The sequence below is a fragment of the Triticum urartu genome, chromosome 6A, assembly GCF_056163025.1.
Source record: "Triticum urartu cultivar PI428250 chromosome 6A, HENAU_Tu73, whole genome shotgun sequence".
Lineage (NCBI taxonomy): Eukaryota > Viridiplantae > Streptophyta > Magnoliopsida > Poales > Poaceae > Triticum > Triticum urartu.
Genome location: NC_141878.1, coordinates 95,752,269 through 95,824,357, shown reverse-complemented (window position 1 = coordinate 95,824,357; position 72,089 = coordinate 95,752,269). Strand labels below are relative to the sequence as shown.

Below are 72,089 nucleotides of genomic sequence, written 5' to 3'. Positions count from 1 at the left end.
TATTCAAGTATCCTTTTATGCTATCCAGAAATTCTATATCATTTCCAGTCAACAATATGTCATCCACATACAATATTAGAAATGCTACAGAGCTCCCACTCACTTTCTTGTAAATACAGGCTTCTCCAAAAGTCTGTATAAAATCATATGCTTTGATCACACTATCAAAGCGTATATTCCAACTCTGAGAGGCTTGCACCAGTCCATAAATGGATCGCTGGAGCTTGCACACTTTGTTAGCACCTTTAGGATCGACAAAACCTTCTGGTTGCATCATATACAACTCTTCTTTAAGAAATCCATTAAGGAATGCAATTTTTACATCCATTTGCCAAATTTCCTAATCATAAAATGCGGCAATTGCTAACATGATTCGGACAGACTTAAGCATCGCGACGGGTGAGAAGGTCTCATCGTAGTCAACTCCTTGAACTTGTCGAAAACCTTTCACAACAAGTTGAGCTTTGTAGACAGTAACATTACCATCAGCGTCTGTCTTCTTCTTGAAGATCCATTTATTTTCTATGGCTTGTCGGTCATCGGGCAAGTCAACCAAAGTCCATACTTGGTTCTCATGCATGGATCCCATCTCAGATTTCATGGCCTCAAGCCATTTCGCGGAATCTGGGATCATCATCGCTTCCTCATAATTCGTAGGTTCATCATGATCTAGTAACATGACTTTCAAAATAGGATTACCGTACCACTCTGGTGCGGAATGTACTCTGGTTGACTTATGAGGTTCGGTAGTAACTTGATATGAAGTTTCATGATCATCATCATTAGCTTCCTTACTAATTGGTGTAGGCATCAGTGGAACTGATTTCTGTGATGAACTAATTTCCAATTCGAGAGAAGGTACAACTACCTCATCAAGTTCTACTTTCCTCCCACTCACTTCTTTCGAGAGAAACTCCTTCTCTAGAAAGGATCCACTCTTAGAAACAAATATCTTGCCTTCGGATATGTGATAGAAGGTGTACCCAACAGTTTCTTTTGGGTATCCTATGAAGACGCACTTCTCCGTTTTGGGTTCGAGCTTATCAGGCTGAAGTTTTTTCACATAAGCATCGCAACCCCAAACTTTAAGAAACTACGGCTTAGGTTTCTTGCCAAACCACAGTTCATACGGTGCCGTCTCAACAGATTTAGATGGTGCCCTATTTAACATGAATGCAGTTGCCTCTAATGCATAACCCCAAAATGATAGTGGTAAATCGGTAAGAGACATCATAGATCGCACAATATCTAATAAAGTACGGTTACGACGTTCGGACACACCATTACGATGTGGTGTTCTAGGTGGTGTGAGTTGCGAAACTATTCCATATTGTGTCAAATGAAGACCAAACTCGTAACTCAAATATTTGCCTCCACGATCAGATCGTAGAAACTTTATTTTCTTCTTACGATGATTTTCCACTTCACTCTGAAATTCTTTGAACTTTTCATATGTTTCAGACTTATGTTTCATTAAGTAGATATACCCATATCTACTCAAATCATTTGTGAAGGTCAGTAAATAACGATACCTGTCGCGAGCCTCAACACTCATCAGACCGCATACATCAGTATGTATTATTTCCAATAAGTCAGTGGCTCGCTCCATTGTTTCAGAGAACAGAGTCTTAGTCATCTTGCCCATGAGGCATGGTTCGCAAGCATCAAGTGATTCCAAAAGCCCATGGAGTTTTTTCATGTGCTTTACACCAATATGACCTAAACGGCAGTGCCACGAATAAGTTGCACTATCATTATTAACTTTGCATCTTTTGGCATTAATATTATGAATATGTGTATCACTACCATCGAGATTCAACAAAAATATACCACTCATCAAGGGTGCATGGCCATAAGAGATATTACTCATATAAATAGAACAACCATTATTCTCTGATTTAAATGAATAACCGTCTCGCATCAAACAAGATCCAGATATAATGTTCATGCTCAACGCTGGGAGCAAATAACAGTTATTTAGGTCTAAAACTAACCCCAAGGGTAGATGTAGAGGTAGCGTGCCAACGGCGATCACATCAACCTTGGAACCATTTCCGACGCGCATCGTCACCTCGTCCTTAGCCAATCTTTGTTTAATCTGTAACCCCTATTTCTAGTTGCAAATATGAGCAACAGAACCAGTATCAAATACCCAGGCACTATTACGAGCATTAGTAAGGTACACATCAGTAACATGTATATCAAATATACCTTTCACTTTGCCACCCTTCTTATCCGCCAAATACTTGGGGCAGTTCCACTTCTAGTGACTAGTCCCTTTGTAGTAGAAGCACTCAGTTTCAGGCTTAGGTCCAGACTTGGGCTTCTTCCCGGGAGCAGCAACTTGCTTTCTATCCTTCTTGAAGTTCCCCTTTTTTCCTTTGCCCTTTTTATTGAAACTAGTGGTCTTGTTAACCATCAACACTTGATGCTCCTTCTTGATTTCTACCTCCGCAGCTTTGAGCATTGCGAAGAGCTCGGGAATAGTCTTTGCATCCCTTGCATATTATAGTTCATCATGAAGCCTTTATGGCTTGGTGGCAGTGATTGAAGAGCTCTATCAATGACACTACCATTCGGAAGTTTAACTCCCACCTGAGTCAAGTGGTTATGGTACCCAGACATTCTAAGTATGTGTACACTGACAGAACTGTTCTCCTCCATCTTGCAGCTATAGAACTTGTTGAAGACTTCATATCTCTCAACTTGGGCATTTGCTTGAAATATTAACTTCAACTCCTAGAACATCTCATATGGTCCGTGACGTTCAAAAGTCTTTGAAGTCTCGATTCTAAGTCGTAAAGCATGACACACTAAACTATCGAGCAGTCATCAGCTTTGCTCTGCCAGACGTTCATAACGTCCGGAATTGCTCCTGCATTAGGCCTCGCACCTAGGGGTGCATCAAGGACGTAATTCTTCTGTGTAGCAATGAGGATAATCCTCAAGTTACGGACCCAGTCCATGTAGTTGCTAGCATCATCTTTCAACTTAGCTTTCTCTAGGAATGCATTAAAATTCAAGGGAACGGTAGCACGGGCCATTGATCTACAACATAGATATGCAAAAACTATCAGGACTAAGTTCATGATAAATTTAAGTTCAATTAATCATATTACTTAAGAACTCCCACTTAGATAGACATCCCTCGAGTCATCTAAATGATCATGTGATCCATATCAACTAAACCATGTACGATCATCACGTGACATGGAGTAGTTTTCAATGGTGAACATCTCTATGTTGATCATATCTACTATATGATTCATGTTCGACCTTTCGGTCTCAATGTTCCGAGGCCATGTCTGTACATGCCAGGCTCGTCAAGTTTAACCTGAGTACTCCACGCGTTCAAAACTGTCTTGCACCCATTGTATGTGAACGTAGAGCTTATCACACCCGATCATCACGTGGTGTCTCGGCACGACGAACTGTAGCAACGGTGCATATTCAGGGAGAACACTTATACCTTGAAATTTAGTGAGGGATCATCTTATAATGCTACTGCCGTACTAAGAAAAATAAGATGCATAAAAGATAAACATCACATGCAATCAAAATATGTGACATGATATGGCCATCATCATCTTGTGCCTTTGATCTCCATCTCCAAAGCACCGTCATGATCTCCATCATCACCGGCTTGACACCTTGATCCCCATCGTAGCGTCGTTGTCGTCTTGCCAACTATTGCTACTATGACTATCACTAACGCATAATGATAAAGTAAAGCAATTACATGGCGATTGCATTTCATATAATAAAGCGACAACCATAAGGCTCCTGCCAGTTGCCGATAACTTCTACAAAACATGATCATCTCATACAATAACATATATTACATCATGTCTTGACCATATCACATCACAGCAAGCCCTGCAAAAATAAGTTAGACGTCCTCTACTTTGTTGTTGGAAGTTTTACGTGGCTGCTACGGGCTTCTAGTAAGAACCGTTCTTACCTACGCATCAAAACCACAACGAATTTTCGTCAAGTGTGTTGTTTTAACCTTCAACAAGGACCGGCCGTAGTCAAATTCGATTCAACTAAAGTTGGAGAAACAGACACCCGCCAGCCACCTTTATGCAAAACAAGTTGCATGTCTGTCGGTGGAACCGGTCTCATGAACGTGGTCATGTAAGGTTGGTGTCGGTGTCAAAACCAGCGGATCTTGGGTAGGGAGTCCCAAACTGTGCGTCTAAGGCGGATGGTAACAGGAGGCAGGGGACACGATGTTTTACCCAGGTTCGGGCCCTCTTGATGGAGGTAAAACCCTACGTCCTGCTTGATTATTCTAGACAATATGAGTGGTACAAGAGTTGATCTACCACAAGATCAGAGAGGCTAAACCCTAAAAGCTAGCCTATGGTATGATTGTACGTTGTCCTACGGACTAAAACCCTCCGGTTTATATAGACACCGGAGGGGGCTAGGGTTACACAAGGTCGGTTACAAAGGAGGAGATATACATATCCGTATTGCCTAGCTTGCCTTCCACGCCAAGTAGAGTCCCATCCGGACACGGGACGAAGTCTTCAATCTTGTATCTTCATAGTCCAATAGTCCGGCCAAAGGATATAATCCGGCTGTCCGGATACCCCATAATACAGGACTCCCTTAGTAGCCCCTGAACCGGGCTTCAATGACGACGAGTCCGGCACGCAGTGTTGTCTTCGGCATTGCAAGGCGGGTTCCTCCTCCGAATACACCACGGAAGAATTTGAATACAAGGATAGTGTCCGCCCCTGCAAAATAAGTTCCACATACCACCGTAGAGAGAATAATATTTCCACAAATATAATCTGCTGACACGTTTTGGCAGCATGACATCACGCCACTTGGTAATTATTTGAACCGTTTTTCTTTAACCAGCCCCGCACATAATGCGAGGCGGTTTCTTGACACGTCTTGTCAAAGCAGAGATCGTGTTCCCCTTATTACGGGATTCTCATCAATACGGGCGTGGGTAACCCAACCGCGCCACCAATTACGGTGCTTGGGGGACAAGCAAGTTTTACCAGGCTAGTGGGGGCGCATAGTTTCGTCCGCCCTTATAAAGGGATAAGGTCTCACCTTTTTCTACCCACGCCGTCTTCCTCCTTGCTCATCCATTCTCGCGCACTCGAGCTCCAGCGCCCAAGTCCGCTTCCTTCTCCTCAACTCTCCTCAAACATGTCCGGAGCGGGATGCAAGTGGATGGTCTCCTCCGTCACAGAGGGACACATCAAAAAATTACGTGAGGCCGGATACTTAGCCGCGGATATCGCGCACCGGCCGCTAGCCGCGGGGCAGATTGTCCCTACCCCGAAACCTCACAAAAGGGTGGTTTTCCTCCCCCACTTCGTCCACGGACTGGGGTTTCCCCTCCATCCATTCGTCCGCTAAGGATGGCAATGGGTCGGGTTTGGATCGGGTTGAACAATATCAAATCCATATCCATATCCATGAAGACAGTCTTTGTCCGCCCATGAAAAAATCCATGGGTGAAAAATTGTGTCCATGTCCAAACCCGATGGATATGCATACCCACTGGATGTCCATTGGGTCCCCTCGAGACATATAAATAAGACATAACACAATGTTAACATAAGCTCTTCCAGTATTCACCTCGTAGTAGGCTAGGCCTCAATTATGATAAACATCAACTTATGGTAAATCAATGTCCACTAACAACTTAAGATCATTTAGTATTTTCTAATAGATGAGAATGACGATTCATTTAACAAGGAAGGGGCATTGGTCATTGGAGTATGTTACTGAGGGGATTAAATGTCAACTAATAAAAGTTATAATGGGGATTATGCAATTTCTTTTGCATGTTTTAGATAACAAAGTGTAAAATTGCATTGGGACACGTGACTGTGGGGTAGGGATAGCAATTTTTGGCCCATTAAGTCATACTATCGGATCGGGTTTGGGTATACCCACGGGTACAAGATTATATCCATGCCCTACCCACAAGCAATCGAGTCGGGTTTGGGCGCTGCCCATGGACACAAAAGCATATGCAAACCCTATCCATTCGGGTCGGATATCCATGGGTATCCATGCCCATGGGTAAAATTGCCATCCTTATCGTCCGCGGTCTAGTTCTATTATGGGCTAGACTTTCATGATATGGCCCCGAATTTCATCCTCAACATCTCGGCGTTCATCGTCGTGTGCGAGGCTTTCCTCCGCATTCGGCCCCACTTCGGCCTGTGGCTGAAGACCTTCAATATCAAGCCGAAGGTGGTTGGCGGCCAACAAGCAGAATGCGGCGGAGCCATGGTGGGCAAAATGCCCAACGTTATATGGCTCGAGGGCTCCTTCGTGGAGACCATAAAGGGGTGGCAATCGGGGAGGTTCTACATCACCGAGCCGCGCGACACCAACTGGGTGGCGGCCCCCGAGTTTCAATCTGGAATCCCCACGCGACTCACTTCCTGGAAGGAGAAGGGCCTGTCCTGGGGTTCATCGGTGGAGCTGGACGGACTCCAGAAGTGTATCCGGAATATGATAAGCAAGAAACTTAAGCTGGTCAACATAGTCCAGGTCATGCTCTTCCGCCGGATCCTCCCGTGTCAACAACGGGATTTCAACTTATGGGAGTTCGACCCGGCCCAGCACCAAACTCTACACGAGCTCTTCGACACGACGCATAAGGACGTATGGAGGGTGCTATTCAAGGGCGCCGAGGTCCCTCCTTCTCTCACCGAGGACCGCGGGCTAAGCGCGAAGCGCCCTGCGAATTCGGTATGTTCTGTACATCTGGTAGGATATTTCCCATAGCTTAACCATGTGCGGGGTCTGAGCTCCCATGCCTTTGATAGGACTGGGTGGAGACATCGGAGTAGATTAACTGTTCGACCCCTCTGCCCGAAGACCCTGTGGATGCTCTCTTGACGGAGATGCGGACTCCGGCTCCTTATGAGGTGCCGGAGAAGACCAAGAAGAAGGCCAAGGGAACCCGAAAGAGTTCCCGGCGCCAAGTGGTATCGGACTCATTGTCCGATAACACCGAGACGCACTCCTCCCATGAAAACGAGGAGAAGGATGATGAAGATTCTCCCCCTCCAGCCGGGGGAGACAAGAAAAGGAAGGCCGCCCCAACCGGGGAGGCCGAAGGGTCCAAGAAGGGAAGGACTCTCCTTCCGGACTGCTCCACCGCCGCCGCCGACGGCGAAGACGAGTGGCTGCTCAGGGCCAAGCCCCTGGCGAAGTCGTAAGTATTCGGATACCAGAGTAACTCATAGCATACCTTTGTCGCACTGCTTCTCCTAACGTCGAGTATGATTATGCAGTCCGCCCCAAGCCCGTATTGATGTATCATCGTCGGACGGTTCCTTGGACTCGTCGGACATGAATAGTGATACACTTCCGACCGCCTCCTCCCCTTGCCCTACGGACAATGCCGAGGTATTGTCTCAAGGGGCATCGAGCCGGGGGGAGACAGTCCCGGAGGCGCCTCAAGGCGACCTTTCGAACTCCAGGAGCAAAGGTAGGAAGGCTCCTGGGGGCTCCAAGTTTGGCTCTCAGCCGAACACCGCGCCGGAACCTCTAGTGGTTCCGGACTCGGGCAGGCGGCCCCCTTCCAAAAGGGGCAAGACACCCGTGCCGGTGACCTCTGTCCATCCAGAGGCACCGGACAACCTACTGGGAGCGCTTCGCGGCGCTTCCATCGACGAAGAGCACCGCACTATTATGAGTGCGGTGATCAAGAAGGTTCAGTCCGCCAAGAGCGGACTGACTGAAGCCTGTGCCAGCCTTCTAATAGGCTTTGAGGTAAGTATTCAAAATATAGGAAAAATATTACCGCATAGACAGTAGCCCCTGATGCTCTATTTGGTGTTCACAAAGAAAAGCCGAATAGAGGATCAAATAATATCTGCAAGAGTCTAATATGCAGGTTTCGCTGCTGACCTCTGCCGCACTGACTGCGGAGGTCACCACATTGAAGCAGGACCTCGAGGGGTCCGAGAAAGAGCTCGGCCTTGCCAAGAGGCAGCTCGAGGAAAACAAAGGTAAGTAATACCTTGTCTATATATAAAAGAAAATGTGGTTGCGAAATGACAGGATCATCATGAATGTGCCAGGGGCCACGACCAAAGTGGCGACCCTGAAGCGAGCGCTGTCCGAGGCCGAAAACAAAGCGGCGAAAGAGCGCACCAAGTGGGAAAGGCAAGAGGCGCGGGTGAGCGAGGTGCAGCAAGAGCTCCAGGCTCTCGTGAAGAAGCACGAGGCTTTGGAGCTTGACTCGAAGACGCGAGAGTTCGAGCTTGCCGCGGCCCTCGAGAGCACAAAGAATGCCAAGGCTGAAGCCCAAAAGGCCCTCCAGGAGATTGAGGTGATGAGGAAGATAGCGGCGGGTAAGGCATTCAATATCAAAAGCAAGCATGTGAAAGTAAATTACTTGTTACTTACCCGAGTTCGGAGCTCTCCAGGAACATTCGCAGATTTGCCCCGCAGCGTGTCGGATGCCGCGAAATATTACCAGGCCGAGGAGGGAAGCTCGACGGAGAAGTTGTTCTGGTCTCAGTATACTGGGACTGAACACCCGATGCCTATGAGCGACCAGCTGAAGCAACTGGTTGAGCTGCACAAGGCGGCCGAACAGGCCATGAAGGGCTTTATAGTCCGGATGTGGCCTGGTGACTCCCTTCCCAACGGCTACTTCGGCCTGGTGAGGCGGCTTGTGGATGCCTGCCCATGGCTGGAAGTCATCAAGCGGTCCATCTGTATCGAAGGTGCCTGAGGGAGTCCTGGATTTGGGGGTCTCTGGACAGCTGGACTATATCCTTTGGCCGGACTGTTGGACTATGAAGATACAAGATTGAAGACTTCGTCCCGTGTCCGGATGGGACTCTACTTGGCGTGGAAGGCAAGCTAGGCAATACGGATATGTACATCTCCTCCTTTGTAACCGACCTTGTGTAACCCTAGCCCCCTCCGGTATCTATATAAACCGGAGAGTTTTAGTCCGTAGGACAACATACAATCATACCATAGGCTAGCTTTTAGGGTTTAGCCTCTCCGATCTTGTGGTAGATCAAATCTTGTACTACTCATATTGTCAAGAATAATCAAGCAGGACGTAGGGTTTTACCTCCATCAAGAGGGCCCGAACCTGGGTAAAACATCGTGTCCCCTGCCTCCTGTTACCATCCACCTTAGACGCACAGTTCGGGACCCCCTACCCGAGATCTGCCAGTTTTGACACGGACATTGGTGCTTTCATTGAGAGTTCCTCTATGTCGTCGCCATTAGGCTTGATGGCTCCTTCGATCATCGATAGCGATGCAGTCCAGGGTGAGACTTTTCTCCCCAGACAGATCTTTGTGTTCGGCAGCTTCGCACTATGGGCCAACTCACTTGGCCATCTAGAGCAGATCGAGAGTTACGCCCCTGGCCACCAAGTCAGTTTTGGAAGCTTAAACTACACGGCTGATATCCGCGGAGACTTGATCTTCGACGGATTCGAGCCCCTGCCTTGTGCGCCACACGGTCACGATGAGTATGATTTAGCTCTACCATCAGACAGTGTTCAGGAGATCGCACCGGCAACCGCTCCGACCCTCAATTCGGAACCAGCTGCGCCATCCATGGACGGGTGGATAGACCCCGCCACGGAGGCCGCACTCTCATCGGCGATCGAGCCGAGTATCGACCTTACCCTTCAAGAGAGCCGTAACGCCGAACTACCAGATTCCTCCCCGGCCACAGACTCCCAACTGCCTGCGCCCGTGCCTATCGAATCCGATTGGGCGCCAATCATGGAGTTTACCTCCGTGGATATCTTTCAGCACTCGCCCTTCGGCAACATACTGAACTCATTGAGGTCTCTCTCCTTGTCAGGAGAGTCCTGGCCGAACTATGTTCGGCAGGATTGGGATGCGGATGACAAAGAAATCCGCCGCCCACCCACCACCCACTTAGTAGCCACTGTCGATGACTTAACCGACATGCTCGACTTCGACTCCAAAGACATCGACGACATCGACGACGATGCGGGAGGCGAAGAGGAACCACTACCCACCGGGCACTGGATAGCCACCTCATCATATGATATATACATGGTGGACACACCCAAAGAAGGCAATGGCGACGAGAGAGCGGAGGATGACCCCTCCAAGAAGCAACCCAAGCGCCGGCGTCAGCGGCGCCGCTCTAAGTCTGGCCAAAGCAAAAGGGGTGACCCCGGCACAGGAGATAATAGCACTCTGGACAGTGCCGAAGATGACATCAATCCCCTCCGGCAAGATCTAGGGCAGGAGGATGGAGAAGCCAGCCCTCCAGAGAGAGAGGCAGATGGAGAGGCGGAGGATGATAATTACATGCCTCCCTCCAAAGACGAGGCAAGCCTCGACGATGACGAATTCGTAGTACCTGAGGATCCCGTCGAACAAGAGAGCTTCAAGCGCCGGCTTATAGCCACGGCAAATAGCCTTAAGAAAAAGCAACAGAAGCTTCAAGGTGATCAAGATTTGCTAGCTGACAGATGGACTGAAGTCCTTGCGGCCGAGGAATATAAACTTGAACGCCCCTCCAAGAGTTACCCAAAGCATAGGTTGCTACCCCGACTGGAGGAGGAAGCACTCAAACCTACATCTCCAGCATATGATGCGGCTGACCAGCCACCTCATGGCCGCGATAGAGAGGCATTTCAGCCAAAAACACAGCCCGCACCCCGACACCACTCAAATAAAAATGACAAGGCATGGGGAAACATGCTAGACCTAAGAGACATATTGGAAGACAAAGCAAAACATGCAAGATCGATCTACGGATCACGAGGGCGCGCCACTATGCGAGACGATAGCCGTCACGCCGGATACAGTAAAAGTAAATCCGGCCGGGCCGAACACAACGGGCAAGACTCATTTGAGTTGCGTCACGATATAGCCCAGTACAGAGGCGCCACACACCCCCCATGCTTCACAGACGAAGTAATGGATCACCAAATCCCAGAGGGTTTCAAACCCGTAAATATCGAATCATATGACGACATAACAGATCCTGCGGTATGGATCGAGGATTTCCTCCTGCACATCCACATGGCCCGCGGTGATGATCTACATGCCGTCAAATACCTCCCACTCAAGCTCAAAGGACCAGCTCGGCATTGGCTCAACAGCTTGCCAGCAGAGTCCATTGGCTGTTGGGAAGATCTGGAAGCCGCATTCCTCGACAACTTCCAGGGCACTTATGTGCGACCGCCAGATGCTGATGACCTGAGCCACATAATTCAGCAACCAGAGGAGTCGGCCAGGCAATTCTGGACACGGTTCCTAACAAAGAAGAATCAAATCGTCGACTGTCCGGATGCAGAAGCCCTAGCAGCTTTTAAGGATAACATTCACGACGAGTGGCTCGCCCGGCACCTTGGCCAGGAAAAGCTGAAATCTATGGCAGCCCTCACAACACTCATGACCCGCTTTTGTGCGGGAGAAGACAGCTAGCTGGCTCGCAGCAATAACATCTCAAAGAACCATGGTACTTCGGATACCAAGGATGGCAATGGCAGGTCACGTCGCAACAAACACAAGCGCCGCATTAACAGCGACAATACAGAGGATATGGCAGCAAATGCCGGATTCAAAGGCTCTAAACCCGATCAGCGGAAAAGGCCATTCCAAAGAAGCACTCCGGGCCCGTCCAGTTTGGACCGTATACTCGATCGCTCGTGTCAAATACACGGCACCCCCGACAAGCCAGCCAACCACACCAACAGGGATTGTTGGGTGTTCAAGCAGGCCGGCAAGTTAAATGCCGAAAACAAAGATAAGGGGTCGCATAGCGATGACGAGGAGGAGCCCCGGCAGCCGAACACCGGAGGACAGAAGAGGTTCCCCCCACAAGTGCGGACGGTGAACATTATATACGCAACCCACGTCCCCAAGAGGGAGCGGAAGTGTGCGCTAAGGGACGTATATGCGTTGGAGCCAGTCGCCCCAAAGTTCAACCCATAGTCCTCTTGCCCGATCACCTTTGATCGCAAGGACCACCCCACTAGTATCCGTCATGGTGGATTCGCCGCACTGGTCCTAGACCCAATCATTGACGGATTTCACCTCACTCGAGTCCTTATGGATGGCGGCAGCAGCCTGAACCTACTTTATTAGGACACAGTGCGCAAAATGGGTATAGACCCCTCAAGGATCAAACCCACAAAAACGACCTTCAAAGGCGTCATACTAGGTGTAGAGGCCCATTGCACAGGCTCAGTGACACTGGAAGTCATCTTCGGATCCCCGGATAACTTCCGAAGCGAGGAGTTAATCTTCGATATAGTCCCGTTCTGCAGTGGCTATCATGCACTGCTCGGGTGAACCGCATTTACAAGATTCAATGTGGTACCGCATTATGCATACCTCAAGCTCAAGATGCCAGGACCTCGGGGGGGTCATCACAGTTAATGGAAACACAGAGCACTCTCTCCGCACGGAGGAGCACACTGCGGCCCTCGGAGCAGAAGCGCAAAGCGGCCTCTTAAGGCAACCCAATAGTTCAGCAATTAAGGACCCGGGCACCTTCAAGCGCGCCTGGAGTAATCGGCAGCAAGACCGCCTGGCACGTTCCGTGCTTGCATAGCAATGCGGCCCCCACCCTAGTCCCAGCCACATGACGAAATCCGTGCCACGCGCACATAATTACGCATTGAAAATACCATGGGCATAGGTGGGGAGGGGTTACGACTGCGGCACGCCCCAAAACGGGGCTCAACCGCACTAGGGGCTTCCCGCTTTGTTATTTTTCTCTCTTTCAGGACTTTAATCTCTGGAAACCCTGTCGCCAGTATGATTGCCGAACACATGATGCAACAACCAAGGAGGCAGAAAGCTACGTCGCACCACAGAACTCCCAGGTGGATAACGATAACGAGTGAAATACTTGCTTAAATACCATTCCTCAGCTTGCCCTTGGAGGGGGCATGTTAAATAGTCCTACTTTTTGCTTATCGCACTACTTGTATCATTCTGCTTTAACACACCTTTTTGAATAAACAATGCATAGCACTAGACTATTATTACATTTTCTATTCTTCTTTATATATATATATATATATATGTATATGTTCATTCATGACATCCAGCACCCGTACCCTCTGGTACGGCCAATACGCTAGGGGCTTAAGCATACCCCATAATACGGCGTGAGAAGTCCAAACACTTTAGACAGTGCGGAACCCCAAACTTATAGCATTATATGCATCAGCTCCGAATCATGTCTTGGGTCAATAGTTGGGTTTGCCCGGCTCCCATGTTTTGGTACCTTACGTTCCGCTATATCGGCTAAGGTAGCATTGGGAGAACTACTGCGATTGTGCCCTGGTTGAGCTGGGCTAAGCACCTTAGTAGAGAAAGCTAAAACTGACTGTCATGATAAGGCGAGAGACTGGTCGCTGTTCAAGAGGTTTCGAGTCCCTAAAGACTTATGCCTCTTAGAGCGAGGAGTCGGCTTTGTACGGCTTAAGGCATGTATAGCGCCCCAAATTCGGCCTTCCAAATACTAGGGGCTTCGCCAAAATTTAAAATTAGATAATTCTATGGCTAAGTGAGAGTGATAAATCATTATAGTCTGATTGTCTTGTTCGTTGCGCTGAGCACCTCCCTCGAAGGACTCAAAAATGGGAACAAGAGTGCTCAGGTTTATCCTGAACACCCCAACACTCGTGGCATGGGGGCAGAAGCCGACGACTAGCCGTCTCTCAGATTTGATAAATAGCCGAACAGAAGGTAATATTTTAAATTCAAACAAGCGTTGCATAGCGCATATGAACACGTTTTCATACCACAGGATCACACGAGCAAGTTCATTCAAATATTACATCTTTCGCACACTCGTCCGCTACAAGACGGGCACCCTTCAGGACACCTGAAAGTGCAACTATCCCTAGGTGGTTTTGGTAATTCATAACAACATATAGCTCATTGAGCTAATGCTATTCCAAGATGACTATTTCAGGAAAGCTCAATGATTGGCATGGCATGGATGTGAAAGTGGAACCCTCAAAATGCTAAGGACAAAGGATTGGCTCAAGCTCAAAAGCTCAAGACTCTTCATTTTATATTTTAGTGATCCAAGATCACATTGAGTCTTTAGGAAAAGCAAATACTATCAAGGAGGGATGAGGTGTTGCTTAATGAGCCTCTTGCTTCATGTGCTTAGTCATATGCTCCAAAACCCTCAACTACTTTCCCATATCCACATATGACCTAAACCCTAAGCCAAACTCGGTCCTACTGATTCTTTCTATCCGGCGCCACCGAGTTTCACTTGTCATAAGCCACTGCCAAACCCTAGCAATTCGGTTCTACCGATAGGGATCTCGGTCTCATCGAGATGGGATTGCAAACTCTCTGTTTCCCTTTCGTAACTTTTCGGTCTCACCAAAAGAGAGAATCGGTCCCACCGAGATTGCAGTGTAAACTCTCTGTTTCCTTTTTGTAACTTTTCGGTCTCACCGAAAGAGCAAATCGGTCCCACCGAGTTTACCTGACCAACTCTCTGGTTAGCTTATTACCAAACTCGGTCTCACCGAGTTTGTGTAATCGGTCTCACCGAGATTACGTTATGCCCAAATCCTAACCATATCGGTCCTACCGAGTTGCATGTCAGTCCCACCGAAAATCTCTAACGGTCACTAGGTTTACCTTTTCGGTCTGACCGAGTTTGTTGATTCGGTCCCACCGAGATTGGAAAACTGTGTGTAACGGTTGGATTTTGTGTGGAGGCTATATATACCCCTCCACCTCCTCTTCATTCGTGGAGAGAGCCATCAGAACACATACACAATTCCAACTCATATGTTCTGAGAGAGAACCACCTACTCATGTGTTGAGACCAAGGTATTCCATTCCTACCATATGAATCTTGATCTCTAGCCTTCCCCAAGTTGCTTTCCACTCAAATCTTCTTTCCAAAAAATCCAAATCCTATGAGAGAGAGTTGAGTGTTGGGGAGACTATCATTTGAAGCACAAGAGCAAGGAGTTCAGCATCAACACACCATTTGTTACTTCTTGGAGAGTGGTGTCTCCTAGATTGGCTAGGTGTCACTTGGGAGCCTCCGACAAGATTGTGGAGTTGAACCAAGGAGTTTGTAAGGGCAAGGAGATCGCCTACTTCGTGAAGATCTACCGCTAGTGAGGCAAGTCCTTCGTGGGCGATGGCCATGGTGGGATAGACAATGTTGCTACTTCGTGGACCCTTTGTGGGGGAGCCCTCCGTGGACTCGCGCGACCGTTATCCTTCGTGGGTTGAAGTCTCCATCAACGTGGATGTAGGATAGCACCACCTATCCGAACCACGGGAAAAACATCCGTGTCTCCAATTGTGTTTGAATTCTCCAAACCCTTCCCTTTACATTCTTTCAAGTTGCATGCTTTACTTTCTGCTGCCAATATACTCTTTGCATGCTTGCTTGAATTGTGTGATGATTGCTTGACTTGTCCTACAATAGCTAAAATCTGCCAAGAACTAAAATTGGGAAAAGGTTAAGTTTTTATTTGGTCAAGTAGTCTAATCACCCCCCCCCCTCTAGACATACTTTCGATCCTACAAGTGGTATTAGAGCTTTGGTCTCCATTTGCTTTGATCTCCATAGCTTTTGGTGGTCATAGCCTTGGTTTCACAACCTAGGAGAGTATGGCATCTAGCGAGGGAAATTATCACCGTAGAGGTCCTTACTTTGATGGTACTAATTTTGCTAGTTGGAAGCATAAAATGAAAATGCATATTCTTGGACATAACCCCGCCGTTTGGGCTATTGTGTGTGTTGGTTTGCAAGGTGACTTCTTTGATGGGAAAGAACCAAACCGTGAAGCTACCGCGGATGAGTTGAAGATGTTGCAATACAATGCTCAAGCTTGTGATATTCTCTTCAACGGATTGTGCCCCGAAGAATTCAACAAAATCAGCCGTCTTGAGAATGCAAAGGAAATTTGGGACACTTTGATTGATATGCACGAAGGTACCGACTCTGTCAAGGAATCCAAGTTGGATGTGCTTCAAAGTCAACTTGACAAGTTCGAAATGAAGGATGGTGAAGGTGTCGCTGAAATGTACTCTAGGCTTGCTCTCATCACAAATGAGATTGCCAGCTTAGGAAGTGAAGAGATGACCGATAGATTCATCATCAAGAAGATTCTAAGAGCCTTGGATGGAAAATATGATACCGTGTGCACATTGATCCAAATGATGCCCAATTACAAAGATCTCAAGCCAACGGAGGTGATTGGAAGAATTGTTGCTCATGAGATGTCACTTAAGGATAAAGAGGAACTTCACAACAAATCAAGTGGTGCCTACAAAGCCTCATGTGAAGCCCCTACATCATCAAGTGAGAAACAAAACTTCAATGAAGAATTGAGCTTAATGGTGAAGAACTTCAACAAGTTCTACAAGAGTAGAAGCAAAGATAGAAGCTTCAAGTCAAGGTCCTACAATGACAAAAGATCTTCTAGTCGAGAGCGAAACTGCTACAGTTGTGGAAGACCCGGACCCTATTCCAATGAGTGTACGGCTCCCTACAAGAGAAGAGAAGATTCTCCAAAAAGAAGAAGCAAAGAATCACCACCAAGAGAGAGAAGGAGTAGAGATGATCATTATGAACGAAGATACTCACGGAGAAGCAAGGATTCGGAAAGGAAGGAAAAATCATCAAGGAGCTACACAAAACGAAGACATCAAGCTCATGTTGGTGAATGGGTATCCGACTCCGACTCCGACAGCCACTCCGAGAGAAGTTATCACTCCGACTCCGAAGATACTCAAGATGAAGGTGTTGCCGGTCTAGCACTTGTGTCAACCAACTCCTACGACATATTTGACTCACCAAATGAAGGAATTGGAAGATGCTTCATGGCCAAAGGTCCTAAGGTAACACACCCCGAGTATGTTGATTTCAATAGTGATGAAGATGACTTGTTAGGTGATGATTTGCTTGTTGACAACTCTAGTGATGAATACTATGATGAAACGTCAATTAATCATGCTAATCAAGATAAAACGAATGACAATGAGAAGGAGAAGATTGAGGCTCTAACTAAAGAACTAAACACTCTTAAGTTAGCTCATGAAACTATCTTCGAAGATCATCGAGAACTTTTAAGAGCTCATGAGAAATTACACTTTGAAAAGCTCAATCTTGAGCAAGAGCATGAGTTCTTAAAAGCAATCAATGATGATCTCCGCAAGAAAAGTTCTTCTTACATTGCCAAGCGTTTACTCTTATCCACTTACATGCCTCAAGTAAAGTCTAGTAACAAGAACAAGAAAGATTCTTCCTCTAGCAGTAACAATGATCATGCTAAATCCAATATTGTTGCTTCTAGTAGTTCTCTTGATTCCACTAATGATTCTCTTAGCCAAGTTACACTTGAGCAAGAAAATAGCTTATTGAAGGGAATTATAGAGAAAGGAGTGTACAAAAGCCTTGCCAGGAGTAAGCAATTCGAGGAAATTGTGCGCAAGCAAGGAATGCACCGGAAGAATCAAGGTGTTGGTTTTGAACGAAAGTTCAATGCCAATGGAGTTGAGTGGGAAGAAGATCAATACCCCAAGACAAAGTTTGTTCCTCAACAAGAGAAGTATGATACTTCTTTCAAGGGGACACAAGCTCAAGATGATCTTCCACCACAAGACTACAAGCAAAAAGGCAAGGACAAGCTTCAAGAGGAAATTGATGCATTTGAAGAAGCTCCTAAGACCTTAGTCAAGTGGATTCCCAAGACTACTTCAAGTTCCACTTCATCAAGTACGACTACAACTCCAAGGATTCCCATCAAGATGGTGTGGATCCAAAAGAAGAAGAACTAGAGAGTTCTTGAGGGTGACTCCGCCAACATACTTCACTCTTATCATTTTGGCAAGAACAAGTGCAATCAACTTCCACATCTTGCACTAGTTCAAGGAGTCACAAACCCTCTTGTTGGTAAGACAAGGGACAAGGTAACCTAAAAGTTTTCATGGACATCATCTTGTGTGTGCATCACTCTATGTCTATGGATATCCTTGTTTGTTCCTTGTGGGACTAACCCATGTAGGTATTGAAAGTGCAATTCACTCAAATGGATAGCTCCAAGTGATCTACATCAACATTGAGCATCCACATCTTCAACATCTACATGAAGTCATCATCGACAAAACCCGAGGTTAGTTCATCCCTCTAAGGGGGGATATCACATCTAGGGGGAGCTTTACTCTAAGACTTGAGCTAAAGCAACTCTAAAGATGTGTACACAACAATGCTTTATGTAAAAGTGGTAACCCCACTTGAGCTTAAACGATGAGTATGACCTATGATCAAGTGTTCTCACTTGACTCCTAAGTCAATATACTCATATATAGATGACCTTGCCATCGCAAATTGCTTGATAGATGCTAGAATTGGTTGTGCATGCCTTGTCACATATTTCATTTGCCATCTTATTGTGTGAGCATGCTTGTTGCATATTTTACTCATTCGAGGACATCCACTTGTTGTTTTGATTGTTTGGTTTTATTTCCTTTTGCCAAGTGGATGGACAAGAATGCCTAAGAACCTCCTCTAGCTATCTATGCTTTTCTCGTCTCAAACTCTATTCATGCTACATCACAAAATTTGATCAAGTCAGATTCGAACCACTCTGTGTGAGGAGCGCTCGGAGTCCCCGATTCGTCATAGACTTAAACTTCCAAAACCTCTTTATGATTCTCGGTCTGACCGATACCCTACTTTCGGTCCTACTGAGATCATTAAGTTGATCTAGGTTTTCGATCTCGGTGCAACCGATTTGAACCATTCGGTCACACCGAGTTGCAACAACTGTATACAGTTTTGCATCTCGGTGCCACCGAGTTGTTCCACTCGGTCACACCGACAGGGTCAGGCTATATATAGTCACGGGCAAAAATTTGGAAATTTCTCCGAACCCCTTCGCCCGCGCGATAGCCTGCTCTGCCAACTTGGTCTCCGGATCGTCTCCTCGCCGCCAGCCGCCTCCAGTCGCTGGTCTCTGTCGCTGTCAACGGAAATTCAACCCCGTCGTTGCCGCCGTAGCGAGTCTCCGCCGAACTAGGGTATGGACTCGATCTTTGTGCTATTCCCCAATCCGATTCTTAGCACATTGTGATCATCATGATTCTTGCCACGTTTGCAAAACTTCTATCCAGTCAATGAACTCGTAGATTAGGTTTAATTCGAAAATTTTAGGGTTAGGTTTCCGCCGAAACCATCTCGGACCCACCGAGTTGAAAAACTCGGTCCCACCGATTTGGCTTATGCCATTGCACAAGTGAGACTCGGTCTGACTGAGAATTACTTATCAGTGTGACCGATTTTGGAACTCTGTGAAACCCTAGCAGTCTCGGTGCCACCAAACTGTGACTCGGTCTGACCGAGTTCACTAGTTTAGGTGCCAAAACTGCTTCGGTATCACCGAGTTTAGAAATCGGTAGATCCGAGATGCTTTCAGTGGGAAACTAAAACTAAGTTTTTGAATTATTCTTTTGCAAAAATCTCTGCATTTTGTGATGCTTATCCACTCTATCTCATCTATAACCTATTCACAGGGTCAGCAGTCAGAGTTTGCATCATGTCAGACCAAAGTGATAGCCAGAACTTGTCAGAGCAGTAAGTGCAGATGAGTGAGGGCCCTAGTCCCTCAAGTTCCTCAGATGATGGCAGCAGGAGCACCCCTAGCAATCTGCCTAAAGCTGCCACAAGACAGAGAAAGAAGAGAACCTCAGACTCAGAAGATGAGGATTATGTGGCAGAAGAGGAAGCAACTTCCAAGAGAGTTGAGCCAGCACAGGGCATAAAACCAGGGATGAAGATCAAAAGGCCAGCAGGCAGGCAGCCTATGTCAAAGGCCAGAGCTTCAACTGAGAAGCCCACTCCCATTGAGCCAGTTGCTGCTGAAGGCAAGAAGAGGAAAGAAAGGGTGAAGAAAACTGTAGCCAGAGTGCTTGGCAAGGCTTCCATCATGGAAGATGAGGAGGAAGAAGAAGAGGTAGCTGCACCAGCACCTAAGGCACCCAAGCTGATGGGTGATGCCATAAGAACAGGGGCAGCTGCTTCCAAGGCCAAGCCAGCTCCAAATCCAAAGCCAAAGAGGAACACAAGAAGCATCCCAGCTACTGAGAAGAACAAGGCCCCAGTGCCTGAAGCTGCAGAAGAAGAAGAAGAGAATGTTCTTAGAAAGATCAAGCCTGAGTGTCGACTTAGCACTATGCATTTTCTAGGAACTTTTTGGTAACTTGTTGCCAAAGGGGGAGAAAATGTATAGATCATAGGCTTCGAGAGAGAGTGTTGCTTTTATTCTCTCTTGTTTTATTTGGTGGTTTTTCGAACTTTGTTTGCTTTTGTGTGAGATACTATGTCATTGCTCGTGAGACATTGATGATCATGTGTTTGATCATAAGCTACACTTAATGTTTGCTTAATATTATCATCTTATCTAATGTGATCATTCACTATTCTTGGTGATGAGTGCATGTATTTCATTCTTATCATTTTAAGCGCTCCACCAAGATGTATGTGACATGGAAGAGTAACCCATGACTCTAACTCTTTGTGCATTTGCAGTCCAAAGCAAATTTTAAATATGCACAAATTTAGGGGGAGCTCTTACTTGTCACATACTTCTCAAAGCGACGATATATTTCATGCTTATTATCATTTGTCGAAGCTTTGATCTATATGTTGTCATCAATTACCAAAAAGGGGGAGATTGAAAGTGCAACTATCCCTAGGTGGTTTTGGTAATTCATAACAACATATAGCTCATTGAGCTAATGCTATTCCAAGATGACTATTTCAGGAAAGCTCAATGATTGGCATGGCATGGATGTGAAAGTGGAACCCTCAAAATGCTAAGGACAAAGGATTGGCTCAAGCTCAAAAGCTCAAGACTCTTCATTTTATATTATAGTGATCCAAGATCACATTGAGTCTTTAGGAAAAGCCAATACTATCAAGGAGGGATGAGGTGTTGCTTAATGAGCCTCTTGCTTCATGTGCTTAGTGATATGCTCCAAAACCCTCAACTACTTTCCCATATCCACATATGACCTAAACCCTAAGCCAAACTCGGTCCTACCGATTCTTTCTATCCGGCGCCACCGAGTTTCACTTGTCATAAGCCACTGCCAAACCCTAGCAATTCGGTTCTACCGATAGGGATCTCGGTCTCACCGAGATGGGATTGCAAACTCTCTGTTTCCCTTTCGTAACTTTTTGGTCTCACCGAAAGAGCGAATCGGTCCCACCGAGATTGCAGTGTAAACTCTCTGTTTCCTTTTTGTAACTTTTCGGTCTCACCGAAAGAGCAAATCGGTCCCACCGAGTTTACCTAACCAACTCTCTGGTTAGCTTATTACCAAACTCGGTCTCACTGAGTTTGTGTAATCGGTCTCACCGAGATTACGTTATGCCCAAACCCTAACCATATCGGTCCTACCGAGTTGCATGTAAGTCCCACCGAAAATCTCTAACGGTCACTAGGTTTACCTTTTCGGTCCGATCGAGTTTGTTGATTCGGTCCCACCGAGATTGGAAAACTGTGTGTAACGGTTGGATTTTGTGTGGAGGCTATATATACCCCTCCACCTCCTCTTCATTCATGGAGAGAGCCATCAGAACACATACACAATTCCAACTCATATGTTCTGAGAGAGAACCACCTACTCATGTGTTGAGACCAAGGTATTCCATTCCTACCATATGAATCTTGATCTCTAGCCTTCCCCAAGTTGCTTTCCACTCAAATCTTCTTTCCACAAAATCCAAATCCTATGAGAGAGAGTTGAGTGTTGGGGAGACTATCATTTGAAGCACAAGAGCAAGGAGTTCATCATCAACACACCATTTGTTACTTCTTGGAGAGTGGTGTCTCCTAGATTGGCTAGGTGTCACTTGGGAGCCTCCGACAAGATTGTGGAGTTGAACCAAGGAGTTTGTAAGGGCAAGGAGATCGCCTACTTCGTGAAGATCTACCGCTAGTGAGGCAAGTCCTTCGTGGGCGATGGCCATGGTGGGATAGACAATGTTGCTACTTCGTGGACCCTTTGTGGGGGAGCCCTCCATGGACTCGCGCGACCGTTATCCTTCGTGGGTTGAAGTCTCCATCAACGTGGATGTAGGATAGCACCACCTATCCGAACCACGGGAAAAACATCCGTGTCTCCAATTGTGTTTGAATTCTCCAAACCCTTCCCTTTACATTCTTGCAAGTTGCATGCTTTACTTTCTGCTGCCAATATACTCTTTGCATGCTTGCTTGAATTGTGTGATGATTGCTTGACTTGTCCTACAATAGCTAAAATCTGCCAAGAACTAAAATTGGGAAAAGGTTAAGTTTTTATTTGGTCAAGTAGTCTAATCACCCCCCCCTCTAGACATACTTTCGATCCCCATAATACGGCGTGAGAAGTCCGAACACTTTAGACAGTGCGGCACCCCGAACTTATAGCATTATATGCATCAGCTCCGAATCATGTCTTGGGTCAATAGTTGGGTTTGCCCGGCTCCCATGTTTTGGTACCTTACGTTCCGCTATATCGGCTAAGGTAGCACTGGGAGAACTACTGCGATTGTGCCCTGGTTGAGCTGGGCTAAGCACCTCAGTAGAGAAAGCTAAAACTGACTATCATGATAAGGCGAGAGACTGGTCGCTGTTCGAGAGGTTTCGAGTCCCTAAAGACTTATGCCGCTTAGAGCGAGGAGCCGGCTTTGTACGGCTTAAGGCATGTATAGCGCCCCAAATTCGGCCTTCCAAATACTAGGGGCTTCGCCAAAATTTAAAATTAGATAATTCTATGGCTAAGTGAGAGTGATAAAGCATTATAGTCTGATTGTCTTGTTCGTTGCGCTGAGCACCTCCCTCGAAGGACTCAAAAATGGGAACAAGAGTGCTCAGGTTTATCCTGAACACCCCAACACTCGTGGCATGGGGGCAGAAGCCGACGACTAGCCGTCTCTCAGATTTGATAAACAGTCGAACAGAAGGTAATATTTTAAATTCAAACAAGCGTTGCATAGCGCATATGAACAAGTTTTCATACCACAGGATCACACGAGCAAGTTCATTCAAATATTACATCTTTCGCACACTCGTCCGCTACAAGACGGGCACCCTTCAGGACACCCTCATAATACATCTCGGGCTGGCGATGCTCCTTGCCCTGCGGCGGCCCCTCCTTCACCAGCTTCTCGGCGTCCATCTTGGCCCAGTGCACCTTCGCACGGGCAAAAGCCCGGCGTGCACCCTCGACGTAGATGGACCGCTTGATGACTTTGAGCCGTGGGCAGGCATCCACAAGCCGCCTCACCAGGCCAAAGTAGCTATTGGGAAGGGCGTCGCCAGGCCACATCCGGACTATAAAGCCCTTCATGGCCTGTTCGGCCGCCTTGTGCAGCTCGACCAGTTGCTTCAGCTGGTCGCTCATAGGCATCGGGTGTTCGGTCCCAGTATACTGAGACTAGAACAGCTTCTCTGTCGAGCTTCCCTCCTCGGCCTGGTAAAACTTTGCGGCATCCGACAGGCTGCAGGGCAAATCTGCGAATGCTCTTGGAGAGCTCCGGACTCGGGTAAGTAACAAGTAATTTACTTTCACATGCTTGCTTTGCATATTGAATGCCTTACCCGCCGCTATCTTCCTCATCGCCTCAATCTCCTGGAGGGCCTTTTGGGCTTCACCCTTGGCATTCTTTGCGCTCTCAAGGGCCGCGGCAAGCTCAGACTCTTGCGTCTTCGAGTCAAGCTCCAACGCCTCGTGCTTCGTCACGAGACCTTGGAGCTCTTGCTACACCTCGCCCACCCGTGCCTCTTGCTTTTCCCGCTCGGTGCGCTCCTGGGCCGCTTTGTTTTCGGCCTCAGACAGCGCTTGCTTCAGGGTCGCCACTTCATTTGTGGCCCCTGGCAAATTCTTGATGATCCTGTCATTTTGCAATCGCATCTTATATATATATATATATATATATATATATACTAGGTATTACTTACCTTTGTTCTCCTTGAGCTGCCTCTTAGCAAGGCTGAGCTCTTTCTCGGACCCCTCGAGGTCCTGCTTCAGTGCGGCGACCTCCGCAATCAGTGCGGTAGAGGTCAGCAGCGAAGCCTGCATACGCATATAGACATACTTATATTAGACTCCTGCAGATATTATTTGATCCTCTATTCGGCTTTTCTTTGTGAACACCAAACAGAGCATCAGGGGCTACTGTCTATGTGGTAATATTTTTCCTATATTTTAAATACTTACCTCAAAGCCTGTTAGAAGGCTGGCACAGGCTTCAGTCAGTCCGCTCTTGGCGGACTGAGCCTTCTTGATCACCGCACTCATAATAGTGTGGTGCTCTTCGTAGATGGAAGCGCCGCGAAGCGCTCCCAGTAGGTTGTCCGGTGCCTCTGGATGGACAGAGGTCACCGGCATGGGTGTCTTACCCCTTTTGGAAGGGGCCGCCTGCCCGAGTCCGGAACCACTGGAGGTCCAACGCGGTGTTCGGCTGAGAGCTGAACTTGGAGCCCCCGGGAGCCTTACTCCCTTTGCTCCTGGAGTCCGGAAGGTCGCCTTGAGGCACCTCCAGGACTGTCTCCCCCCGGCTGGGTGCCCCTTGAGACAATACCTCGGCATTGTCCGTAGGGCAAGGGGAGGAGGCGGTCGGAAGTGGACCGCTATCCATATCCGACGAATCCAAGGAGCCGTCCGACGAGGACACGTCGATACGGGCTTGGGGCGGTCTGCATAATCATATTCGGCGTTAGGAGAAGTAGTGCGACAATGGTATGCTATGAGTTACTCTGGTATCTGAATACTTACGACTTCGCCACGGGCTTGGCCCTTAGCAGCCACTCGTCTTCGCCTTCGATGGAGGTGGTGGAGCATTCCGGAAGGAGAGTCCTTCCTTTCTTGGACCCTTCGGCCTCCCCGGTTGGGGCGGCCTTCCTTTTCTTGTCTCCCCCGGCTGGAGGGGGAGCATCTTCATCTTCCTCCTCCTCATCTTCATGGGAGGAGTGTGTCGCGGAGTTAACGGACGATGAGTCCGATACCACCTGGCGCCGGGAACTCTTTCGGGTTCCCTTGGCCTTCTTCTTGGTCTTCTCCGGCACCTTATAAGGAGCCGGAGTCAGCATCTCCGTCAGGAGAGCGTCCGCAGTGTCTTCGGGCAGAGGGGCCGGACAGTCAATCTGCTCCGATGCCTCCACCCAGTCCTGTCAAAGGCATGGGAGCTCAGACCCCGCACATGGTTAAGCCATGGGAAATAAATATCCTACCAGATGTACGGAACTTACCGGATTCACAGGGCGCTTCGCGCTTAGCCCGCGGTCCTCGGTGAGAGAAGGAGGGACCTCGGCGCCCTTGAACAGCACCCTCTAGACGTCTTTGTGCGTCATGTCGAAGAGCTCGCTTAGAGTCTGGTGCCGGGCCGGGTCGAACTCCCATAAGTTGAAATCCCGTTGTTGACACGGGAGGATCCGGCGGAAGAGCATGACCTGGACTATGTTGACAAGCTTAAGTTTCTTGCTCGTCATGTTCCGGATACACTTCTGGAGTCCGTCCAGCTCCACCGATGAACCCCACGACAGGCCCTTCTCCTTTCAGGAAGTGAGCCGCGTGGGGATTCCGGATCAAAACTCGGGGGCCGCCACCCAGTTGGTGTCGCGCGGCTCTGTGATGTAGAACCACCCCGATTGCCACCCCTTTACGGTCTCCACGAAGGAGCCCTCGAGCCATGCAAGGTTGGGCATTTTTCCCACCATGGCTCCGCCACATTCCGCTTGTTGGCCGCCCACCACCTTCGGCTTGACATTGAAGGTCTTTAGCCACAGGCTGAAGTGGGGCCGGATGCGGAGGAAGGCCTCGCACACGACGATGAACGCCGAGATGTTGAGGATGAAGTTCGGGGCCAGATCATGAAAGTCTAACCCATAATAGAACATGAGGCTGCGGACAAATGGATGGAGGGGAAACCCCAGTCCGCGGACGAAGTGGGGGAGGAAGACCACCCTCTTGTGAGGTTCTGGGGTAGGGATGACCTGCCCCGCGGCTGGCAGCCGGTGCGTGATGTCCGCGACTAAGTATCCAGCTCCACGTAACTTTTTGATGTGCCCCTCTGTGACGGAGGAGGCCATCCACTTGCCTCCCGCTCCGGACATGTTTTGGAGAGGGTTGAGAAGGAGGATGCGGACTTGGGCACTGGAGCTCGAGTGCGCGAGAATGGATGAGCAAGGAGAAAGAAGGCGTGGGTAGAAAAAGGTGAGATCTTATCCCTTTATAAGGGTGGACTAAACTATGCGCCCCCACTAGCCTGGTAAAACTCGCTTATCCCCCAAGCGCCGTAATTGATGGCGCGGTTGGGTTACCTACGTCCGTATTGATGAGAATCCCGTAATAAGGGGAACATGATCTCTGCTTTGACAAGACGTGTCAAGAAACCGCCTCGCGTTATGTGCGGGGCTGGTTAAGGAGAAACGGTTCAAATAATTACCGGGCCGTGGCATGATGTCATGCTGCCAAAACGTGTCAGTAGATCAGATTTGTGGAAATATTATTCTCTCTACGGTGGTACATGGAACTTATTTTGCAGGGTCGGACACTATCCTTGTATTCAAACTCTTCTGTGGTGTATTCGGAAGAGGAACCCGCCTTGCAATGCCAAAGACAACACTGTGCGTCGGACTCATCGTCATTGAAGCCTGGTTCAGGGGCTACTAAGGGAGTCCTGGATTTGGGGATCTCCGGACAGCCGGACTATATCCTTTGGCCGAACTGTTGGACTATGAAGATACAAGATTGAAGACTTCGTCTCGTGTCCGAATGGGACTCTACTTGGCATGGAAGGCAAGCTAGGCAATACAGATATGTATATCTCCTCCTTTGTAACCGACCTTGTGTAACCCTAGCCCCCTCCGGTGTCTATATAAACCGGAGAGTTTTAGTCCGTAGGACAACATACAATCATACCATAGGCTAGCTTTTTGGGTTTAGCCTCTCCGATCTCGTGGTAGATCAACTCTTGTACTACTCATATTATCAAGAATAATCAAGCAGGACGTAGCGTTTTACCTCCATCAAGAGGGCCCGAACCTGGGTAAAACATCGTGTCCCCTGCCTCCTGTTACCATCTGCCTTAGACGCACAGTTCAGGACCCCCTACCCGAGATCCGCCGGTTTTGACACCGATAGTGCCCGTCGGGCTTTTGCCCGTGCAAAGGTGCACTGGGCCAAGATGGACGCTGAGAAGCTGGTGAAGAAGGGCCCGCCACAGGGCAAGGAGCATCGCCACCCCGAGATGTATTATGAGGGTGTCCTGAAGGGTGCCCGTCTTGTGGCGGACGAGTGTGCGAAGGATGTAATGTTTGAATAAACTTGCTCGTGTGATCCTGTATTATGAAAACTTGTTCATATGCGCTATGCAACGCTTGTTTGAATTTAAAATATTACCTTCTGTGCGGCTGTTTATCAAATCTGAGAGATGGCCAGTCGTCGGCTTCTACCCCCATGCCACGAGTGCTGGGGTGTTCGGGATAAATCTGAGCACTCTTTTTCCCATTGTTGGGTCCTTTGAGGGAGGTGCTCAGCACAACGAACAAGGCAATCGGACTATAATGCTTTATCACTCTCACTTACCCATAGAATTCTACAATTTTAAATTTTGGCGAAGCCCCTAGTATTCGGAAGGCCGAATTCGAGGCGCTATACACGCCTTAAGCCGGACAAAGCCGACTCCTCGCTCTAAGCGGCATAAGTCTTTAGGGACTCGAGACCTCTCGAATAGCGACCAGCTCTCACCTTATCATGACAGTCAGTTTTAGCTTTCTCTACTGAGCTGCTTAGCCCAGCTCAACCAGGGCACAATCGCAGTAGTTCTCCCAGTGCTACCTTAGCCGATATAGCGGAACGTAAGGTACCAAAACATGGGAGCCGGGCCAACTCAACTATTGACCCAAGACATGATTCGGAGCTGATGCATATAATGCTATAAGTTCGGGGTACCGCACTGTCGAAAGTGTTCGGACTTCTAACGCCGTATTATGGGGTATGCTTAAGCCCCTGGCGTATTGGCCGTATCAGAGTGTACAGGTGCTAAATGTTATGAATGAACATATATATATATATATATAAAGGAAGAACAGAGAATGCGATAATAGTCTAGTGATATGCATTGTTTATTCAAAAAGGTACGTCGAAGCAGAATGATATAAGTAGTGCGATAAGCAAAAAGTAGGACTATTTAACATGTCCCCTCCAAGGGCAAGCTGAGGAATGGTATTTAAAGCAGGTATTTCACTCGTTATCAGAGACCACCTGGGAATTCCTTGATACGACATAGCTTTCTGCCTCCTTGGTTGTTGTATCGTGTTTTCGGCAATCGTACTGCCGGACAGGGCTTCCAGAGATTAAAGTCCTGAAAGAAAGAAAAATAACAAAGTGGGAAGCCCCTGGTGCGGTTGAGCCACGTCTTGGGGCGTGCCGTAGTCGTGCCCCCCTCCCCACCTATGCCCATGGTATTTTCAATGCGTAATTATGTACGCGTGGCACGGATTTCGTCGTTTGGCTGGGACTGGGGTGGGGGCCGCATTGCTATGCGAGCTCGGAACGTGCCAGGCGGTCTTGTTGCCGATTACTCCGGGCACGCTTGAAGGTGTCCGGGTCCTTAATCGCCGAACTGGTGGATTGCCTTAAGAGGCTGCTTTGCGCTTCTGCTGCGAGGGCCGCAGTGTACTCCTCCGTGCGGAGAGAGCGCTCTGTGTTTCCATTAACTATGAAGACCCCCCGAGGTCCTGGCATCTTGAGCTTGAGGTATGCATAATGCGGTACCGCATTGAATCTCGCAAATGCGGTTCGCCCGAGCAGTGCATGATAGCCACTGTGGAAAGGGACTATATCGAAGATTAACTCTTCGCTTCGGAAGTTATCCGGGGATCCGAAGACCACTTCCAGTGTGGCTGAGCCTGTGCAATGGGCCTCTACACCTGGTATGACGCCTTTGAAGGTCGTTTTTGTGGGTTTGATCCTTGAGGGGTCTATACCCATTTTGCGCATTGTGTCCTGATAAAGCAGGTTCAGGCTGCTGCCGCCATCCATAAGGACTCGAGTGAGGTGAAATCCGTCAATGATTGGGTCTAGGACCAGTGTAGCCAATCCGCCATGACGGATACTAGTGGGGTGGTCCCTGCGATCGAAGGTGATCGGACAAGAGGACCATGGGTTGAACTTTGGGGCGACTGGCTCCAACGCATATACGTCCCTTAGCGCATGCTTCCGCTCCCTCTTGGGGATGTGGGTTGCGTATATCATGTTCACCGTCCGCACTTGTGGGGGGAACCTCTTCTGTCCTCCGGTGTTCGGCTACCGGGATCCTCCTCGTCATCGCTATGTGACCCCTTATCTTTGTTTTCGGCATTTAACTTGTCGGCCTGCTTGAACACCCAACAATCCCTATTGGTGTGGTTGGCTGGCTTGTCGGGGGTGTCGTGTATTTGACATGAGCGATCGAGTATACGGTCCAAACTGGACAGGCCCGGAGTGCTTCTTTTGAACGGCTTTTTCCGCTGACCGGGTTTAGAGCCTTTGAATCCGGCATTGACTGCCATATCCTCGTTATTGTCGCTGTTAATGCGGCGCTTGTGTTTGTTGCGACGTGACCTGCCATTGCCATCCTTGGTATCCGAAGTACCATGGTTTTTTGATATGTTATTGCTGCGAGCCAGCCAGCTGTCTTATCCCACGCAAAAGCGGGTCATGACTGTCGTGAGGGCTGCCATAGATTTCGGCTTTTCCTGGCCGTGGTGCCGGGCGAGCCACTCGTCGTGGATGTTGTGCTTAAAAGCTGCTAGGGCCTCTGCATCCGGACAGTCGACGATTTGATTTTTCTTTGTCAGGAACCGTGTCCAGAATTTCCTGGCCGATTCCTCTGGCTGCTTAATTATATGGCTCAAGTCATCGGCATCTGGTGGTCACACATAAGTGCCCTGGAAGTTGTCGAGGAATGCGGCTTCCAGATCTTCCCAACAGCCAATGGATTCTGATGGCGGGCTGTTGAGCCAATGCCGAGCTGGTCCTTTGAGCTTGAGTGGGAGGTATTTGATGGCGTGTAGATCATCACCGCAGGCCATGTGGATGTGCAGGAGGAAGTCCTCGATCCATACCGCAGGATCTGTTGTGTCGTTGTATGATTCGATGTTTACGGGTTTGAAACCCACTGGAATTTGGTGATCCATTACTTCGTCTGTGAAGCATAGGGGGTGTGCAGCGCCTCTGTACTGGGCTATATCGCGACGCAGCTCAAATGAGTCTTGTCCGCTATGTTCGGCCCGGCCGGATTTACTTTTACTGTATCCGGCGTGACGGTTATCGTCTCGCATAGTGGCGCACCCTCGTGATCCGTAGATCGATCTTGTGTGTTTTGCTTTGTCCTCCAATACGTCTCGCAGGTCTGGCGTATTTCCCCATGCCTTGACATTTTTATTTGAGTGGCGTCGGGGTGCGGGCTGAGCTTTTGGCTGAAATGCCTCTTTGTTGCGGCCACGAGGTGGCCGATCAGCCGTGTCATACGCTGGAGATGTAGGTTTTGGTGCTTCCTCCTCCAGTCGGGGTAGCAACCTGTGCTTTGGGTAACTCTTGGAGGGGCGTTCGAGTTTATATTCCTCGGCCGCAAGGACTTCAGTCCATCTGTCAGCTAGCAAATCTTGATCAGCTTGAAGCTGTTGTTGCTTTTTCTTAAGGCTATTTGTCGTGGCTATAAGCCGGTGCTTGAAGCGCTCTTGTTCGACGGGATCCTTAGGCACGACGAATTCGTCATCGTCGAGGCTTGCCTCGTTTTCGGAGGGAGGCATGTAATTATCATCCTCCGCTTCTCCATCTACCGCTCTCTCGGGAGGGCTAGCTTCTCCATCCTCCTGCCCTAAATCTTTCTGGAGGGGATTGTTGTCGTCTTCGGCACTGTCCGGAATGCTATTATCTCCTGTGCCGGTGTCACCGCTTTTGCTTTGGCGAGACTTAGAGCAGCGCCGCTGACGTCGGTGCTTGGGTTGCTTCTTGGAGGGGTCATCCTCCGCTGTCCCGTCGCCATTGCCTTCTTTGGGTGTGTCCACCATATATATGTCATATGACGAGGTGGCTGTCCAGTGCCCTGTGGGCAGTGGTTCTTGTTCGCCTCGTGCATCGTCGTCCATGTCGTTGATGTCTTCGGAGTCGAAGTCGAGCATGTCGGTCAAATCATCGATAGTGGCTACTAAGTGGGTGGTGGGTGGGCGGCGAATTTCTTCGTCATCCGCATCCCAATCCTGCCGGACATAGTTTGGCCAGGACTCTCCTGACAAGGAGAGAGACCTTAATGAGTTTAGTATGTCGCCGAAGCGCGAGTGCTGAAAGATATCCATGGAGGTAAAATCCATGATCGGCGCCCAGTCGGATTCGATAGGCACGGGCGCAGGCGGTTCGGAGTCCGTGGCCGGGGAAGGATCCGGCAGCTTGGCATCACGGCTCTCGTGAAGGGTAAGGTCGATACTCGGCTTGATCGCCGCTGAGGATATGGCCTCCGTGGCAGGGTCTATCCACCTGTCCATGGATGGCGCAACTGGCTTCGAATTGAGGGTCGGAGCAGTTGCCGGCGCAATCTCCTGAACACTGTCCAATGGCAGAGCTAAATCATGCTCATCGTGACCGTGTGGCGCACTAGGCAGGGGCACGAATCCGTCGAAGATCAAGTCTCCGTGGATATCGGTCGTGTAGTTTAAGCTTCCAAACCTGACCTGGTGGACAGGGGTGTAACTCTCGATCTGCTCCAGATGGCCAAGCGAGTTGGCCCGCAGTGCGAAGCCGCCGAATACAAAGATCTGTCCGGGGAGAAAAGTCTCACCCTGGACTGCATCGCTATCGATGATTGAAGGAGCCATCAAGCCTAACAGCGACGACACAGAGGAACTCTCAATGAAAGCACCAATGTCGGTGTCAAAACCAGCGGATCTCGGGTAGGGGGTCCCGAACTGTGCGTCTAAGGTGGATGGTAACAGGAGGCAGGGGACACGATGTTTTACCCAGGTTCGGGCCCTCTTGATGGAGGTAAAACCCTACATCCTGCTTGATTATTCTTGACAATATGAGTAGTACAAGAGTTGATCTACCACGAGATCGGAGAGGCTAAACCCTAAAAGCTAGCCTATGGTATGATTGAATGTTGTCCTACGGACTAAAACCCTCCGGTTTATATAGACACCGGAGGGGGCTAGGGTTACACAAGGTCAGTTACAAAGGAGGAGATATACATATCTGTATTGCCTAGCTTGCCTTCCACGCCAAGTAGAGTCCCATCCGGACAAGGGACGAAGTCTTCAATCTTGTATCTTCATAGTCCAACAGTCCGGCCAAAGGATATAATTCGGTTGTCCGGATACCCCATAATCCAGGACTCCCTCAGTTGGTCCGGGCCGATTCATCCAACAATACCGCCAAATCAAAATAAGACGTTGGTGGTAAGCAGTATGACTATGATCGCCCACAACTATTTGTGTTCTACTCGTGCATATCATCTATGCATAGACCTGGCTTGGATGCCACTGTTGGGGAACGTAGCATGTAATTTCAAAAATTTCCTATGATCACGCAAGATCTATCTAGGAGATGCATAGCAACGAGAGGGGAGAGGTTGTCCACCTACCCTCGTAGACCGAAAGTGGAAGCGTTAGGTTAACACAGTTGATGTAGTCGAACGTCTTCGTGATCCAACCGATCAAGTACCGAACGTAGGGCACCTCCGAGTTCAGCACACGTTCAGCTCGATGACGTCTCTCGAACTCTTGATACAGCAAAGTGTCGAGGGAGAGTTTTGTCAGCACGACGATGTGGTGGCACGTGTAGGGCTTCGCCTAAGCACTACGACAATATGACCGGAGAAGTAAACTGTGGAGGGGGGCACCGCACACGGCTAATAAACAACTGTTGTGCTTTGGGGTGCCCCCTGCCCCCGTATATAAAGGCGAAGGGGAGGAGGCCGGCCCTAGGGGCGCGCCCAAGTGGGAGGGAAACCGACTAGGACTCTCAATCCTAGTCGCCCCCCCCCCCTTTCCTTTCTTTCAGAGGGGGGAAGGGAAGGAGAGGGAGAGGGAGAGGGAAAGGGAGAGGGAGAAGGAAGGGGGGCCGCCCCCCCCCCCCCCCCCCCCCCCGCTCCCCCTTGTCCAATTTGGACTCCCATGGGGGGCGCCACCCTTGCGGGCTCCCCTCTCTCTCCCCTATGTCCCATGTAGGCCCATTACTTCCCCGGGGGGTTCCGGTAACCTCCCGGTACTCCGAAAAATACCCGAAACGATCCGGAACCATTCCGGTGTCCGAATACTATCGCCCAATATATCAATCTTTACCTCTCGACCATTTCAAGACTCCTCGTCATGTCCGTGATCTCATCCGGGACTCCGAACAAGCTTCGGTCACCAAAACACATAACTCATAATCTAAATCATCATCGAACGTTAAGCGTGCGGACCCTATGGGTTCGAGAACTATGTAGACATGACCGAGACACATCTCCAGTCAATAACCAACAGCGAAACCTGGATGCTCATATTGGTTCCTACATATTCTACGAAGATCTTTATCGGTCAAAACGCAATGACAACATACATTATTCCCTTTGTCATCGGTATGACGGTATGTTACTTGCCCGAGATTCGATTGTCGGTATCTTCATACCTAGTTCAATCTCATTACCGGCAAGTCTCTTTACTCGTTCCGTAATGCATCATCCCGCAACTAACTCATTAGTCACATTGCTTGCAAGGCTTATTGTGATGTGCATTACCGAGAGGGCCCAGAGATACCTCTCCGATACTCGGAGTGACAAATCCTAATCTCGATCTATGCCAACCCAACAAATACCTTCAGAGACACCTGTAGAGCATCTTTATAATCACCCAGTTACGTTGTGACGTTTGATAGCACACAAGGTGTTCCTTCGGTATCCGGGAGTTGCATAATCTCATAGTCAAAGGAACATGTATAAGTCATGAAGAAAGCAATAGCAACAAACTAAACGATCATAGTGCTAAGCTAACGGATGGGTCTTGTCCATCACATCATTTTCTAATGATGTGATCCCGTTCATCAAATGACAACACATGTCTATGGCTAGGAAACTTAACCATCTTTGATTAACGAGCTAGTCAAGTAAAGGCATACTAGGGACACTCTGTTTTGTCTATGTATTCACACATGTACCAAGTTTCTGGTTAATATAATTCTAGCATGAACAATAAACAATTATCATGATATAAGGAAATATAAATAACAACTTTATTATTGCCTCTAGGGAATATTTCCTTCAACCTATTATAAGCTATGGACAAAATTTATGAAAGGGCATCTTGTATATTTCATACATGTCCTTGTATGTCATCAAGGAGGCTTCAAAGTACTGAAATTTGCACCAGAAACGCCGTTCTGGTTCCCTTCGTGTGCGCCTTCATCTCCATGCTTGTTTCTGCTCCAGTGTTCATCCCTCTTGTCCATGCTAGGCCTTTCATTAGTAATCAACACAAATGTATCCAATTTAGGCGGGATCATATTCTCATGAACATTAGAATCGTTACCAAGAAACGAAACTACCTGGTAATTCAATTGGCGTGCGCGAGCTCTAGTGGTTGGTCTAGTATGTATAGCAGCAGGGGTTGTGGGTGTAACAATGGTATTGATGTCCTCATCATCCATAACCGTCCAACAAGCCTACGAAGGAATTACTACTTCCGATGATGAGCATCATAGCTTACGTGAGTTACCACTCCCATTCCACTTTGAGGGCGGCCGTCACTTGTGCGTAGTAGCCGACGTACTTGTTCACTTCCCCTTGAGTGATGCCCCATCGATGTTGGAGAGATGCCACATTGCAATTGGTGATGATAGGATGGGGCTCCACATACTGCTCTTGTTTATGATATTCCTTCCAGATATTCTCCCAATACTTGTTCCCCTTTTTCTCCGTGCCGCATAGTGGATCCATTGTTGTGGTCAACTAAGATTTGACCAACAAGATATCCTCGAAAATTGAGAATGCCGGATCTCTTGCCTTTGCAATCTTTGGCTCCTTCTTCTTCTTGCTCGGAATTGAATTTGAAGTTGTCCGAACTTCAAATGAAGGGCAAGTTGGATCCCCATATTCGTAGTCCATTTGGTTTGGATCTTGATTATCATTGATCATGTCCGACATCATCAACTCCTAAATGATCATTGTTTACAAGCATTTATCATGTCCGAAATGAACTAGCGGTCTATTGAAAACACTGAACATGGCATATGCAAAGTTGATCGGACAGGAGCAACAAGAACATATCGAGTCTTGTTGTGTCATTCCGTCGAACAGGTCGTGGGTAGCATGGGCGCCGCCGGTGCCCGTGCTTCTCCGCGCCCGAATGAGCTATGGCGAGCGACAGACGTCTACCAGCGGCATCTGCATGGGCGGAAAGCTCTCCGAAATGCTCCAACCGACCGTCGGATCCTCTTCTGTCCCAAAACCTCGTCTGATGGTGCAAACCTTGTCAACGGCGGGATGGATGGGGTGCGGGGTTTCGGGCATGGCGGCGGAAAGGGGGCAGCTGCTCGTCCATGTCCGCATCCGCTCCCTGCGCCGCCGCCACTTCCCTCTCTCGCTGCCGGCGTCGCCGGTTCCTCCGTCGCGGTGGACGAGACGCCGATGGACGAGGCGGACGCGGCCTCTGTCGCGGCGGTCGGGGACGGGCTGAACGACATCTAGGGCGGCGGGTTGGGACCGGCAATGAGGGTGGGGAGCAAGGGTGACGGACGGCGAGGGCTCGGAAGCGGAACGGTTGGAGGAAGGCAGGAGTAGGGGGGTTGGTAGATTTGGTGCTGTTTGTGGGGGTAGGCCTATCGGATTCGATGTGGCGGACGCGCCTGGGCATCAGTATGTCCATCCTACATTTGGATTGGATACGAGGGATGCCGGCCAGCCTAGGCGTATGAGCCCATTTGAGACGCATGTCTGAGTTGAATTTTTCTGATCAATGTAACCGGGTCGTTCGCCCGGATGTTTGAGACTGGTTTGGCGTGCCCAGTTGTAGACGCTTAAAAAGTCTTCAAAGCCGCCCTCGCCTCTTCTTTCCGTCTCAGCATGACCAGGACGGCGAGCCCGTGACCACGGCTCGTTGCTACCAAGTGTCAGATGATGTTTTTTCAGGAATTAGCCTTTATTTTGAGGCTCAACCTATCTGAATGTAATGAACTAATAATATGTGTGATTCCAAAGTCAGTTTCAGGAATTCAGAGGTTAGTTCTAATACAAAGCATGATGACGTTTGAAGTTTAGACATACAAAGTAATCGTATCTGATGACAAGTCACAACCAAAGCAAAAATGAAAGTGCCAGAAATGCGGTGTATATTTACATTGAAGATAACATTAGCCCGTAGCATTCGGTCACCTCAATCAATAACTAGCCCCGATCCGAACCAACCAGCGCATACATAATTCAGCACATGAATAGCAGCTAGAGGCACTACTACAGCATCATGCACACATAAACAAAGATATGTACTCCCTCTGTCCCGGTGCAAGGGCAAGTGCGTAGTTCTAGGTCATCAATTTAACTAGCTAATATGTATTATATTTAACAAAAAATATTTAGAAACTACATTCATATATGTATCCAATGATCTGCTTTTGATGAGATATATCACATTTTTAGTTAGTCAAATTCACCCTAGAACTACGCGCATGTCCTATGCACCGAGACCAAGGGAGTACTGGGTATTCCATCCATGCACTGGCAAGAAGCACAGCTCATGTCCTTTTCCTAGCCCTCGACTTCTTGCTCATTGCGCTGGCTCTCGGTGTGGTTTTTGTTGTGACAGCAGCAGATGGATCGGGGGCAGAGGCGCCTTCCCCCGCCGATTGCCTGCACATTTGGAAACAGCAAAACGAATCATCTCATATGAAATTCTCCGGCTGCAAGTCTACATTGTGAAGCAGGTACAAATCGACTTGGACTATATTCAGTCTGGCTTCTGGTCACAGGTCATGCACTTTGATTCAGTGCACAAGGTATTTAGAAGGCCTCAAAAGCTCGGTGGTCTAACCTGCCAACCTCCTCAACTCGCTCGAGGAAAGGGTCGACGCTATCCATGTAGGTGTTGAACTACACAAAGAATTAATATATTAGCACATATAGATATATTTTTGAAAAGATGCATGCTTTATTAATGATTTTACGAAGCAGTCTTCTAACTCAGACCTACCGCCTTCACAATGCTGTTGAATTTTGCACGAATTTTCTGCTGTTCTGCTGTGGCAGCAGTCCTTGATGAAGCAGCTTCCGAACACAAATTTGAAGCCTATGTGGTGTCATAAAGAAATGCAATATGTCAGTTATTTTCAGGCAAAAAAGATATAGTTGACGAAAAAATGTCACTAAATCTGCAGTGTTTAACAGTCAAAGAGATGGACAGCTAGTATCATGTTTCTGCACAAACAGCGGCAATAAACGCTAGTAAGGCCTCACAAGGATCACCAAATTTAATGATATTCTCATTTTAAAATGATTTTAAGTTCGAACAAGCAATATATTCAGAATAAGAACATCACCTTAGCGATCGTTGCCTCTACTTTCTTTTCTCTAGGTTCAAGGCACCGCAGTTTACCCTCAGTCTCGGAGCTCAAAGCACCCAGCTTCTGATTTTCATCTGCTATTATTTGATTCCTTTCTTTCACTTTCCCCTTGAGACGCTCCTCCATTTCATGTACTGGTTGGAAGGGATTAATGCAAAAATGTGAGGGAAATAATAACTCTCAGAAAGGGAGCAACATAAAATACTTGAGCAGTACTAACAAAATATAATTTAGAAATTAGGAAGATACCTTTTCCTTGCCAATCAACAATCTGTGCGTCGAATGACATAACTGATACACTTTCATCATTAAGCTTTGCTTTGCGAGCTTTAACTTCCTTTTCAACTGTTTTAGCAGCAACAAGCTAGTAGCAACAGAAAGTAAAAGAGTTAGACCATTCTCGTCATTCAATCAATCCAGCTATGGAATTCAATCATGCCTTAGCTGTTCTTACCTGTTCATGTACATCCTGGATTTTAGAGTGTTGTTTCGTCAGTTTTTCATGAGCCTGCGAGATGGAGATAGTTTAGAACGGGATTACAGGGGTATCTACTGGTTAAGCACAACTAGGGGCAGCAGTAAGTGCCACTCTGATACAAAGTAGCACCACCAGGCACCAGCTGTACCAAACGGATAATCCAAAATATCAAAGAGATATATCATACGAGGAAACTAAATTGTCCTGGGAAACACATGTAGCCAATCGATTCTTTATCAAATTCCAAGGAAGAGAGTCTGAAATCAGTTGTCGTGGTCAATGTTCATAAGCAAAACACCTTCTAGAACTGGCATATTCTGATGAAAAGTGGAATTGGAATACCTTGTTGCGTATCTCCAAAGCGGCAGATTTCTCTTGATCATTTTGCATTGCTATTTTCTCAGACTCTTTCAACTTAGCACGGGCTGATTTCTTCTCTTCCAAGGCCCTCTTTAATAGGAAATAAAATCCAGAGTCAGGTATGCAAGCTTATACAGATCCCTTATAATGATAATGCCTTTATTAGTCCAAATTGTATTCAGTAAATCACAGGTTAACCAGGCCGTACATCTGGTAGGCTTGATATTGAACCAAATGATAGGATTTCAGCCCCCCCCCCCCCCCCCCCCCGAGCCGAAATGCATGGAAAAATTAATTTAGCAAGTCAACCAGGCCATTTGTGCAGATATGCAGTCACCTAGTACTAGGCAGGTTATGCAGATATGCATGGAAAAATTAAGGTAGCAGGTCAACCAGGCTGTTTATGCAGATATGCAGTCACCTAGTACTAGCCAGATTACAAGTCCAAGTAAATAGGTAATTCCTCGTATAGTCACTAATTCACAACAACATCAGGTCATCGGACAAATAGCACCTACCAAATTTGGAACCTAACCTGTTGCTACAAATAAAATAAAATTGAAGAGGTCTCACCTGAACTTTTTCTGGGGACTTCACTAATTTGGACATCAATCTGGAGTTTTCTTGGGCATGTTTAGTCAACTCAAAATCAGCCTGGGTTATCTGCAGCAGGAAACATAAATGCAACAAATATAACATTATGCAGCGAGCTCAAACTATCAGCTTAAGTTAGCGAGAGCAATATATCAGATGTTCAATATTCTCATTCACAAAGTATAGCCGAATAACAATTGGTGACGAGCAGATGTTAGTACTCAAGGGTAAATGGCTGATGTATTAAAGACAATGCGCACACAGTTCACTTTGCAGATGGCAAATTGTAGATAGCCTGTCCTATGTGGGGCTGAGGGCTGGAGCATTTCTAATCTACGAAGGAGCTTATGGCTTATCAAAGTCAGATGGAGCAGGAGATGTGTTAGGGCCAATAGCTCCTGGTCTAATAAAATCTATGGCACTGTAATTAAATATAGTACTGCTTGATGTTACAATAACCAATCGCAGATAATGCACCTTGTTGTGATTAAGGCTCATACTTTTTCAAGATACTTTAAACTCCTATTTAGTTTGATATGGCAGATCTCCTGCTTTCAGGTTTCAAAAAGGATCCTATGAGAGATCCGGGTTTATTGGCATCAAAACCAGCTCGAGATTCATCTAGGACATACTTGGAGGCGAGGTTTTTGACCAATTAGCTCTAGCCTTGATCTAGAAGACCAGGATCGAAGCCATGCCAAAGGCACAAGGCTACCACACAAGGCTGTTTATATTCGACCTGATGTGGCAATGTGTGATGCATTTTGATCAGAAACTCCTAGACCATGTAGCATGCTTGGCTCTCAGTAGGGACTATACTTTATTTGCAACTCATGATGCCAGAAATCCACAGAAAATAATTAGTTTTTTGGATGGAGAGAGACACTACAGAAGACACAAGGTAGGAATCAGCACACCTTCCTGTGAATCTCCTCTTTCTTGTCATTGATGACTGCGGCCTTTGCTCGCAGGGCCAGTTGCTGCTTGTTGTAAACCTGAACTTTCTGCTGCAGAGCATTGACGTCCGCTTCCAGTTGCTGGGCCATGGGCTCCTCCATCTGCTCCGCGAGCTCATGATCCCCGATCTCCTTCTGAAGCTGCACGAGAGAAACATGAACGCAACTCTAAGAATCTCCGATCAGCGTGTGGGCATTTCCACGAACAGATTAGCTGTGGAAACTGTGAACAGCGAAGACCTGGGCCATCCTGGCCTTGAGCTCCAGAGTGCGCTCGTGGTAGTCGGGGGTCTCGCTGACGATTGGCTGCAGGAGGGTGACCTTCTCCTCCCTGTAGAAGAGGAAGTTGATGAGGGCGCTGAGGACCTCGACGACGCGGCGCGGGGTGGGGCGGCTGAAGTCGGCGAGCGTGAAGTCCTTGAACTGGATGGAGTCGAGGAAGGCCTGCGACTTGTTGTAGAGGCGTAGCACCCGGATGGCCTCTGCGTGGTGCTCCGGGTTGTCCAGCACCTCCAGGTCGCTGAACCCTAGCAGCCCGTCCTCGCCGTCCCTGCGAAATCCAGCCCGGTGAGCGAGCGAGCGAGGGAGTGAGGGGGGGGGGGGGGCGAGGCGGCATGCTTCTTTTGTTACCCGGGGGCATCGACGAAGGAGTCGAAGAAGCGGGCGAGGACGCCAGGGAGCAGGTCAGGCTGCGGGCTGGCGATGTTCTCGGGGCGGAGGTTGGCGACGGGGGCGATCCCGTACTGGAACAGCTGCTCCGCGATCTCCGCTGGTGACAGTATCGGGAACCCGAAGCCGGACGCCATCGGGTTGCCGACACTCCTACTGCTCCTCCGGCTAGTATATAAAATCATAGCTAAATTAGCACTTAAGGGATAAATCCACTAAAACGGTGACGAGAAGTACACATGTTGGCATCATATACCATTAGCACAACCCAAAACCTAGGATAAAATTTACAACGGCTTGATGGCTATTGGCACACAAAGCGTGAGAGGAAGAAAAGGAGAGAAACCGAGTGGCTTACCTATGCCGGAGTCGAAGAAGAAGCGGTCACCGGAGGCGCAGGGAAAACCTGGAGGGGGTGTGCGTTGGTGTGAACCGAGCCACAAAACGGAGCTCCCTCTCCTTAACCAGCTCTTCCACAACTAGGTGAACAGTCCCTTGAGCACGCTTGTGCAGGACCTGCAGTTGGGTGGTGAAGATCAAGGTGCGAGTCCGCTGAGAATGCCAAAGTTTGAATTAGAAATACATGCTGCCGACTAGACAAGAGGTCATGCATTGCAGACAGTAAATATGCACATGGATTGAAAAGAAAACTAATTCCTGCAATTTCAAAGGACATGATAAACATAAACATAGAGAGAGAAGACATGCAACTTGTTATCCTATGCAAAAGTCAGAGGAACTCAGTTCTGAATCATTTCTCCTACACCTTAATATTCTAGTGCAGTTATAGCTGCAAAGTCGCTGTTTTGATGTGAGATTTACGGAGATTGAATAATGGATATTAATTGATCTGGTTTATCGCTAAACAGGAGCAGCACATTGATCTTTTCCCTCGAGCCCGCAACTGATTCAATAATAATCAGGCAATAGGTGGCACTCAAAACTGAAGTAGCTACGGATGCAAAATTGGGAGCAACGGTGACGCAGACCTCTGGTCCCTCCTGTCTCTGCAAATCAAAACTTCGTTTAAGTTTTCAAATGCATGTCTGAAGACCGATATTATTGCATTGTTGTTTGAAGTGTCAACAAGCCATGGAGTGTAAATTTCCATGCCACTACAGCAATGACCCTGCTTGATCTTTTGGCACTTTGTTACTAGATTTCATTTCATTTTACTTAATTGTGATTCAGAAATACTGCAGGGTTGCCCCTGTTTAGATACAAGTTAAGTTTTAGAAGTGACCTTGCAACAAATCAAACTAAATGTATCATTTTCCTCTGTAGATGTTCACTGGTTCAGACTTGATAAGTATGAACCAAGCTGGGAGCTGAGAACTAGGACAGTGAGACAACATTGAACATCATGTCACAATCAAAGCACTCAAAATTTCTGCACTTCATTACCAGCCTCCTACATATTGCAAATCACATAGCACACACACAGATTTAGTGCACGGAGGCAGTGTTCAAGAGACACACTGATGACATGCCGCCTATGGTTGCCGTCATCGTGGAGGTTGACGCCGTGGTTGCGGAGAGCGCTGAGGATGGGCCAGACCTTGGTGTTCAGTAAATGGAGATAGAGTTTTCATAGGTTTGGGAAACCCCAAACCTATGAACTGGACAGGAGGTAATTTGAAACACACAAAGCTAAGTAGACACTAGACAGAAAACGATGTTGTCGCGTAAACGTTCAAATGGGAACATGTAGTGATCCCGTGTCTCGGAAAACAAAAGCTAAATCCTTTGTGTGGGCTAACATAGCAAAACTAATCCAACTATTGAGATGGTTGACAAGTTTGCTCGCAGATATGAATTTAATCTCAAACTGGTCAAGAACCTTGCAGTGGTGCTTTTGCAAAACTGCATTAATATGATTAATGAACATCTGGTTGTGTTGTTTTGCTTTCCCACCACGCCTTGCAGAAGAGAAAGCATAGGAGAGGAAGCAAGTGGCTAAACAAATCCGGAGCAAAGCATGTCAATCAAGTAAGCAAGAATGAGCCCATTGTTTGTTTGTTTGTTTGCTTGCTTCGCAACAAAGAGGACCTAGATCTTGTTTAATAATTTATCCAAGCTTTACTGTTGTTGAGGTGTCGACTAGCTTCAGCGATGTCTGTTGGTAGCTCCTTGGAGATTCTGCTGTTGCACGTTGCAACAAAGAAGAAGCGCAGAATTAATTAAGCATGTTGGGGGGGGGGGGGGGGGGGGGTTAAGGGCATGTACAACCCAGGTGCTAACACGGGCGCCTAAAGCATCTCCAACAGCTATCCTAAAATTGGGGACTGGAAAACAGTTTTAGGGCACCAGAAATTTTTCTTCTCCAACAGCTGCCGTAAAATAGGGCACCCAGCCACATCTTTCTTCTCCACAATTGCATACATATTGAAACAAAACATGAACTATGGATAGAATTTAAAATTTGCAAGATCACCACATATCAAATTAAACTTCAAATCCACGTATCAAATTCAAATTGTCCTAAAATTTTGGCCTTCTTCGATTATCAAATATTTTTGACACACAAAAGGGATCTACACTGACAAAGCAACTAGCCAACTAGATCTTTTACATCTGAATATTTTACACGACGGTTCGAGCTAAAGCTGACTACCACAAAGAAGAACAAATTGAGTAAAAACAGGAGTTTAAATAATCCAGCAGTGTAGTATAGAACAAGTAAATGCCAACAATATAAACTGCAACTCTTGAAGAATATAATGTGGCTCTCAAATTAACTCATCAACGTTTCAAATATTACCATGAACAAGCTAAAACAGCAGCAAAATGCATACTCATATGATAGTCTCAGGCAATATCATTCTAAATTTGCAAAGACAAGAAGTCATCATCCTCACGACTCAAGGATGCACTGGAGATGGCTAGATTTTGATATAGCGCAGAAATCCAACATTGTGCAACAACTGGTAGTAACTATCCTTTTCTTTCCTAAAGAATGGATGGACATTGCCATACTCTTTGCTGACATGGTTATGGTGTTCACTTTACCATGTTTTCTTAATTCGCCTGATTCAGCCAACAACCAATAAGAAGACGTCTTTTTCAGGACATGAATCCTACATCTAGTAGTAATCAACGATCCAGCGCAGCTACCACTACTAGCACGAGTCAGAAGCACTACAACACTAGCGTGCCACGGAGAAATTTCTATGGCAATCACCAAACCAATCTGAGAGTGGGGGCAGAAGGAACAGAGAGGTGAGCCTCACCTTTCCAGGACGAGGAGGAGGCTGGGCTCACGGCCAACGGCTTGGGCGAGGGCAGCGGGGTGAGTTGCTGCTCCTGCTCGGGCTCAGGCCAGCTGCGCCACCGCCGCGGAGCTCGCCGGTGTCCGCGCGCCGGGAGATCGAAGGGGGGCGGCCGGGGCACCGGAGCAGGGACGTGCGGTAGCTGCTCGGGCTACCCTCCGTCCGTGGCCGCGGCGGCGGAGGAGGGACGTCAGCGGCGGATCGAGTGGCGGCGCGTGGGACGAGCTCCTCTCTGTTCTGTGCGGGTCCGGGGAACGGGATCGGGTTTCTGCTTTCGGCTATTCAGGAGGAAATCCAGCGGCGGGATGAAAGGGGTTCGCCATGGAATTTGGCGGACAATTTGCCCGGGGAATCCTATACGACGCGCAGGTTGGCAGGTTGGCACACACCCCCCTAGCGCGCTGGGCGTTCGTATGGACCGGCCCATTTTCCGGGTTTTTTCCTTCCGTTTTTCCTTTCTTTTTCTTTTCTCCATTCATTTTTTTCTTTCTCTTTTCTGTTTTAATTTTTCTTTTATACTTCTTATTATTTACTTTTTCACTTTTTTTGCGAATTTTCTTTTCAGATTCTTGAAGACTTTTTTGTTCATCGAGTTCAATTTTTTGTTCATTGGATTTAAAGAATGTTCATCAAAATTCAAAATTTGTTCATAAAATTAAAAAAAGATTATCAAATTAGAAAAAATATCAAATTCAAGATTTGTTTATCTTTTTTTTTAAAATGTTCTTGAATATAAATTATGTTCACCAATTTCAAAAGATGTTCTTCGAATTCAAAATTTATTCATCAAATACAAAAAATGTTCATCGTTATTAAAAACTGCTAATAAAAATGTTCATTCTTTTGAAATCACGAACATTTTTTAATTCAAGAACTGTTTTTGACAATTCACAATTCATATTTTTTTAAAATTTAGAACCTTTTTGAAATCCTAAATCATTTTAACATATAATAAAACAAAAATATATAATAAAAAGGAAAATTAAATGTAAATGTAAAAGCGGAAAAAAAACAAGGGACATCCCGCACCGCAAATGGGTTGGCCCAAACTGGTGCGCTAAGGGAAGGGAGGATGCGCATTTGCACGACTCCTGACACGCACCGCGCCATATAGGGGGTCCCAATTTGCCCTTCCGCGGTTCGCCATGGAATTGGCGAGAAACGGTGAATTGAACAGCCTATTTACACCAACACTCGCTTGATTGGTCGGACACACAAGTTCGCTCGCTTGATTCTTTGCTCGCTCGCTCGCCATTCACTTGTTGACCCGTGATCACTGGATTTCTGAAAATTTGAAAAAAAATGAACTTATTTAAAAAAAATTAAAAATTGAAAAAATATCATGAAATACAAAAGGAGTTCATCAATTTGGAAAAAGTTCGAGAACATAAAAAATTCAAGAATATGAAAAACATCATGAAACGGCCCTACAATTTACGGCGACTTTTGTAGTGCCGTTTTGCTTCCAAGCGCTTGAAAAACAAAAAAAATAGGCAACTGCCCTATTTATAGGGTTGATGCTAGAGATGCTCCAAAAAATGGTTTTTGCACAGTTGCATAGAGAGGGTGAAGGAAGCAAAGTCTTACTTCCGATGCTAGCAGGTGTTTGCTTGCGGGGAAAATGCTCTACTATTGTGTGATGGTGTCCCACGTAGGGGGTCTGGCACCATATCGACTCCTGGTCTGGTGGGCTGGGCTAACCCTAGGTCGGTTCCATTTTGGGCTACTTTGGGGGCCCATGGTGATCTACAGGAAGCCTTAGCATACAGGACAATGACTTTGTATTTGGCGAGGACTCCTCTCCACTGACGTAACTGACTAGGACTCCTATAATCCTAGGCCTATGGTATCTTATATAAGTCGAGGTTGGGCTAGTCGATAGAATATATTACATTACAATCTCTTGGTAGGTACATGAATTTTTTGTATTCCACCACACAACACAATAAACTATAAGTAGGATGTAGGGTATTATCTTCTCGAAGAGCCCAAATTTGGGTGAAATGATGTGTCCCTGTTACCATCATTCAAGACGCCTATCTTAAGATCCCTAACTCGAGATCTCTTTTTGCTACATCAACGATGACTCATGCAGGGCCTTGATGTCTACTACACAACTTTATTCTTGTAGACACGTGTTGGACCTCCAAACGTGGAGTTTTGTAGGACAGTAGAAATTTTTCCTCGAATGGATGACCTAAGGTTTATCAATCCCTGGGAGGTGTAGGATGAAAATGGTCTCTCTCAAACAACCCTGCAACCAAATAATAAAAAGTCTCTGGTGTCCCCGACACACCAAATACAATGGAAATTTATATGGGTGCACTAGTTCGGCGAAGAGATGGTGATACAAGTGTAATATGGATGGTAGAAATATATTTTTATAATCTGAATAAATAAAAACAGCAATGTAGCAAATAGTAAACGGGCACAAAAATGGTATTGCAATGCTTGAAAATGAGGCCTAGGGTTCGTACTTTCGCTAGTGCAATCTCTCAACAATGCTGATATAATTGGATCATATAAACGTCCCTCAACGTGCAACGAAGAATCACTCCAAAGATCCTATCTAGTGGAGAACATATGAAGAAATCATTTGTATGGTACGAAACCACCTCGAAGCTATTCTTTCCGATCGATCTATCCAAGAGTTCGTACTAAAATAACACCAAATAATTTCAGATTCATAATACTAAATCCAACACAAAGAATCTCAAAGAGTGCCCCGAGATTTCTACGGGAGAAACAAAGACAAGAACGTGCATGAACCCCTATGCGTAGATTACCCCAATGTCACCTCGGGAATCCGTGAGTTGAGTGTCAAAACATATATCAAGTGGATCAATATGATACCTCATTGTCACCACGAGTATTCATACGCAAGACATACATCAGTGTTCTCAAATCCATAAAAGTATTCAATCCGATAAAACTAAATCTCAAAGGGAAAACTCAATTCATCACAACAAAGATAGAGAGGAGAAAACACCATATGATCCAACTATATTAACAAAGCCCCCAATACATCAAGAACATGAGAGAGAGATTAAACACATAGCTACTGGTACAAACCCTCAGCCCCGAGGGTGGACTACTCCCTCCTCATCAAGGTGGGCGCCGGGATGATGAAGATGGCCACCGGTGATGATCCCCCCTTCCGGCGGAGTGCCAGAACGAGGTCTAGATTGGTTTTCGATAGCTACAGAGGCTTACGGCGGCGGAATTTCTGATCTAGGTTAACCCCGAGGGTTTTTTTGAATATTTGGGAATTTATAGGGTAAAGAGGGGCCGGGGTGCGGGAGGCCACCGAGGTGGGCACAACCCACCTGGGCGCGCCTGAGCCCCCAGGCGTGCCCTGGTGGGTTGTGCCCCCCCCCCCTCGGGGCACCCCCCAGGTGTTGCCCTGGCCCATTGGTGGCCTTCTGTTCCATAAAAAACCCACAAAAGTTTCGTCGTGTTTGGACTCCGTTTTATATTGATTTCTTGCGATGTAAAAACATGCAAAAAAAAGCAACTGGCACTTGGCACTATGTCAGTAGGTTAGTATCAAAAATGATATAAAATGACCATAAAATGATTATTAAACATCCAATAATGATAATATAATAGCATGGAACAATCAAAAATTATAGATACATTGGAGACGTATTAGGCCTGCTAGGTGATCATCGCGGTTCGATGGAAGTTTAGATCTGTGCGACACGATCAATGCGTCGAAACGGATCTGCATCTTTGGTGCCGCCATCTTCGTTGCTGACTTGACTGGTCACCTCTTTCAAGGCGGAGAACTACGACCCATGTCGGATCATTAGTGATCAGATGGGAATCTTCATCAACATCAATTTCAATCTCAACTAGGATCATATAGAAATCTATCCATGGAGCTCAGGGGCTCAAGGTCATCATTGCCCTCGTACGACCATGTAGAATGATTTGGACATCAAATTCGTTTTTGTCGTCCTCGCCTCCTCGAGCATTGTTTCGCTGATCCCTTTGGTGGGATCGTGTGGAATTCAGTCTACAACAACCCTGTCAAATTTCATCATGATCCAACAATGGAATCTCCCACAATATCTGATATATTGAGACCCTATAAGATCTGGAAATAAATCCTCGTGAGTTCAGAAGGAGGCCAGCAGCCAACTTCAACCTCCTTTGGAAGATCCAACCGTTCAGATCATGCGGAATTGTATTTGCGATAACCCCTTGAAATTTGAGCTTGATCCGACAATTCGAACTCCTGGAGGAGTCGGATGAGTGCATCAACTTTTTAATATGTTTTTTTGCAGAAATAATTCTGGCGGGAGTTCATCTTCTTTCATGAACGGGTTATTGGATGACCTCTAATTGAGGAATTTTCTTGTAGGGTATTGAGCCTTTTCCGAGGTGCTCTTCATCGTCACCCCAATATCGATGTCAGATCAGACCTCAAAGCCACTGATGTCTACAACACAACTTTATTCATGTAGACTCTGGTGGGCCTCCAAGCGCAGAGTTTTGTAGGACAACACTAAAATTTCCTCAGGTGGATGACCTAAAGTTTATCAATCCGTGGAAGGTGTAGGATGCAGATGGTCTTTAACAAACAACCGTGGAACCAAATATAAGAAATCTCTTGTGTCCCTAGCACACCCAATGCAATGGTAAATAGTATAGCTTCACTAGCTAGTTCGGCGAAGAAACGGTGATACAAGTGCGGTATGGATAATAGATATAGTTTTTTGTAATCTGAATAAATAAAGACAGTAAGCAACAAAAGTGTGTAAAAACGACGTCTCGATGCTTATAAACAAGGTTCAGGGTTCATACTTTTGCTAGTGTGATCTATCAACAATACTTACTAATTGAATCATATAATAATCCCTCAACATGCGATAAAGAATCACTCCAAAGTTCCTATCAGGAAAGTATGATGAAAACGTGTGACGCCCCCGATTTGACCGTACACTAATCATACACGCAAACGTGTACGATCAAGATCAAGGACTCACGGGAAGATATCACAACACAACTCTACAAATAAAATAAGTCATACAAGCATCATATTACAATCCAGGGGCCTCGAAGAATCGAATACAAGAGCTCGATCATAGACGAGTCAGAGGAAGCAACAATATCTGAGTACAGACATAAGTTAAGCAAGTTTATCTTAAGAAGGCTAGCACAAACTGGGATACAGATCGAAATAGGCGCAGGCCTCCTGCCTGGGATCCTCCTAAACTACTCCTGGTCGCCGTCAGCGGGCTGCACGTAGTAGTAGGCACCTCCGGTGTAGTAGGAGTCGTCGTCAACGGTAGCGTCTGGCTCCTGGACTCCAGCATCTGGTTGCGACAACCAGAAAGAAAGGAAAAGGGGGAACAAAGCAACCGTGAGTACTCATCCAAAGTACTCGCAAGCAAGGGGCTACACTACATATGCATGGGTATATGTGTAAAGGGCCATATCAGTGGACTGAACTGCAGAATGCCAGAATAAGAGGGGGATAACTAATCCTGTCGAAGACTACGCTTCTGGCAGCCTCCGTCTTGCAACTTGTAGAAGAGAGTAGACTGAAGTCCTCCAAGTAGCATCGCATAGCATAAACCTACCCGACAATCCTCTCCTCGTTGCCCTGTTAGAGAGCGATTACCGGGTTATATCTGGCACTTGGAAGGGTGTGTTTTATTAAGTATCCAGTTCTAGTTGTCATAAGGTCAAGGTACAACTCCAAGTCGTCCTGTTATCGAAGATCACGGCTATTCGAATAGATTAACTTCCCTGCAGGGGTGCACCACATTTCCCAACACGCTCGATCCCATTTGGCCGGACACACTTTTCTGGGTCATGCCGGCCTCGGAAGATCAACACGTTGCAGCCCGACCTAGGCACAACAGGGAGGTCAGCACGGCGGTCTAAATCCTATGGCGCAGGGGTCTGGGCCCATCGCCCATTGCACACCTGCACGTTGCGAGGGCGGTCGGAAGCAGAACTAGCCCCCTTAATACAAGAGCAGGCTTACGTTCCAATCCGGCGCGCGCCGCTCAGTCGCTGACGTCACGAAGGCTTCGGCTGTTACCACGACGTCGAGTGCCCATAACTTTCCCCGCGTAGATGGTTAGTGCGTACAGGCCAGTAGCCAGACTCAGATCAAATACCAAGATCTCGTTAAGCGTGTTATCTTGAAGTAACCGCGAACACCGACCAGGGCCAGGCCCACCTCTCTCCTAGGTGGTCTCAACCTGCCATGTCGCTTCGCCACAGAGTAACAGTCGGGGGCCGTCGGGAACTCAGGCCCACCACTACCTAGACGGAGCCACCTGCCCCTTCAGCCCCCATCTCCGAACAGTATCACAGATAATGTAACAGTGTAAAGTATATAGTATATGCCCGTGATCACCTCCTGAAGTGATCACGGCCCAGTAGTATAGCATGGCAGACGGACAAGAGTGTAGGGCCACTGATGGAACACTAGCATCCTATACTAAGCAGTAGGATAGCAGGTAAAGGTAACAACAGTAGTAGCAAGGACAGGCTATGCAGCAGTATAGGATTAACTGAAAGCAGTAACATGCTACACTAATCTAATGCAAGCAGTATAAAGAAGAAATAGGCGATATCTGGTGATCAAGGGGGGGGCTTGCCTGGTTGCTCTGGCAAGAGAGAGGGGTCGTCAACTCCGTAGTCGTACTGGGTAGCAGCGGCGTCGGTCTCGGTGTCTAGCGAGAGAAGAGGGGGAAGAAACAATAAATACAATGCTAACAGATGCATAGCGATGCATGACATGACAAGTATCGGTGCTAGGGGTGCCCTAACGCGGTATGAGGTGATATCGGTGAAGGGGGGAAACATCCGGGAAAGTATCCCCGGTGTTTCGCGTTTTCGGGCAGAGGAGCCGGAGGGGGAAAGTTGCGAGTTTGATAGGTTAGGGCTGCGTGGCGGACGAACGGGCTGCGTATCCGGGTTCGTCTCGTCGTTCTGAGCAACTTTCCTGTACAAAGTTTTTCATCTGAGCTACGATTTATTTTATATTAATTTTTAAAGTTTTAAATCATTTTCTAAATTTATTATTAATTCGAATTAAAAGGGGAAATTGCTATGTGCACCCAGCAGAGTGCACACAGCGGGGCCACCGAAGGGTGACAATGGGTCTAGGGGTCCCTGTTGACTCAGTCAACAATGCAGTCTACAGTCAACTGCTTGACAATTGACTGGTCAAAAATGTAGATGGGCCCAGGTGTCATTCACACATATCTTGCATTTTCTTTTTAAGTGGATATTTAGAGGAGGGGTCCACCTGTCATTTACACTATGCCTAACCGCCGATTAGACTAACTAGTAGGAGTACTAATTAGCTAACGGAGAGCCGGCCGGCCACCACACACATAGAATACACACACGCACACACAGTGCTAGGGATTAATTCTATTTTGTGTTGAGAAAAGATAGCATTTTGTGATTTTCATAGGAATTAATCCATGCATCAAATTGATTTGGTCCAATGGAAACATTTGAGCTTTGACAAGTGTTCTACCTAGTCAAATTATTTTTACTCCTGTTAATCGTGGTTTTGCCACAGTTTAGAGGCTGTCCAAAGGGTTAGTCCGTGTAAAATTTGAAAAGCTAGCTAGTAGCTACACTAATTAGCAGCAGCAGTAGATTCAGAAGAGCAGCGGCGGCATGCACACGAGTTGGGCGCGGGGCACGGCGCTGCACGGCGTGACGCTGGGCTGGTGAGCGACGCGGGGCGAGGGGCGAGGCAGGCCGCGGTTGCAGGGCGGCTGGGCGCAGGTAGACGGACGCAGGGCCGGGCGCAGGCTGATGGACCCAGGGCCGGGCACGGCCGGCGCGCGTGCACAGGCGGCAGCAGCAGGTCGCAGCAGCACGGCGAGCGGGTGCGAGTGGAGCGCAGCACGGTAGCAGCGACAACAGCACAGCGCGGCTACGGCGGGCGCGACTGGGCGCGGGGCAAGTGCGGCAACGGTGTCGTCGGACGGAGGCAGGCACAGGGTATGCGTCGGGGTGCCGGGTGCGGGAGGGCCGTAAGCGGCGTGCGGGGACGGATACAGGGGCCGCGGGGCGCATGCGGCGCGGCCAGCGCGGGGTCGGGGAGCTGCGGGCACATGACCAGGGGCATGGGGAGCACGGCAGAGCCGTGGCGAACGCGAGCTGCGGTGGCTCCGGGCGCGGGGTGATAACGGCCTACGGCGGCGTCTCGAGGCGGGGAGAAGGAGAGAGAGGGAGTGGCGCTAATCGAGCAGGCACAAGGAGGCCCGTCGAGTGGTTTAGGAGCAGCAGAGGTGGCCGGCATCGTCGTGGTTCGCCGGCGTCCCGAGGAGGAAGAAGTTTCGATCCAGCACTGCAACGGTGAGGAGCTCCAACGGGTGGCACCGGTCAATGTAGAGGATGACGGCGAAGCGGGCGGATGCGGTCCTAGGCGTCGGGGCGCATGGTGGCCGCGGTAGGGCGAGATGACCGGCGACGCGGGCGCACCGCAAGGTGGATCCGGACGCGGGGGAGAGGAGAGTGTGGGGGCAGGGGGAATGGATAAGGGGGAGCACGAGGGCAAGTGGGAGGGGACGAGGGGAGCCTGAGGCGTCGGGGGATCTTATCCCCTCGCCCACGACGCCGGCGAGCTGGTCGGGTGGCGACCGCGACCGGGCGGTCGGTCGAACAGTGAGAAGACGACCGCGAGGGGGGGGTGGGTTGGGTGGGACGTTGGGCCGGCTGGGTGGGCTTGGCCCAGGGGAAGGGTTTTTCTTTTATTTTAACTGTTTTGTTGTTTTTCTTTTTACAGTTCTAGTTTTATTTTATTTTTGAGTAGCAATTAGCACTATAAAAAACAGGAACAACACCTAATTTGGTTTTACTAATTATACCACTGCCACATTTAGTTTGAGGTTCAAATAAAATAGTTTAGTATTTTTATAATTTAAAAGCATTTAATAATTGTTTTTAGCCACTGTTATATTCGTAAAAGAGCATTTAAATACTTTTACAAAAATGTTGGGTCAGCACCATAATTGGTTATGGAATATTTGCCACACATTGAACATTTCATTATGCGTGTTTGAGAAATTTGAATTTTGGACTTTAATTTGAATTGAATTTGAATTATGCTTTGGATCAAATGAGGATTAGCAACAATAGTGTGATGACATGGCACCATCAACAGGGGATTACTGTAGCTTAATTATCCGGGCGTCACAATTCTCCTCCACTAAAAGAAATCTCGTCCCGAGATTTAAGAGGTAGTGAAAGGGGGAAAGGTTTTGGTTACGAATAATCTAACGGATCTTCTTGGTCCGGGTTGCCCTTCTCGGAGAGGTTGATCCATTACGTTGATGTCTTCCTTCCTCTGCTTCAGGTCATCATGATGAAGTTGTCGTCCTTCCTTCAGGATCTTCACCGTACTTACGAAAGGGTAAGAAGGGAAAACTCTATATGGATGGATTCTATCAAGATCGAGCATCAGACGGTTAACTCAGGGAAGAAGCATAAGTGTCTCTCGATTTGAAAGTTAAGAAGATCTCGAGAGCAAAGTAAGAAGGTACCATGAGAAGTTTCAAACGGATAGGAAATCGTTCGATGCCTAATCAGAAGGTGAAAGGGTGTCAAGGCAACGAGAATATGTATGGCGCCTCATACCTGAATAGATCACTAGACAGGTGGTCCGTGAATTACATACAAAGTCAAACGCGAGGAACAACCTCGGGAACAGGTGGTGTATAGGAGAGTCAGGTTTCGATCCTGTGAAACTGTGGGTTATGGGCCCACCATGTGGGATAAAAGTAGGAGGAGTGGTGACATCTTGCATGGTCATGATAGCAAGGCATGTCAGCGGGTAGCCTATCAGTTATATATCAGCAACAACGTCGGTACCAAGGACGAGGGACGAAGAGAACCTTTTTCCTGCTCGTTGAAACGAGGCGGACCAATAGGCAAAGTTCTCGTCCATCGGTGGTTACCGGAATGTCATCAACAATAGTAACAGGGTCTTACTGACAGAGTTGTACACCGAGGTGTTTGCACAAGCAGGGAATTATTACTGCTTATATCATATAGATCATAGAAAGCGTTTAAACAAACCAATGGAAAGGAAAAAGTGTCTATCAGATTTAATCAGAACAATGGAAAGAAAATGTGTTTAAACACATAATTCAGGGGTATATCCTTCCCAAGGGCAAGCAGAGCATGATATCCATGACAGGATTTAACGTAGAAAACCATTTAGGTTATGGGAGAGGAATTTTCATGGCATTATCCATACAATGGTGTTTGAATAATTGATTACGAAAATTTAGCATTGTGCTTCAAATGTTTTTATTGAAGATCGGAGTACCACAGACATGCTTCAAGATAGCATTGACATGGTTAACAAGTGAGGGTCAGACTTTATAAACACCAAGGATCCATTTGTAAAAACTTGTAGAATAAGTCTTACAATTTCCTCATGGAAGAATGGATAACCTTGCTGAAAAGGAAACTATAACAATAGGTCCTTCGGCCAGGTGTGCTAGGCATGACATCATCTTACCGGGTCATATAAAGAGCAATGTTATAACTCTTGGAAATATGTTCCAACCATCATATCTGACCGAGATTCGGATCTGATTGGTGTCAGGATACCTCAGACTCATGATGCCTGAGAAGGAAGGGGTGCAACACAATTTGACGGGATGGCGTTGCAAGATTCTCGGGAAATGAAATATGGAAGCAAGTTCTGAATCATAATTTCATCATTAACCCAAGTAGAGGATGATGACGTGGCTGATGAACTTAGCGACAATTCATCGAGATTGCCAAAAAGGTGTATTTCCACAAATTTGTGAACAAAGAGATAACATTTGCCAGCTCAAATGATACAATGATGTTTGCTCGAGGAAAACATACACAATTAGACATTGGTTGAAAAGGTGCACCCAAAATATGGGCCTAGGTAGCATGATCAATGCTTAGAATGGTGACTCGATAACCAGTGGTCTAAGAATGAAATGTCGACCATTAACTCCAAAGCAATAGGGTCGCTAGAAGTTTTGAATTCGCACATCCAAGTTCAATTGTCGGTTTTTCGGTTGGAATCAACACGGGGACCAAGAAGGAATGGTGATGGTGAGAAGTATTACTTGTATCAAGAATTCTCAAGAGGTGGTAAAATTTCCATGACATTCTTGACATAAAAGGTGGTAATACTCCAAGGTAAAGAAGAACAACACTTGGTAGCAAGGAACTCAAGGTATAACACAAAACACGAACAAGTTTGTGTTGGAGGGAAGGCAATAAAGTGGCCGATGATAACACAACTCATCGAGGGCAAGGATGGTATTTCTCTTCATGAATCCGGCTGATATCCTGGAAGAGCTCATAAGGTTGATGATGATCACAACACATTTGTCGAGAGATTTCATGAGGATGTAATCAATCAGCGACGACATCAAGTCAAAGAAATGATGAAGCAAGAGGTTATTGGAACCACAGTTACGACACAAACTCGAACTCAAGCTTGTTGTTTAAGGTGAAAGGGTATGACGAGGAAAATCGACGTAAGCTTAGCTATCGTCGCAAATTGGTGCTCCGAGAATGAGGACCAGGTAGCACAGTTAGAATCATCACGACAATGATATAGCCAAACAGGCTAGGAATGGCGTGATCGAGTACAAACTCGTACTTATAGAAGCTTACTGAAGAGTTGTTGAACCATAGTGCGGACTCGGTTCAGTTATAGGTGTCTTTGAGTGTTTAATAACTCAGAGCCCGTGAAAAATTGGAATCAGTGGGAATGTAGCACTTGATGAAGAACTCATAAGAGGTTATGCAGTTCCATGATAATCTTGAGATACCGGGGGGGGGGGGGTAATACTCGACGACAAATCAAAGTAGAGGTTGGACTAGGGTAATGCTCTGCAGAAGACAGATACTCTAACTTGTCCGAGAAATGGAATCAAAAAGAAAATATGGTCGGAACCACGGTTGCAAAAGACCAAACATAGATACAGGACGAACTTATAACAAGGGCAATAATATCATTTACAAGAAGCTTCGATGATAAGTTTCACATCGGGTCCATGGGCATGAACGCAAAGGCTCAAGGTCGACTCCCACTTCTTCCATGCATAACCTTTCATTTTACTTCTCGCTTTTGATGAAGCTGTAGTGTAGAAATTTTATCTAGCAAAATACCAGAAGAGTATGAATCGTGAAAACTTTCGAGTTCACACATATTAAGGAAGGCATAGGTTCAAGCCATCGGGGCTTCTTAGAACATATACCACGAACTTCAGGAGTAAATAACACAAACTCGATAGTAGAGCATGTTCAAAAGCAGATGATTCAATTTACCAAAGGCATTATATACCCATGGAAAGGCTCTCAAGGTTATTCAATATGAAGGACACTGTCGGATAAAATCCAACAAAGGAACCGATGTTTCACAAGGGATCTGATGTGAGCATCAATACTCAACCAGAGGAAGAAGAATGCTCGGGCATCATATTATAGAACATCTGAATAATTCGATGCTTAGATAACAAAGGAATTATGATTTCCAAAACAAAGCATCAGAAGCAAACGCTCTGATCAAGGATGGATAAGTTGGATAGACTAGAGGCACAATTGACGACAAATAGTTTGGTCGAGAACCAGATCATGTTCAAAAAAATGATGTCTGAGCCGGAAAGATAATTTAGAAGGGTTGATAGATGATTGTGTGCATTCGCACACATGTTGAATCAATAGGATCAAAATGACGGTGTCAAAAGATACTAACGAATATTGCCAGATATATGGGAAGCATCCATAATGCAAGTAGAAAAGTATTTGCAGAGCAATAAAGCTGCTAAAGATTTTCGGAGGATTGAATAATATTTCAAAGACTTTTGTGAAACACCGGAACAACTGGGGATGAGCGAATACTCGAAAAGTGCGAGAAATTACTCTTAGGGGTATTCAGGTGGCAAAGAACTGCAAGGCAGTAGGCACAAAATATTCTCGGGGTATCTTGTAATAACAAGATCGACTGGGAATAAAAGTAAGCACGACATGTGTAAGTATTTATCCATAGGGATATTTCGGTGGAAGGGAATTGCAAAAGCAACGGGCACAAGGTCTCGAGAGAATATCGGAGAGTATCTTCGAAATCTTCTGGTGCAGCCGGCGATCATCTGGACTGAAGGGGCTCTCCGGGAGAAAGTATTTTCGAGAACCTAAAGTTAGATTTTAGTAAACATCGTTTAACCCGAATAGAAGAGAGTTCAGAATCCTGGAGTAAAGGTCGAGGAGTAAAAGATCCTAGTACCACCCGATGGCGACGTGGGCCCGTAGGACACACAGCCATGTTAGTAAAAGTTTTGCAATGTCTAGACTTGACTTCGGCCAAGGAGTGTGGAAGGGGGATTCCTACAGGCAGTCGGCTCTGATACCAACTTGTGACGCCCCCGATTTGACCATACACTAATCATACAGGCAAACGTGTACGATCAAGATCAGGGACTCGCGGGAAGATATCACAACACAACTCTACAAATAAAATAAGTCATACAAGCATCATATTACAAGCCAAGGGCCTCGAAGGATCGAATACAAGAGCTCGATCATAGACAAGTCAGTGGAAGCAACAATATCTAAGTACAGACATAAGTTAAGCAAGTTTGCCTTAAGACGACTAGCACAAACTGGGATACAGATCGAAAGAGGCGCAGGCCTCCTGCCTGGGATCCTCCTAAACTACTCCTGGTCACCGTCAGCGGGCTGCATGTAGTAGTAGGCACCTCCGGTGTAGTAGGAGTCGTCGTCAACGGTGGCGTCTGGCTCCTGGACTCCAGCATCTGGTTGCGACAACTAGAAAGAAAGGAAAGGGGGAAAAGGGGGAAGAAAGCAACCGTGAGTACTCATCCGAAGTACTCGCAAGCAAGGGGCTACACTACATATGCATGGGTATATGTGTAAAGGGCCATATCAGTGGACTGAACTGCAGAATGCCAGAATAAGAGGGGGATAACTAATCCTGTCGAAGACTGGCAGCCTCCGTCTTGCAGCATGTAGAAGAGAGTAGAATGAAGTCCTCCAAGTAGCATCGCATAGCATAAACCTACCCGGCAATCCTCTCCTCGTTGCCCTGTTAGAGAGCGATTACCGGGTTATATCTGGCACTTGGAAGGGTGTGTTTTATTAAGTATCCAGTTCTAGTTGTCATAAGATCAAGGTACAACTCCAAGTCGTCCTGTTACCTAAGATCACGGCTATTCGAATAGATTAACTTCCCTGCAGGGGTGCGCCACATTTCCCAACACGCTCGATCCCATTTGGCCGGACACACTTTTCTGGGTCATGCCCGGCCTCGGAAGATCAACACGTCGCAGCCTGTGACGCCCGGATAATTAGGCTACAGTAATCCCACGTTAACGATGCCACGTCACTCCGATTACTGTTGATAATCTCGCGTTAGTTCAAAATCATTTCAAATTCAAATTAAAAATCAGGCAAACAACATCGGTTTTCAAAAATTAAAACTATAATGTTCAGAGTGAGCCAAATAATACATAAGTAATTATGGCATTGGAACTACACTTTTATAAAATGTTCAAATACTCTAAAAACGATTTAAACAGTAGCAAAAACAATTATTTAAATGCTTTTAAAATGATAAACTATTACAAACTAAAATATTTAGTTGCCAAGTTAATTGTGGCAGTGGTATAATTCCTATTACCAAATTAGGGATCATTTTTGTACTTTACAAAACTAAAATACAATGATGAACGAATTAAAATAGAAAAGGATAATAACTAACAAAAAAAGAAAATACAAAACAAAAAAACTAACAAAAAAAAAGAGAAGCAGACCCCCCCCACTGGGCCAGCCGGCCCGGCTATTAGCCAGGCCAGGCCCAACCGGCCGCCCCCTCACCCCCCTGGCCTATGGGCCACAGCCCCACACCCCAGAAACCCTAACCCCCCACTCCTCCCCCCCTCCCCACGACCCCACGTCCCTCTTCCCTTCCCCGATCCAGATCGGGATCGGGGGAACGAACCCCCCCCCGCCCGACGCCGCCACCCGTCGCCTCCACCTTGCCCTCGTCCGCCGCCACGCCGCCCCACGCCGCCTGGATCGCCCCCGCCGCTCGACGACGACGCCGGAGCCGTCCCTTGCCGCAGTCGCTCGTCTCCCCGTCGCGCGGCCGTCCTCGTCCTCCTCCCCGAATGGCCTCCACGAGCCCGCGTCGCCGACTCGCCGGAATGCCACCTCCACATCGCCGTCGTCCCCATCTTCCCCCACGAGCCTCGCTGCCCCGTGCCCTACTCCCCGCCGTGAGCAAGCCCCTCCCTCTCCTCTCTCCCTCCCGCGTCGACCGCGCCACCACGCCCCGCGCGCCCCGCTCCGCTTCACTCCGGCGGCCCGCGCTCACCGTGGCCTCGCGCGCGCCCCGGCCCCTGCTGCTGCACTGCTGCTGCTCCGCGCGGCACCCGCCCGTGCAGCGCCCAGCCGTCGCCCTTGCTCCCCGTGGCAAACCCCGTCGCCGCACGGCCCCCTCCGTCTCCGCGCCGTTCCGGCCGCCTGCCGGTGCCGTGGCCGCCGGCGCCCCGTGGCGCTGGGCTGCACCCGTTACGGCTACGTCCAGGTGACCCGACGCCCACACGCCCGCTAAGGCCCCTTCGGGCCACTGACCAGAGGGGCCCAGCCCACAAAACGTTTTAAAAGAAAATGAAAATGAAAATAAAATAAAATGAATTAATTAATTTAATAATTAATTAAATTAATTAATTAGTGAATTAATTAAGTTAATTAATTCTATTTAATTAACCTAATTAATTAGTTAGTTTAATTAAACAGTAACTGGATTAGCTAAACCCTAACTAACCTAAACAGAGGATGACAGGTGGGCCCCGCTGGACCCATGGGCCAGGTTTGACCTTGGTCAGCTGGGTTTGACCTGCTGACGTCATGGTGATGTCATGCTGACATCACCTTTCACTGTTCTGGATAATGTTCAATTTAAATAATTAAATAAATTTCGAAAATGCCTAAAACTGTGATAAATCATAGAAAATAAAACGTAACTCGGATGAAAAGGTTTTATACATGAAAGTTGCTCAGAACGACGAGACGAATCCGGATACGCAGCCCGTTCGTCCACCACGCATCCCTAGCATAGCGAACACGCAACTTTCCCCCTCCGGCTCCTCTGCCCGAAAACGCGAAACACCGGGGATACTTTCCCGGATGTTATCCCCCTTCACCGGTATCACCTACTACCACGTTAGGGCACCTCTAACGCTGTTACTTGACATGTCATGCATCACTATGCATATGCTTGCTTAAAAATTTATTGTTTCTCCCCCTCTTTCTCGATAGACACCGAGACCGACGCCGCTGCTACCCAGTACGACTACGGAGTTGACGACCCCTCTCTCTTGCCAGAGCAACAAGGCAAGCCCCCCCTTTGATCACCAGATATCGCCTATTCTTCTCTATACTGCTTGCATTAGAGTAGTGTAGCATGTTACTGCTTTTCGTTAATCCTATCCTGATGCATAGCCTGTCCTTGCTACTACTGTTGTTACCATTACCTGCTATCCTACTGCTTAGTATAGGATGCTAGTGTTCCATCAGTGGCCCTACACCCTTGTCCGTCTGCCATGCTATACTACTGGGCCGTGATCACTTCGGGAGGTGATCACGGGCATATACTATATACTCTACATTGATACATTACCTGTGATACTGTTCGGACATGGGGGCTGAAGAGGCAGGTGGCTCCATCCCGGTAGAGGTGGGCCTGGGTTCCCGACGGCCCCCGTTTGTTACTTTGAGGCGGAGCGACAGGGCAGGTTCAGACCACCTAGGAGAGAGGTGGGCCTGGCCCTGGTCGGCGTTCGCGGATACTTAACACGCTTAACGAGATCTGGGTTTTTGATCTGAGTCTGGCCATTTGGTCTATACGCACTAACCATCTACGTGGGAGTAGTTATGGGTATCCCGGCGTCGTGGTATCAGCCGAAGCCTTCGTGACGTCAGCGACGGAGCGGCGCGCGCCGGATTGGACTGGAACGCCACTAGGCTAGGTCTGCTTCCGGCCGCCCACGCAACGTGCAGGTGTGCTAAGGGCGATGGGCCCAGACCCCTGGGCGCTTAGGTTTAGACCGGCGTGCTGACCTCTCTGTTGGTCTAGGTGGGGCTGTGACGTGTTGATCTTCCGAGGCCGGGCATGACCCAAGAAAGTGTGTCCGGCCAAATGGGATCGAGCGTGTTGGGGTATGTGGTGCACCCCTGCAGGGAAGTTAATCTATTCGAATAGCCGTGATCTTCGGTAACAGGACGACTTGGAGTTGTACCTTGACCTTATGACAACTAGAACTGGATACTTAATAAAACACACCCTTCCAAGTGCCAGATACAACCGGTGATCGCTCTCTCACAGGGTGACGAGGGGAGGATCATCGGTTAGGATTAAGCTATACGATGCCACTTGGAGGTCTTCAGTCTACTCTCTTCTATATGCTGCAAGACGGAGGCTGCAAGAAGCGTAGTCTTCGATAAGACTAGATATCCCCCTCTTATTCTGGCTTTCTGCAGTTCAGTCCATTGATATGGCCCTTTACACATATATCCATGCATATGTAGTGTAGTTCCTTGCTTGCGAGTACTTTGGATGAGTACTCACGGTTGCTTTCTCCTTCTTTTTCCTCTATCCCTTCTACCTGGTTGTCGCAACCAGATGTTGGAGACCAGGATCCAGACGCCACCGTCGTCGACGACTCCTACTACACCGGAGGAGCCTACTACTATGTGCTGCCCGCTGAGGACGACTAGGAGTAGTTTAGGAGGATCCCAGGCAGGAGGCCTGCGCCTCTTTCGATCTGTATCCCAGTTTGTGCTAGCCTTCTTAAGGCAAACTTGTTTAACTTATGTCTGTACTCAGATATTGTTGCTTCCGCTGACTCGTCTATGATCGAGCTCTTGTATTCGAGCCCTCGAGGCCCCTGGCTTGTAATATGATGCTTGTATGACTTATTTTATTTGTAGAGTTGTGTTGTGATATCTTCCCGTGAGTCCCTGATCTTGATCGTACACGTTTGCGTGTATGATTAGTGTACGATTAAATCGGGGGTGTCACACAGCCCTACCTAGGCACAACAAAGAGGTCAGCACGGCGGTCTAAATCCTATGGCGCAGGGGTCAGGGCCCATCGCCCATTGCACACCTGCACGTTGCGAGGGCGGCCGGAAGCAGAACTAGCCCCCTTAATACAAGAGCAGGCTTACGTTCCAATCCGGCGCGCGCCGCTCAGTCGCTGACGTCACGAAGGCTTCGGCTGATACCACGACGTCGAGTGCCCATAAATGTCCCCGCGTAGATGGTTAGTGCGTATAGGCCAGTAGCCAGACTCAGATCAAATACCAAGATCTCGTTAAGCGTGTTATCTTGAAGTAAGCGCGAATGCCGACCAGGGCCAGGCCCACCTCTCTCCTAGGTGGTCTCAACCTGCCCTGTCGCTTCGCCACAAAGTAACAGTCGGGGGCCGTCGGGAACTCAGGCCCACCACTACCTGGATGGAGCCACCTGCCCCTTCAGCCCCCGTCTCCGAACAGTATCACAGATAATGTAATAGTGTAAAGTATATAGTATATGCCCGTGATCACCTCCTGAAGTGATCACGGCCTAGTAGTATAGCATGGCAGACGGACAAGAGTGTAGGGCCACTGATGGAACACTAGCATCCTATACTAAGCAGTAGGATAGCAGGTAAAGGTAACAACAGTAGTAGCAAGGACAGGCTATGCAGCAGTATAGGATTAACTGAAAGCAGTAACATGCTACACTAATCTAATGCAAGCAGTATAAAGAAGAAATAGGCGATATCTGGTGATCAAGGGAGGGGGGCTTGCCTGGTTGCTCTGGCAAGAGAGAGGGGTCGTCAACTCCGTAGTCGTACTGGGTAGCAGCGGCGTCGGTCTCGGTGTCTAGCGAGAGAAGAGGGGGAAGAAACAATAAATACAATGCTAACAGATGCATAGCGATGCATGACATGACAAGTATCGGTGCTAGGGGTGCCCTAACGCGATATGAGGTGATACCGGTGAAGGGGGGAAACATCCGGGAAAGTATCCCCGGTGTTTCGCGTTTTCGGGCAGAGGAGCCGGAGGGGGAAAGTTGCGAGTTCGATAGGTTAGGGCTGCGTGGCGGACGAACGGGCTGCGTATCCGGGTTCGTCTCGTCGTTCTGAGCAACTTTCCTGTACAAAGTTTTTCATCTGAGCTACGGTTTATTTTATATTAATTTTTAAAGTTTTAAATCATTTTCTAAATTTATTATTAATTCGAATTAAAAGGGGAAATTGCTATGTGCACCCAGCAGAGTGCACACAGCGGGGCCACCGAAGGCTGGCAGTGGGTCCAGGGGTCCCTGTTGACTCAGTCAACAGTCAACTGCTTGACTATTGACCGGTGAAAAATGTAGATGGGCCCAGGTGTCATTCACACATATCTTGCATTTTCTTTTTAAGTGGATATTTAGAGGAGGGGTCCACCTGTCATTTACACTATGCCTAACTGCCGATTAGACTAACTAGTAGGAGTACTAATTAGCTAACGGAGAGCCGGCCAGCCACCACACACACAGAATACACACACGCACACATAGTGCTAGGGATTAATGCTATTTTCTGTTGAGAAAAGACAGCATTTTGTGATTTTCGTAGGAATTAATCCATGCATCAAATTGATTTGGTCCAATGGAAACATTTGAGCTTTGATAAGTGTTCTACCTAGTCAAATTATTTTTACTCCTGTTAATCGTGGTTTTGTCGCAGTTTAGAGGCTGTCCAAAGGGTTAGTCCGTGTAAAATTTGAAAAGCTAGCTAGTAGCTAGACTAATTAGCAGCAGCAGTAGATTCAGAAGAGCAGCGGCGGCATGCACACGAGTTGGGCGCGGGGCGCGGCGCTGCACGGTGTGACGCTGGGCTGGTGAGCGACGCGGGGCGAGGAGCGAGGCAGGCCGCGGTTGCAGGGCGGCTGGGCGTAGGCAGACGGATGCAGGGCCGGGCGCGGCCGGCGCGCGTGCACAGGCGGCAGCAGCAGGTTGCAGCAGCACGGTGAGCGGGTGCGAGTGGAGCGCAACACGGTAGCAGCGACAACAGCACAACGCGGCTACAGCGGGCGCGACTGGGCGCGGGGCAAGTGCGGCAATGGTGTCGTCGGACGGAGGCAGGCACAGGGTATGCGCCGGGGTGCCGGGTGCGGGAGGGCCATAGGCGGCGCGCGGTGACGGATACAGGGGCCGCGGGGCACATGCGGCGCGGCCAGCGCGGGGTCGGGGAGCTGCAGGCACATGACCAGGGGCATGGGGAGCACGGCAGAGACGTGGCGAACGCGAGCTGCGGTGGCTCCGGGCGCGGGGTGATAACGGCCTACGGCGGCGTCTCAAGGCGGGGAGAAGGAGAGAGAGGGAGTGGCGCTCACCGAGCAGGCACAAGGAGGCCCGTCGAGTGGTTTAGGAGCAGCAGAGGTGGCCGGCGTTGTCGTGGTTCGCCGGCGTCCCAAGGAGGAAGAAGTTTCGATCCAGCACTGCAACGGTGAGGAGCTCCAACGGGTGGCACCGGTCAATGTGGAGGATGACGGCGAAGCGGGCGGATGCGGTCCTAGGCGTCGGGGCGCATGGTGGCCGCGGTAGGGCGAGATGACCGGCGACGCGGGCGCACCGCAAGGTGGATCCGGACGCGGGGGAGAGGAGAGTGTGGGGGCAGGGGGAATGGATAAGGGGAAGCGCGAGGGCAAGTGGGAGGGGACGAGGGGAGCCTGAGGCGTCGGGGGATCTTATCCCCTCGCCCACGACGCCGGCGAGTTGGTCGGGTGGCGACCGCGACCGGGCGGTCGGTCGAACAGTGAGAAGACGACCGCGAGGGGGGAGTGGGTTGGGTGGGACGTTGGGCCGGCTGGGTGGGCTTGGCCCAGACGAAGGATTTTTCTTTTAGTTTAACTGTTTTGTTGTTTTTCTTTTTACAGTTCTAGTTTTATTTTATTTTTGAGTAGCAATTAGCACTATAAAAAACAGGAACAACACCTAATTTGGTTTTACTAATTATACCACTGCCACATTTAGTTTGAGGTTCAAATAAAATAGTTTAGTATTTTTATAATTTAAAAGCATTTAATAATTGTTTTTAGCCACTGTTATATTCGTAAAAGAGCATTTAAATACTTTTACAAAAATGTTGGGTCAGCACCATAATTGGTTATGGAATATTTGCCACACATTGAACATTTCATTATGCATGTTTGAGAAATTTGAATTTTGGACTTTAATTTGAATTGAATTTGAATTATGCTTTGGATCAAATGAGGATTAGCAACAATAGTGTGATGACATGGTACCATCAACAGGGGATTACTGTAGCTTAATTATCCGGGCGTCACAATTCTCCTCCACTAAAAGAAATCTCGTCCCGAGATTTAAGAGGTAGTGAAAGGGGGAAAGGTTTTGGTTACGAAAAATCTAACGGATCTTCTCGGTCCAGGTTGCCCTTCTCGGAGAGGTTGATCCATTATGTTGATGTCTTCCTTCCTCTGCTTCAGGTCATCATGATGAAGTTGTCGTCCTTCCTTCAGGATCTTCACCGTACTTACGAAAGGGTAAGAAGGGAAAACTCTATATGGATGGATTCTATCAAGATCGAGCATCAGACGGTTAACTCAGGGAAGAAGCATAAGTGTCTCTCGATTTGAAAGTTAAGAAGATCTCGAGAGCAAAGTAAGAAGGTACCATGAGAAGTTTCAAACGGATAGGAAATCGTTCGATGCCTAATCAGAAGGTGAAAGGGTGTCAAGGCAACGAGAATATGTATGGCGCCTCATACCTGAATAGATCACTAGACAGGTGGTCCGTGAATTACATAAGAAGTCAAACGCGAGGAACAACCTCGGGAACAGGTGATGTACAGTAGAGTCAGGTTTCGATCCTGTGAAACTGTGGGTTATGGGCCCACCATGTGGGATAAAAGTAGGAGGAGTGGTGACATCTTGCATGGTCATGATAGCAAGGCATGTCAGCGGGTAGCCTGTCAGTTATGTGTCAGCAACAACGTCGGTACCAAGGACAAGGGACGAAGAGAACCTTTTTCCTGCTCGTTGAAACGAGGCGGACCAATAGGCAAAGTTCTCGTCCATTGGTGGTTACCGGAATGTCATCAACAATAGTAACAGGGTCTTACTGACAGAGTTGTACACCGAGGTGTTTGCACAAGCAGGGAATTATTACTGCTTATATCATATAGATCATAGAAAGCGTTTAAACAAACTAATGGAAAGGAAAAAGTGTCTAACAGATTTAATCAGAACAATGGAAAGAAAAATGTGTTTAAACACATAATTCAGGGGTATATCCTTCCCAAGGGCAAGCAGAGCATGATATCCATGACAGGATTTAACGTAGAAAACCATTTAGGTTATGGGAGAGGAATTTTCATGGCATTATCCATACAACGTGTTTGAATAATTGATTACGAAAATTTAGCATTGTGCTTCAAATGTTTTTATTGAAGATCGGAGTACCACGGACATGCTTCGAGATAGCATTGACATGGTTAACAAGTGAGGGTCAGACTTTATAAACACCAAGGATCCATTTGTAAAAACTTGTAGAATAAGTCTTACAATTTCCTCATGGAAGAATGGATAACCTTGCTGAAAAGGAAACTATAACAATAGGTCCTTCGGCCAGGTGTGCTAGGCATGACATCATCTTACTGGGTCATATAAAGAGCAATGTTATAACTCTTGGAAATATGTTCCAACCATCATATCTGACCGAGATTCGGATCTGATTGGTGTCAGGATACCTCAGACTCATGATGCCTGAGAAGGAAGGGGTGCAACACAATTTGACGGGATGGCGTTGCAAGATTCTTGGGAAATGAAATATGGAAGCAAGTTCTGAATCATAATTTCATCATTAACCCAAGTAGAGGATGATGACGTGGCTGATGAACTTAGCGACAATTCATCGAGATTGCCAAAAAGGTGTATTTCCACAAATTTGTGAACAAAGAGATAACATTTGCCAGCTCAAATGATACAATGATGTTTGCTCGAGGAAAACATACACAATTAGACATTGGTTGAAAAGGTGCACCCAAAATATGGGCCTAGGTAGCATGATCAATGCTTAGAATGGTGACTCGATAACCAGTGGTCTAAGAATGAAATGTCGACCATTAACTCCAAAGCAATAGGGTCGCTAGAAGTTTTGAATTCGCACATCCAAGTTCAATTGTCGGTTTTTCGGTTGGAATCAACACGGGGACCAAGAAGGAATGGTGATGGTGAGAAGTATTACTTGTATCAAGAATTCTCAAGAGGTGGTAAAATTCCCATGACATTCTTGACATAAAAGGTGGTAATACTCCAAGGTAAAGAAGAACAACACTGGGTAGCAAGGAACTCAAGGTATAACACAAAACACGAACAAGTTTGTGTTGGAGGGAAGGCAATAAAGTGGCCGATGATAACACAACTCATCGAGGGCAAGGATGGTATTTCTCTTCATGAATCCGGCTGATATCCTGGAAGAGCTCATAAGGTTGATGATGATCACAACACATTTGTCGAGAGATTTCATGAGGATGTAATCAATCAGCGACGACATCAAGTCAAAGAAATGATGAAGCAAGAGGTTATTGGAACCACAGTTACGACACAAACTCGAACTCAAGCTTGTTGTTTAAGGTGAAAGGGTATGACGAGGAAAATCGACGTAAGCTTAGCTATCGTCGCAAATTGGTGCTCCGAGAATAAGGACCAGGTAGCACAGTTAGAATCATCACGACAATGATATAGCCAAACAGGCTAGGAATGGCGTGATCGAGTACAAACTCGTACTTATAGAAGCTTACTGAAGAGTTGTTGAACCATAGTGCGGACTCGGTTCAGTTATAGGTGTCTTTGAGTGTTTAATAACTCAGAGCCCATGAAAAATTGGAATCAGTGGGAATGTAGCACTTGATGAAGAACTCATAAGAGGTTATGCAGTTCCATGATAATCTTGAGATACCGGGGGGGGGGGGTAATACTCGACGACAAATCAAAGTAGAGGTTGGACTAGGGTAATGCTCTGCAGAAGACAAATACTCTAACTTGTCCGAGAAATGGAATCAAAAAGAAAATATGGTCGGAACCACGGTTGCAAAAGACCAAACATAGATACAGGACGAACTTATAACAAGGGCAATAATATCATTTACAAGAAGCTTCGATGATAAGTTTCACATCGGGTCCATGGGCATGAACGCAAAGGCTCAAGGTCGACTCCCACTTCTTCCATGCATAACCTTTCATTTTACTTCTCGCTTTTGATGAAGTTGTAGTGTAGAAATTTTATCTAGCAAAATACCAGAAGAGTATGAATCGTGAAAACTTTCAAGTTCACACATATTAAGGAAGGCATAGGTTCAAGCCATCGGGGCTTCTTAGAACATATACCACGAACTTCAGGAGTAAATAACACAAACTCGATAGTAGAGCATGTTCAAAAGCAGATGATTCAATTTACCAAAGGCATTATATACCCATGGAAAGGCTCTCAAGGTTATTCAATATGAAGGACACTGTCGGATAAAATCCAACAAAGGAACCGATGGTCCACAAGGGATCTGATGTGAGCATCGGTACTCAACCAGAGGAAGAAGAATGCTCGGGCATCATATTATAGAACATCTGAATAATTCGATGCTTAGATAACAAAGGAATTATGATTTCCAAAACAAAGCATCAGAAGCAAACGCTCTGATCAAGGATGGATAAGTTGGATAGACCAGAGGCACAATTGACGACAAATAGTTTGGTCGAGAACCAGATCATGTTCAAAAAAATGATGTCTGAGCCGGAAAGATAATTTAGAAGGGTTGATAGATGATTGTGTGCATTCGCACACATGTTGAATCAATAGGATCAAAATGACGGTGTCAAAAGATACTAACGAATATTGCCAGATATATGGGAAGCATCCATAATGCAAGTAGAAAAGTATTTGCAGAGCAATAAAGCTGCTAAAGATTTTCGGAGGATTGAATAGTATTTCAAAGACTTTTGTGAAACACCGGAACAACTGGGGATGAGCGGATACTCGAAAAGTGCGAGAAATTACTCTTAGGGGTATTCAGGTGGCAAAGAACTGCAAGGCAGTAGGCACAAAATATTCTCGGGGTATCTTGTATTAACAAGATCGACTGGGAATAAAATTAAGCACGACATGTGTAAGTATTTATCCATAGGGATATTTCGGTGGAAGGGAATTGCAAAAGCAACGGGCACAAGGTCTCGAGAGAATATCGGAGAGTATCTTCGAAATCTTCTGGTGCAGCCGGTGATCATCTGGACTGAAGGGGCTCTCCGGGAGAAAGTATTTTCGAGAACCTAAAGTTAGATTTTAGTAAACATCGTTTAACCCGAATAGAGGAGAGTTCAGAATCCCGGAGTAAAGGTCGAGGAGTAAAAGATCCTAGTACCACCCGATGGCGACGTGGGCCCGTAGGACACACAGCCATGTTAGTAAAAGTTTTGTAATGTCTAGACTTGACTTCGGCCAAGGAGTGTGGAAGGGGGATTCCTACAGGCAGTCGGCTCTGATACCAACTTGTGACGCCCCCGATTTGACCGTACACTAATCATACAGGCAAACGTGTACGATCAAGATCAGGGACTCGCGGGAAGATATCACAACACAACTCTACAAATAAAATAAGTCATACAAGCATCATATTACAATCCAGGGGCCTCGAAGGATCGAATACAAGAGCTCGATCATAGACAAGTCAGCGGAAGCAACAATATCTGAGTACAGACATAAGTTAAGCAAGTTTGCCTTAAGACGGCTAGCACAAACTGGGATACAGATCGAAAGAGGCGCAGGCCTCCTGCCTGGGATCCTCCTAAACTACTCCTGGTCACCGTCAGCGGGCTGCATGTAGTAGTAGGCACCTCCGGTGTAGTAGGAGTCGTCGTCAACGGTGGCGTCTGGCTCCTAGACTCCAGCATCTGGTTGCGACAACTAGAAAGAAAGGAAAGGGGGAAAAGGGGGAAGAAAGCAACCATGAGTACTCATCCAAAGTACTCGCAAGCAAGGGGCTACACTACATATGCATGGTATATGTGTAAAGGGCCATATCAGTGGACTGAACTGCAGAATGCCAGAATAAGAGGGGGATAACTAATCCTGTCGAAGACTACACTTCTGGCAGCCTCCGTCTTGCAGCATGTAGAAGAGAGTAGAATGAAGTCCTCCAAGTAGCATCGCATAGCATAAACCTACCCGGCAATCCTCTCCTCGTTGCCCTGTTAGAGAGCGATTACCGGGTTATATCTGGCACTTGGAAGGGTGTGTTTTATTAAGTATCCAGTTCTAGTTGTCATAAGGTCAAGGTACAACTCCAAGTCGTCCTGTTACCTAAGATCACGGCTATTCGAATAGATTAACTTCCCTGCAGGGGTGCACCACATTTCCCAACACGCTCGATCCCATTTGGCCGGACACACTTTTCTGGGTCATGCCCGGCCTCGGAAGATCAACACGTCGCAGCCCTACCTAGGCACAACAGAGAGGTCAGCACGGCGGTCTAAATCCTATGGCGCAGGGGTCAGGGCCCATCGCCCATTGCACACCTGCACGTTGCGAGGGCGGCCGGAAGCAGAACTAGCCCCCTTAATACAAGAGCAGACTTACGTTTCAATCTGGCGTGCGTCGCTCAGTCGCTGACGTCACGAAGGCTTCGGCTGATACCACGACGTCGAGTGCCCATAAATGTCCCCGCGTAGATGGTTTGTGTGTATAGGCCAGTAGCCAGACTCAGATCAAATACCAAGATCTCGTTAAGCATGTTATCTTGAAGTAACCGCGAACGCCGACCAGGGCCAGGCCCACCTCTCTCCTAGGTGGTCTCAACCTGCCATGTCGCTTCGCCACAAAGTAACAGTCGGGGGCCGTCGGGAACTCAGGTCCACCACTACCTGGATGGAGCCACCTGCCCCTTCAGCCCCCGTCTCCGAACAGTATCACAGGTAATGTAACAGTGTAAAGTATATAGTATATGCCCGTGATCACCTCCTGAAGTGATCACGGCCCAGTAGTATAGCATGGCAGACGGACAAGAGTGTAGGGCCACTGATGGAACAGTAGCATCCTATACTAAGCAGTAGGATAGCAGGTAAAGGTAACAATAGTAGTAGCAAGGACAGGCTATGCAGCAGTATAGGATTAACTGAAAGCAGTAACATGCTACACTAATCTAATGCAAGCAGTATAAAGAAGAAATAGGCGATATCTGGTGATCAAGGGAGGGGGGCTTGCCTGGTTGCTCTGGCAAGAGAGAGGGGTCGTCAACTCCGTAGTCGTACTGGGTAGCAGCGGCGTCGGTCTCAGTGTCTAGCGAGAGAAGAGGGGGAAGAAACAATAAATACAATGCTAACAGATGCATAGCGATGCATGACATGACAAGTATCGGTGCTGGAGGTGCCCTAACGCGGTATGAGGTGATACCGGTGAAGGGGGAAAACATCCAGGAAAGTATCCCCGGTGTTTCGCGTTTTCGGGCAGAGGAGCCGGAGGAGGAAAGTTGCGAGTTCGATAGGTTAGGGCTGCGTGGCGGACGAACGGGCTGCGTATTCGGGTTCGTCTCGTCGTTCTGAGCAACTTTCATGTACTAAGTTTTTTATCTGAGCTACGGTTTATTTTATATTAATTTTTAAAGTTTTAAATCATTTTCTAAATTTATTATTAATTCGAATTAAAAGGGGAAATTGCTATGTGCACCCAGCAGAGTGCACACAGCGGGGCCACCGAAGGCTGACAGTGGGTCCAGGGGTCCCTGTTGACTCGGTCAACAGTGCGGTCTAGAGTCAACTGCTTGACTATTGACTGGTCAAAAATGTAGATGGGCCCAGGTGTCATTCACACATATCTTGCATTTTCTTTTTAAGTGGATAATTAGAGGAGGGGTCCACCTGTCATTTACACTATGCCTAACCGCCGATTAGACTAACTAGTAGGAGTACTAATTAGCTAACGGAGAGCCGGCCGGCCACCACACACATAGAATACACACACGCACACACAGTGCTAGGGATTAATGCTATTTTCTGTTGATTCAGAAGAGCAGCGGCGGCATGCACACGAGTTGGGCGCGGCGCTGCACGGCGTGACGCTGGGCTGGTGAGCGACGCGGGTCGAG

At 47.5% G+C, this 72,089-nt stretch overlaps 1 protein-coding gene and 2 long non-coding RNA genes across 6 annotated transcripts; all 3 read right to left on the bottom strand.

Moving 5' to 3' along the window:
- Nucleotides 1-36,319: 36,319 nt before the first annotated feature.
- LOC125515793 (kinetochore protein NUF2 homolog) lies at nt 36,320-44,220 on the bottom strand. Of its 2 annotated transcripts, none has more exons than XM_048681294.2 (13): nt 43,862-44,220; nt 40,990-41,183; nt 40,593-40,799; nt 40,203-40,512; nt 39,924-40,103; nt 38,986-39,075; nt 38,395-38,502; nt 38,029-38,082; nt 37,824-37,938; nt 37,551-37,708; nt 37,205-37,300; nt 37,046-37,104; nt 36,320-36,864 (listed from the first exon to the last, which is right to left on the bottom strand). In XM_048681294.2, exons 3-13 carry the CDS (start codon nt 40,766-40,768, stop codon nt 36,750-36,752), a joined length of 1,461 nt encoding a protein of 486 aa, XP_048537251.2. In that variant the 5' UTR covers nt 40,769-40,799; nt 40,990-41,183; nt 43,862-44,220; the 3' UTR covers nt 36,320-36,749. The 2 variants fall into 2 exon arrangements, with proteins under 2 accessions (XP_048537251.2, XP_048537252.2); XM_048681295.2 differs by having other exon boundaries at nt 40,990-41,147.
- Nucleotides 44,221-48,898: 4,678 nt separating this feature from the next.
- On the bottom strand, nt 48,899-50,600 carry LOC147964194 (uncharacterized). Its single transcript, XR_015609022.1, has 2 exons — nt 50,521-50,600; nt 48,899-49,221 (listed from the first exon to the last, which is right to left on the bottom strand). It is a non-coding gene; the product is annotated as an uncharacterized LOC147964194 (long non-coding RNA).
- Nucleotides 50,601-57,376: 6,776 nt separating this feature from the next.
- Nucleotides 57,377-64,663, bottom strand: LOC147964193 (uncharacterized). 3 transcript variants are annotated; one of them, XR_015607442.1, is made up of 3 exons: nt 64,333-64,663; nt 62,761-62,835; nt 57,377-57,712 (listed from the first exon to the last, which is right to left on the bottom strand). It is a non-coding gene; the product is annotated as an uncharacterized LOC147964193 (long non-coding RNA). The 3 variants fall into 3 exon arrangements; XR_015607443.1 differs by having other exon boundaries at nt 57,377-57,699; XR_015607444.1 differs by lacking the exon at nt 57,377-57,712 and adding an exon at nt 57,719-58,298.
- Nucleotides 64,664-72,089: the final 7,426 nt, after the last annotated feature.

Excerpts from the sequence above, each read along its gene's own strand:
- LOC125515793 (XM_048681294.2), bottom strand. The coding sequence starts at position 40,768 with ATGGCGTCCGGCTTCGGGTTCCCGATACTGTCACCAGCGGAGATCGCG. Across the intron at positions 37,939-38,028 it reads TCCAGGATGTACATGAACAG|CTTGTTGCTGCTAAAACAGT; the intron begins GTAAGAACAGCT and ends TGTTGCTACTAG. Across the intron at positions 37,301-37,550 it reads TAGAGGCAACGATCGCTAAG|GCTTCAAATTTGTGTTCGGA; the intron begins GTGATGTTCTTA and ends GACACCACATAG.